At 43.2% G+C, this 72089-nt stretch overlaps 1 protein-coding gene across 1 annotated transcript; it reads left to right on the forward strand.

Moving 5' to 3' along the window:
- Positions 1-2557: 2557 nt before the first annotated feature.
- LOC126481407 (tyrosine 3-monooxygenase) lies at positions 2558-42758 on the forward strand. Its single transcript, XM_050105136.1, has 11 exons — positions 2558-2859; positions 16977-17088; positions 17368-17469; positions 18423-18533; positions 22169-22314; positions 23976-24159; positions 26174-26330; positions 26416-26612; positions 28547-28682; positions 37208-37564; positions 41105-42758. Exons 1-11 carry the CDS (start codon positions 2791-2793, stop codon positions 41277-41279), a joined length of 1746 nt encoding a protein of 581 aa, XP_049961093.1. The 5' UTR covers positions 2558-2790; the 3' UTR covers positions 41280-42758.
- The last annotated feature ends 29331 nt before the right edge of the window (positions 42759-72089 follow it).

Here is a 72089-nt window from a genome sequence, read left to right on the forward strand (position 1 = left end):
TACATTGATAACGCAGCATTCGCTTTAAGTCCTTCTACAGACACTACTGACATCTAAACAATAAAGAAACGAGGGGGAATAATAATGCAGTCTTCACAAATGGCAATGCATCGAAACTGTTACGAAAAGCACATTCCAAAATAGCAAAAAGGGTTATGCATGGAAGAAGACAGGCAAAATATTTCAGTCGAACGTCGAGATCACGTATAACTGGAGACTATCAGTCAAGACCATCAGTTACGTTAGCTTTACGACTCCCTTGCATCAACACTAACAGAAATTCTCGTCTATATTCGTCACATTAGGTTACTAGTCCAAAGGGAAAAATATTGGTTCAAATGGCTCTGAGCAGTATGGGACTTAACATCTGAGGTCATCAGTCTCCTAGAACTTAGAACTACTTAAACCTAACTAACCTAAGGACATGACACACATCCATGCCCGAGTCAGGGTTCGAACCTGCGACCGTAGCGGCGCGCGGTTCCAGAATGAAGCACCTAGAACCGGTCGGCACTACGGTCGGCGGAAAAAATATTCTACGAGTTTTGCAATATCGGTCGTCACAAGCCATTTCCACAAGGGATTTATTTTGCCGCTGTTCACGCACTATTCCCAGTGAAATACTCATATTCTCCTCTCGCCGCTGAATATTAAACGCTCATTATAATGACTTGCAAGGGGTCGACATTTCGACAGTGCCAAAATTGTAAAGACACTCAGACAACTAGCAAAGACACTGATACAAACATTTTCAGAAATGACTGCAACCAATCGCCTTTTGTAGTGGTAGAATTTTCATTTTACCTTTACAGGACATAATATGAAGCACTTGGAAGCTGTTTTACCTCTGCAAAGTTTGTGCCGTGGTGTGTAACTAACATAACTCGAAAATCACAATTCAACCAGAACAGTGATGTCCAAACGAACAACACTAGAGACAAAAATAATTATTGCTACCCATTATTAAAGTTTTCAGTGGCTGATAAAGGAGTTCAGTATGCAGCAACAAAAAATTTTTGATCTATCCAATAACATAAAATATCTGACAGGTAGCAATGCAAGTTTTAAATTAACCTAAAATCATTTCTCCTAGACAGTTCCTATTCAACGGATGAATTTCCATTTCAAAATTGATAGCCTGAACAAAAAACACTTAATATCAAGTGTAGCAGCACGTATAGGACTAAAAAAGCATTAATGATAACACTAATCATGTATACGTATCTTGTAAACTGACTCGTCCCACATCATTTTGATAAAAAAAATCGCTCAAATTATTTATGAAACATGTAACTAACATAAACTACGTTTTACGAAGTTATTTCTGCCCCAGGATTCAAATAACATTACACAACGCCTCCGCAACCTCCTCCACAATGCTATAAGCAGTCACTAAAAGCTGTGTACCATCTGATGACGAGTGGCTAGGCGACTTGATACCTGTAGTGTTCAAAATGGCTCTAAGCACTATGGGACTTAACATCTCAGGTAATCAGTCCCCTAGAACTTAGAACTACTTAAACCTAACTAACCTAAGGACATCATACACATCCATGCCCGAGGCAGGGTTCGAACCTGCGACCGTAGCGGTCGCGCGGTTCCAGACTGAAGCGCCTAGAACCGCTCGGCCTGTAGTGTTAAAAGGACAAAAGGCGAGTGATTGCACTCATTCTCAAACCCTTTAGTCAACACAGTCACAGTGTCCCACACATCCATAAATGGAAAAAAACTTTGCTGAGACAAACGGTCTACACGAGAGAAGCCTACAAGTGCGTTTTTGCAATCCTGCACGGCGCACACGAATTCAAGTCATCACAGCACCGACACTAAGAAACTCAGTCACAGGAAGGAAACAAAATCTACGCATCCGTTCGGAAGATAGTGGAACAACGCTGGCACACGCGATCTGGACGCGCGCTGAGCTCCGCGCGACGCTGCGGAATGTTTACGTGGAGACGCGGATGCTGCTGCAGCGGCGGCGGCGGCGGCGGCGGCAGCAACGGTGGGCGCACTGGCCACCGCGGCGGCCGCGGCCGGTGAGAGCGGCCGTGACGTCAGCGCGCTCGTCTCAACCTCATTTTCCTGCAACCGGCAGTGCAGGCTGCGACAGCGGGGGAGGCCACAGAGGGCGGCGCGAGGATTTTCGTCGCGGTGATTCAAAGTAGTTTTCCCACAGCGCGTCGGGCAGGGCGCTCGTGTCCACCGCCGCCCCCGATCCGCGCAGACGTCCCCGCATTCATTCACGCAGTCGCGCAACAGCCTCTGCCGCTAAGGTCAGCCACCGCCAATCGCAGGCCGCGAAGGAGGGGAACCCCTGTCATACTGACCAATAGGAGGGCGGCCGCGCTGCCGGCGGGAAAAAGGGCCCCCTTCGCCACGGTGGGAAGGAAGGGGCAGCGCGGCGCTTCGCGGCCGTCGCAGCCCACGCCGCCGCTCCCGATACGTTTGGGGCGAGAAATTTCGTAATAATTGCAAGCGGGCGGCGCGCGCGAAGGCTAGGGGGCGCTCGGGGGCTGCGCGCGGAGTGGGGGCAGCGCTGTATTTAAGGGCCCGCGCCAGCGCCGAGGGTGTCTGACGAGCTGCGGCCGAGTGGTGAAGTGTACGACTAGCGGAGTCAGTGGTCGTGCAGAATCCGCCGAGCGGCAACACCTCAGCTCTAGCTCCCTCTGTCTCTGTCCGTTCGGCGACAGTCACCACTCGCCTGCCAGCCTGGAGTTCGCAGCGTTCGGCGTACTGAGCCACAGCTTCTCCCCGAGACCCTCCAGCCCCAAGACGCGACAACCCTCAGACATGATGGCCGTAGCTGCTGCCCAGAAGAACCGCGAGATGTTCGCCATCAAGAAATCCTACAGCATCGAGGTGAGTTTCCTGTCGCGTCTAAGTTGAAAGAACTGGCAGCTAAAGCCTAACACCAGTATTCGTTCGGGAAATGCAGTTATCTCATACTAACACTTATGCCTTCAATATTCCGAACTAGAATCGCATTCTACGACTATACGTTTACATTAGCTCTTTGCGTCATATGGAAAATTTTTGCTGGTTCGCCACAAACTTTCCTGTATCGCTAACAGTTAACGTCAGTTCATAGTTGCAGAATGTGTATGTATTTCGTAATATCTCCCACAGTTGTAATTGTTAGAACAGTATCTGTTCTTTCAGACCTGCTTGCATGTCTGAAAGAAACTGTGACACTTTGTAACCATCAGTTATGACTTTAACTTTGTCTGTATTTCAATCTCGTTCAATGTGCGAATCTGTTACTAAAATGAGAAACTTTCGTTTGCCATGAGGGAGGGTGGGGTGTTACCTTCAAAGATAACGAACTAACTCTAGAGCTGGAAAAGACGCATACTAAATCAAAAACCGAAACCGTTAAATATTTCACTGTAGGCACTGGTGATATGTTGCCTGCGTTAAAATTTTAAATGGTTAAAAGTCGGTATTTCATTAATACTAAAACAAGTTTCTGCCGTTACTCCGATGTTGGCAACGGCGGCCGATTTTCGGTTTCGATTTTCCAATTGGCACAAAATTTAAATCCACCGAAACTAACTCCTGATATTAAAAAAAAAAATCCCTCTCAGTAGTTTTTAAATTTAGGGCAGCGTAAAGTCTTGTTTGCTTGGAGCGCATAAATGGTATTACAAAACAGTATACCCGTTCTGTGTGATGTAACCTTAGTCAAATAAGATAACGCAATCCAATTTTGTAGGAACAGTGGCTGTTTACTTATCTGCCTGAGAAACAACGGCCCGCTAGCAGCATGTAGTTACAGTTCCCTTATGATGTTTACACTGTACCGTATTAGCTTCTGTCGCAATGAAATGAAATGCACGCGGAGTGAACGCGGTAAACTGGGAAGCAAGGCAGCTGCACAACTTGTTACCGGGCACTTCCGAACCCATGCCAGGTATTGCAACCAAGAGAACAGTTTCTGTAAAAACGCGGATGCTCTCAAATGAACACGAGCACACGGTCTGCTCACTGCCCATGTTTAACTTTATGACCTTTCTCTCCTAAAATTCAAAACACAATTTCGCAGAATTGTATTAAAATGTCACTCTGATTGCAAGAATAATTGCGAAAGATTGTAGTGATGGTTCGGAGCTGACATATTTTTGTCTACATACTCGTCCATACCAAGAAGCTCGGGAAAATTGTCTGCTACACTAAAAATTTAGTTTTAGTTCATAATTGTGGCGTTTACTATTAATAGATTTATCTTCTGTTCTAAACTTTTGGCTTATCTGTGCACTTAACAGAAACATTCATGTCATCTTCAAAAGCTATATCATAAAGATTTGTGTATCTAGTCATTGTGTACTGTCTTAAACTTTGGCACAGCTGAAGAGGAAATATCTCGTTAAGATTCACACATTCAGAATTACTAAAACATTCATGCCAACTCGTAAGTTTTACTTACATTTACTGTCAGATTAGTTTTTAAATAACGTAATTTTTTTTTCGCTCATAACTGCATATACACTTTTCTACCGAAAAATTTCGATGTTTCAGCTGTTTAATAACATTAACGGCACTACTGCAAAAAAATTCACACTTCATGGAATATTCTTTGATGAAAGGATATTACGATTCCTTTTATTTCTCTAGCGTCGCATAGAATGAGAGGTGCAAAAATTGTAATTTGTCTGTAAATAAAATTTAGGGAAAACCTATTTTCGTTGTATAATTACGAACTGTACTACATTTCTATAAGGAAGCTAAAATTATCCAGGTTTACAATTGTACTGGAGACTGTTTCGTAAAATGAAAAACAGCAAACCTGTTCCAAAGACCAAAGCTGGTCCTATCGGAGGTGGTGTGCCCTTGGCTTCTTCAGGCCATCTAACAGGAATAAGGGGACCTACGGTTTAACGTGAAGTCACTGTAAAGCACTGTTTTTAATACGAACTATTTCCTAAGCGATGTGCTAGGAGCAACTGGGGACTAAACCTGGTACCTTGATTTATGGTCTGACACGGAGCTTCTCTCTCTCTGCCATAAGGAAAAGAAACTTAAAATTCCAGTAGTTCAGATCTTTTATTTCCAAACCCCACGCCTCTCCTCCCGCAGCATATTACTTGGATAAACTGTCCCGCTGAAGGGAATAGTGGACGGAAGGTCATCAAATTCTTCGCGTGGCCATTCCACTTTAAGTTTTCGCCAAATTCGCTTGAGGCAAATTTAGGGCGGTTCCTTTCAGGGTACACCGCCACTTACGTGGTTCCTGTACTGATGTGACGACGACTGACGGTAACCAGCCCTCTGCCTTTCCCGGGCAGGGCGCCGCTGTGTTAGCCGATCGGGCTTCCTCCCGCGCAACACCTCGGTGAGACGCCGTCCCGCTGTGTTTACTTTGGGCGCCAGCCACTCCCGAGCAGCCAGCTTAGCCTCTGCATGCCGCAGCTCCGTTACAAACTCTGTCTGCTAGTTTGTCGTCGCGTTGTCACATCGCCTCCAGACAAGTTTAGCCTACAAAACCAGCTCGTAGCATTCTAATAATTCCATTGTGTGCAATATTAAACTGAAGCTAATGAAAGTTTCCGTTTCTTAGAGGCGTAAGTCATGAACAACAGATAATCGTTCAAAATACCAAACCACTAATCAGTAAACTGCAATGAATAACCTCTGGAACAAACACGAAATAAATGATAGGTAACAGTTACATTAGCGAAGTATTGTCTGTAAGAAGAACCGAGGTAAAGTAGTGAAGAAAAATGTAAAACGAAACGAGGGCGACTGGTACATCCTGGCTAACGAATACAGTAGATAAACCGGCAACATAGTAAAACGGGAAGCTTCCTGACAAAGTAGTGTACCGGACCGACATTTGAATGAGGGAGCTTTCACTTTAGAGCGTCAAGTGCTCGCAACAAATGGAAAAATTCCTTAAGGAAGCAGTTCAGAGTGATAAGTTTTCACTGACATCTATGAAAGTTTGTTTTCCTTGGGGATGAGGAACAGTTCAAAATGAAATTAGTGTAAAGGATGCTGCGCGATTTCTCTGGAACCTTAACTCGCCCTGCTAATTATTATTTTAAACGGACATATTTAATGAAAAATGCCATTTGTTTCAAATGCCTGTTAGCTTCTCCAAAACAAAGTCTTCACTGCAGAAAAACTTTAATCAGGCATACATTAGCCAAACAAGTCATATCAACAGTATTAGCCACACGACGGCAAAAACCTTTTCATGTAAAGTAAAACTGAATACGTAACTCCTGCTACGTACTGTGAATACTTCTAGTTTATTTCCCGAACATGTTATAATTAGTTCTTCCGTTCAGTCGAACACAGGCTCCTGTAATGATTAAGTAAGTTAATGACACTCTGAGAGTCGCCAATTGCGGTGAAACAACGCCAGTAGAAGATTTAAATTGTGAAGTGCCCCATTGTCACCTGAAAGAAATTGGATAACAGGATAGGATGGTTGGCGTATTAAGTAGCGTAGCTTGTGGTAGGTAATTGCAAGATAACTGATAAAAGGCGTACAACAGTGGAAAAATTTTAAATGTTGTCCACAAACGCAGTGAAAGCCGCGCTAAGTGGAATAAAAGCCTAGCCATGCGAGACAGAGGAAAGTGAACGGGAAATTTTCACTAGTGCTGTAGAGGGAAAAAGGAGTGTCTAAAAGAGGATAAAACGCTTATTTCTGAGCAGTTTGGTTATCGTTAATTCTTGCTCTTCATTCGTGTTTCGTGAACGAAGCGTAGCAAGAGCGGGGAGATATTGCTCCTTGGGACATCGTTTCTGTGTATCGCAGACCATGGTGTGAACATCGAACGGTATATAGTTTAGTGGAAGAAAAGTCTTCTAAATATTTGTACAAAACAAACGGTGAAATTCCTTCACGGAAAAGGAACAGGCAGCTGCAGATGTAGTGCACCCGTAACAGGTGTCGGCAGAAGCGGCCAGGCCAGAGACTCGCGTGTCCTGCGCGAGGACGGCGAAACCTTGGGGCAGCTTCCTCGTGCGAGGTCTGGTAGCAACAGTTCCCGGTTCGTGGGGAACCAGTTATCGCGAGAAACAAAGAATGTCCTCTACGCGTCGCAGCCACTGCTCCTGACGCAATCTGCGTAGCTTGCGTCCCTGGAGAACGTAGCCAGCCAAACAACCTGCGACAAACTTCTGCACAGCACCAGCTACAGAAGGGGCTCGTTCGGAAAATTGACATGTCGTAATAGGGCAATTGCAAAACTTTGAACTGCAGCAAAACTGTCACTCTCTCTTAAACGTAGCTGACGCAGTGGTAAAAAACCTTGAGTAGGTTGAATATGTGACCATCTAGAGTGGCTTTCCACAGAATTTGTATTTTTAGATCTTTAGTAAACATAGGATTCTCCATTAACCATTGTTCTCTCATCGCTTGTCGTGGAATAGGGATGTTTGGTTAAGTCTAGATTGGATGGTACTGCAAACTTTGACTAGGAGAATTTAGTGTTGCTTGTCGTACTACAATCTAATTCGCGTAAATGAAACGAACAGTTCTTTAAACGACAATCAGATACGTGTGTCAGCTTCGTCCTGTAACTCTCATACTGGTATTATGTTAATAAATTTCTTTGCTGTGTAAACACTTGTCCCTCCATAGCTTACAAAAATTATATTTTTATAAGTCATTCCGGTAAACTAAGATTCTTAACATTTAAAAAAGAGGTCAACTTCGGAAACGCGTAAAAGCATATCCTAGAATGGCAAACATTTGAATTCCAGAAATAAATGGTTCGAATCTAGGTACTGTAAAATTTGCATAAAATTCTGCTGGTGGTTCACTTCCTGTCTGACGACATAGTTCTCCACACTTCACCCGCTTTGGCGGCATGTTAAGAACCCTCCTTTCATGGAAACCATTTCCTTCAACCATGGTGGGCTGCAAGCAGCATCTGATGTAAAGAATTACATTGAGGCAGCAAAGTTAGTTCGTTTCACTAAGAAAGTCGTTACGTAATGGTACTCCTTGCTGGCGGGCCAGTGCGGCCGAGCGCTTCTAGGCGCTTGTCTAGAATAGCGCGACCGCTAGGGTCGCAGGTTCGAATCCTACCTCGGGCATGGATGTGTGTGATGTCCTTAGGTTAGTTAGGTTTAAGTAGTTCTAAGTTCTAGGGGACTGATGACCACAACAGTTAAGTCCCATAGTGCTCAGAGCCATTCGAGCCGTACTCCTTGATGTTTAACAGGTTCGTTATATCATCCTACTAGGTCTTGCCTGCACTGTTTAGCAGTACTGATTCGTCGTAATCGTGGGATGGTCGCTCAAATCGGTAGTGTTTAGTGTTCCTTCGCACTACGAACGTGACCACTTACACTGAATATGCATTCGGCGTGACAAATGCGTCGTTCTTGCTTAAAGTGCGAAATTGTCCGAAATTTGGGGTCCCCGCCAAGACTGACGGCAAGGTCGGCGTCCGGTGAGAGTAGCGGCGTCACGCCACGTCACGTAAGCGCCAAGGCAAGGCCCGTCCCTGCCCAGCAGGTTCGCCTGTCGTAAGTCGCTGTGCTTATATAATCAACAGGCCGGCTGGTTGCACCAACGGCTGCCTCCGCGTAAATACTCGTGTGCGCTACGGATACTGCACGACGCGCTCCGTCTGCGGCGGAGGGATAAGATCTCTTCGTAGGCATCTAGGCAGAGAATGGTGCGGACACGACCAGCATAGAGGAAGGTCCTGACAGTATGCTCGTTAAATGTGCTAGTCCGTGGTAAAATGTCAGCTACGGGTATCTCAAAAACTCACTATACTAACTGCATCTCACAGGGGCGGCACTTTCCAGGCAACTTGCTGAATCTACTTCCGGCTGAGGCTGCGAAGATACGCTGGGATAACATACTCGAACGTACGAAGGTACTAGATATGCCAAGATGGTTTTTACTTAGGCTGCAAGAAATCCAGAAATACCGTGGATGGGAAATGCATAATGCAATGGTTGAGACTAAAGTCTGAGATCAACCGCTTTTGCGTTGTTTATACTGTATACCTCAGGTGTGCGCTGCGACTGCTTGGCATGTCTTTCACAGTGTGACAAAGGCCGACTGCAGCTTGCTAATGCGGTCCCTGACATCCCACCAGGGAGGTTAATAAGAGGCGTAGCGCGGGAAGGGCACGGACGCAGCTGTGGTTGGCAGTGGCAGTCGCGAGGACACGGCCTGTCGCCGTGTAAGTCGGCGTCCACGCCTCGTGCAGTAACCGCGGCCTACATATGTCGTCGGCATCTGTGTGAGGTAACAGCATACTGCACGGGAGATACAAATGAAGTTTGATCCAGGAAACAGCCAAAGTTGCAAGACTCAGTTTATCTGACAACTTGCCTGGAGATGCTCCCTAATCATCCAGGCAGAAAGACGTATTCCGAAACAGCATGCAAACAATGCTCATATTGTAAATTTGTGTACATACCCTTATATCAAAGTCGTTTACGTACAAATATAAAACCTTAACATGGTTTTCATACTAGTACGTAATACATCATTCTATTCGGATGATTTGGAAACGGGTTAAGATAACCAGCATATATTCAATTGCATAAAACTGAATTTTACTACCTTCTCTACATCAGTCGTTAACAAAATCTGTACTGTTATTAACCCAACATGCTGGAAGCTGAAAAATGAAGTGAACCGGAATTACTATCTTTAACTCTTTCGCCATTCTCACTCCTCCCCCACCCCCACCAAATCCGTACCTCCACACTAACGTGCCAGCCCAGTTAGCATGCGTGATATCTACAAATGCAGACGGGATCCAAAGATGGCTTTCTAGGTAAAAACTGGTCTACTACCAAAAACGCCAGAGCATAATATGCTGTACTGGTTGAAAATAACCTTGACTACAACAGAAACGTTGACGCTTCAGTAGTGAAGTGGCAGTGATTCTAGGCGCTACAGTCTGGAACCGCGCGACCGCTACAGTCGCAGGTTCGAATCCTGCCTCGGGCATGGATGTGTGTGATGTCCTTAGGTTAGTTGGGTTTCAGTAGTTCAAAGTTCTAGGGGACTGATGACCTCAGAAGTTGAGTCCCATAGTGCTCAGAGCAATTTGAGCCATTTTTTTCAGTAGTAATGTTTTTTTACTCTTAATACGACTGCCCTAAGGGAGAAATAGACAACAAAATCAGTCGCTAATAAACTGACGCACAGATAACGCTAATACTTTGTTGCAGACGGACAGAGGCGCCTGTGTGGGAGGAATGAAGGCATTTCCCCCACCCCCCCCCCCTCCACCCCCCGCCCTGGAAGCTGGAGCACTGTTTAATTCATAGCAGAATTTTTGTATACTTTGACTAACAATCTTGGATCTGGTTTTGTCACCCATAAAATTGTTCGTGTGCCAAATTCGCTTCCCTTTACTCTTGCTGCCCCCCACTCCTCCCCGTGGATAAATTACTGCTGATAATAAAGATAACATAACTAATAAGCGCTAGTGTTCTTGACTGCACTGAGCATTTGACATGAAGAGACAACAGAATTTACCCAACTGAAGACTCACAAGCCAAACTTTTCTAGAGGTGACGCGTTCGTCTCGGTAACGGAGATAACGTGAACGTTCGCAAAAAGCAAAAATCGTCGTTCCCTCGTCCCAGAAAGGCGTGCAGCCATCTAGGAAAAGGCAAACTTTGGTATAGCAACTTCGACCGGGGTGGGAGCAGACGCTCTGTAAGTATGCGTTGCTGGGCTCCTGCCGCGTGGAGGCGTGCCTGAACATCTGAGTATCGATCACGGGCGACGGGCGAGTGAATGCGCCGCCGGCCACAAGCCACAAGGTTAACGGCATTTCACGGCGAGGGCGGGCCCGGCCCAGCCTGCCGAGGTCGCTGACAAGTGTGCAGACCTGGAGGTGGCACAAAGGTGTGCGGCAACGACCATCCCAACTGGAGCACCCGCAGTCTCTTTGTTCGGGCAGCCACTCTCTTGGAAACATACTTTCATACCATCTTCTCCTGAGACAATCCATCGAGAAAGACTGACCTTTAGCATTATCAGTCTGCGGACACACATGCGTACGTGAACCTTAAGTAATCTGACGTGCTTCTAAAGGTCTTTCAAGCGGGTATTTTTATTTTGCATTAATAATAGGGGACGAAGGAACTGAACGCATCTGTAAAGGCGGTTTCGACGAGACTAGTTATCGCCAATGGCATAGCTCAGTGTACAGTCGGAACGGTTATATAAAGTTGGATATCTTGTCTAAATTTCCAGCATGTAATTCAGTCTCTAGAACAGGGGTCTCCAAACTACGGCCCGCGGGCCGAAACCGGCCCGCGAGGGCAGGCAAACCGGCCTGCGTTATCTAGCCGGACATCCCCGGTATCCGGCCTGCCAAATATTTGAGGTGGTACCTATACTGCCAACAATTGAGTTTAGAGGCCTATCGCGACCAATACACAGCGACATTGGCTCTGCTACTCGCTAGAAGACTCCATAACTAAACTTATTGTTGCGCCACTTGAAATAATAATGCGTTGACATACTCAACCTCTGTTACGTCTTGCAGTAATAGTGTTGCTAACAGTGATTTTGAGATTTCGTTAACTTTGCAGGACGCTTTCGTGAAGAATGTGCAGTGACATACTTTTTTTGTCGGTGAAATTCGCCAGAGTAAAATACGCCAGAATTTCGGTCAGGTACGTCCACCAATCAAAATTATGTAATTAAATAAAATCGTAGTTCGTTTCAGTGCTAGCTACTCCCACAACCTTAGATTTTCGGGATTTCATCTTTCCTTTAGCCTCACATTACGGTGATCACGGAGTGCTAGGGTGCTTTAATCCCACTAGGTAGATCTTGGCCCTTATGATTTCGTGGAGGAGTCAATGCGGCCCGCGGACTAAAAAGTTTGGATACCCGTGCTCTAGAATATTAATAATGTTGTTGCTACTAGGTAACACGCACTGACTCAGTATTACTGTGAGAAAAAACTTTCTAGGATAAATACTAGGTCAACAAAGGAGCACTCATTTCGGACCTGAAGACTTAACGTTTGGTAGCCACAGTATTTGTTAGAGTAGCCTGTACCCCCATCAATACTGCTTTAACAGTGTTGAGCTCATTTCTGCCCTGGGTACGCCAAAGATGGGTCCTTAAATTAGACGTAACGTATCAAGATTGTATCTTACGAGTGATAACATGTAGCTCGATTACTAGGTGGCACAAAGAATGCCGGCAATGTGACAGTTCTCGACGCGCGCTAACACTTGCAAAAGACGTGATTCCTGTCCCCCTGCGGATCCTCGAGCCCGACAACCTGTTGCTGGCGGCAGAGGCGGACAGTAATTGGGTCCGAAGCTTCCGTGGCGACAAAGGCGGCGACGGCGGCGGAACCTTTTAAGAAGGTCGGAAGCGGCGCGGCCGGCTCGGCGCCCGCGTCACGCTCGACTTGCCTAACTGGGCCCTCGGCTGCCTTTCTATTCCGGGCCCGTCGCTGTCCCCGCTATAATGGCCACTGACTCGCTTGCCGCAGATTGTTCTCCAATAACTGTTCGTGCAACGCGAAAGGCGCTCCGTCGTCAGCGCGAAAGGGGACAGAACGAGGCAACTATTTCCGCCCCTTAAGATGAAATCTTAGTGCGGATCGCAACGGGGCACTATTACCGATGTCATACACAAAATGAAACGAGGAGCGTGATAATCTTAGATTCCCTCTTTCCTATAGGGTTCAAATGTCTACCGATGTGTAGTATTTGCATCTGATAAAGTGGCGCCCTAAAATAAAGAATATGCTAATAAAGTATGCACCCAACGAACTACATGACGATGATAGATACTAAAATACTGAATGCCGATGGCTGTCGTGATACATACCTGTAACAGCTCAAATAATCGACAGCAAAGTCAGTACGTACAACTTGTTACAGAAGTAACAATATGGTGACATTAGTCATACTGAGACATTAGGCTTTAGTCCTAAACATGCCACTAAGCGAGAATTTAAAGTGGCGACTTTGCGCAGCTATGAACATTCCTGCGGTGTTGCACAGTGATTGGTGCAAAGTCAGTTCTACAGTTAGCACCTAGCCAAACCACAAGTAATTACGGTTTTCTTGGATCACCCTACTTAAAAACTTTAGTCGTAGCATTTCAGGTATTAGTGTCTAAAGTGTATTAGAACTCTTCATAATTAACAAACAAAAGCTGACTTACATGAATGCAAGAATTAGGATTATTCTCTCGATAAAACACTGGCTCTCACTACCGCTCCTTATTTCTCCGGAGAATTTTTCTTAGACACGCACAGCACGTTTTTCCATCGTCCCTCACTGCGAGACGGATTCTCGCGAATCCCACGGGGAACGATAGCTCGCAGGAAGACGGGCGGCAAGCGAATCGAATTCTCGTATCCCCAGGAGTGTGACCCAATCACGTGCCATGGAAATGGGGCTTGCTTTGTTTCCGGACAGCTGTACTGAAATTGACAGAACAATGAAATGTACGTACTATTGAAACTTAGGCGGTCTTCCGTAAAGAAATGAATACTTCCCTCACAGCTCTCTCTCGCTGTGAAATGAGATACCGCAGCCTATGCATACCCTTTAGTTACCTTGGAAATTATTTTGCCGTTGATAAAAAGGTATCTCTACTTCGTAACTGTTACGACAGACCCGTTAGCTATTCAATTCTATTGCGGACACGGAGAGGTTAGTCCTCGCAACGCGTCAGTTTCGCATAATGCGTAAAATATTAACCGCCAAGAAATACGTATCTCGCAGTTTAATTTGTGACGGCCGTAAAGTTGCTCCTTAAAACACGTCCCAGTTTCGTTCATTAAAATAAGACGTGGGTTTGTCTTCACGATATCCTGTTCGGTCGCGTGTTAGAGCATCAGCTGCCAAGACAAAGGGCAGTCCTCTCAGGAAATTGGATTCCGCCACCCGCAGAAAAGCCTCTCGTCTCAGAATTGCCGCCTCGCTGACCGTAGCGGAAATTACTCAATCGTAAGTTGGACGTGACTCGAGATTCAGGTCTGGGACGTCAGTTGCAGGCTGCACGCTGTGTGCAAGTGAACTCGGAAAACAAACTCATTCTGAGTACATGCGTTTAAATAATTTATATACAAATAGTCCTTTTAATATGTCTTTAGCAATGTCTGCTAAACTGACTGCCTACTTCCTACCGCATCTTACATTCCAGTTGTGCTAATCTATAAGTATCTCCCACAGCTTGCGAGTGTAAATTATCATCAAAGACGTTCTGAAGGTCTCGTTACGATAGTGACACTGTAAGGTGCCAGGGCATGAGCACTTACACGTTAGCTTACCAACTTTTGTATTAATAATAAAGGGACTGGCAAGTGCATCAGATTGAATTATGATAAATATGAGGCACTCTCGAGCAGTATTTCCTGCATGTCTCCATGATTAAATCACTAACTTAGAGCGTTGGTGAAAAGTGTCGGAAGTTGAGAATTGTGGAATATAAAGTCTGAAGATGGCCGTAGCTCGCCGGGCCGCCGTGGGCGGCAGGTACCCGTCACCGGAAACGCGGGATAATACGGCGCTTTTGCTGTGCTGGGCAACACGTGACGAAGACGGGAATTTAGTTTGCCTAGGGGCGTTATGACCTAATCGATCATTGGGTAGATCTCGGAAATGCCGTTGGCGGGATTTCGGCGGTGATAGTATTCTTCCGCCGCGTTTTCGTACGCGTGGGAGACGGGGAATTGTGGAGAAGGTGGACTTCGCTTTCACCCATCGAGAGGTACGGACTTGTAGACGGGGTCTTGGCTATCGTCTTCGAAGGGAGATATACGGTCTGTTTCGCAGCACTGCACCAACGGGTGTTCCGTGCAGAGTTCTGCGGTTAGAGCTCTTTCTGTGCTCAGAAGTGAGATTTCACGAACGCCTAACCACTTCCAACAACTTACCTAATATTCTCGATCTAGAAGTTATCCTTGCGAGATGCCGAGTATTTGTCAACGTAGATGCCGGTAATAGGGAGCGCGTTATTGCAAAGAAATACCTTTTTTTTTTTGTTGTTGTAAATTTTGTGAGTTGCGGGGAATATCAAATTAAAATGCCAGCATTACAATCGAATTATCGACCTCATTGTAGCTAGCATTTACCCTGTCCCAGTAAGCTTTACATGTACTCTAGTCACTCCACAGCTTGCGCAGACGGGACGGAAAGGTTTGCGGTGTTCCATGTCAGCGACGGACAAATAAGCTTAAAACACGGAAGCTGAATTTCCATGACTTTGTTATAATATTACTAGTGATGAATTGTCCAAAAATCAACTGCAAGTACATAGTAATTGATATTGGCTGAGTGAACGGCTAGATGAGACGATTCCGTCAAGTAAAAACGAAAATATGGTCACGTTCGGTGGTATTCTTTAGTAGATAGCAATGAAGTGAACGATGGAACGTGCGGCTGGTGGAATGTGCGGGCGGCTACGTGCCTGGAGGTGTAAGGCGGGCAACCCGCGGCGCGGCGCTGCGCTGCGCCTGTAGCTGCGTGGCCGGCTGCCAGCCAGCCAAGGCCGTGCGCCGTTACTGTTACCAGTTATTACGGAGGGGCCCGGCCAGTTGGCAGGGCGTGGCCTGTCACACGCGGGGTGCTCGCAGCCGCTACGCCTGATCCTTATCTGCATTCTGCACCGGTGACTTTCCGCAGGACGTCGTTGCGTCACCGCGGTGCAACGGCGCGACACTGCACACCTCCTCGCGGTGTTTGCGTAAGCCTGGCGTGGTAGTAGCAGGCCGGCAGGAAAGTCTAGCCGCGCCGATTAACCTTGGCTTACATGTCCAGCGTGCGGCGGCTAATGGTTCTCGGGAGAACGAACCACATATAGTTGGAGGCCAGAAGCGAATGGAAGTTCGCCGCGAGCGGCCGTTGGCTGGAGAGAGCTGTCGACCAGTGACCTCGTGGCCAACCTGCGGACCAGGAAGCCGCTGCGGGCAAGGTCTGCCACAGTGTTTACGCCGCGGCAGGGGGCGCGGCGCTAGTGGGGGCCTCGCAGCTCCCAGCTGACAACGGCTCGATTATGGTCCTCAGAAAGAATCGCGAAGATGATACGAATGAACCTAAGTCTTCATCTCTGATCAAAACAGCTAAATCATAGTGGATACCATACGGCTATATTGAGAACGAAGGTAAAAACTCCTGTCTTGCTTCCCTCACTTCAGTTTACCATAATCCCCTAAATTTATTAGAGCTGAATGTCGAAGCTTTCGGGAGGACGACCGTTCGATCCCGCGTCCGGCCATCCTGATTTAGGTTTTCCGTGACTTTCCTAAATCGCTCCAGGTAAATGCCGGGATGGTTCCTTTGAAAGGGCACGGCCGACTTCCTTCCCCATCCTTCCCTAATCCAATAAGATCGATGACCTCGCTGTCTGGTCTCCTTCCCCAAACAACCCAGCCCAACCCTCGAAGCTTTCACGAAACTCAGCGCCTTCCTCTAGCTCTCCTCAGTGCGGTGCCATTATTCATTCTTGTACTTGGAAAGCAATTTTCTCCCATCTTCTAAGTACCACATTTTAGATACCTAAAGTAGTAGATGTAACACAGGTAATATAAGTATCTGTGAATGTACCTACCATACACGGAATACACTTTCACTTCTTGAAGGTAGATCTATGACGCAGTTCACTATACGCAGTCGGCACATAAAGTGCGTTAACAAAGAAATAATGCCAGTCGCGTAGGTGATAACCACTTTCTACATTTCGGTGCTTTCCACGTACTCGTCTTTACTGCTTGTCAACCCCCAGGTTTCTTTATCGTAAAAACAGTAAAATAAAAAAACTTGACTATGAAATTTTACCTAGTCCCGGATGTTTTTCTCCTCTTGTGGTAAAACTGACGAACCGCCAGCCGGCCGGTCGTCTCCTAATGGCTTGAGCATCGATAAGATAGCGTCGGCAGCTGCCGCGGCTAGGGGAGCCCCGCTTTACGTAACGGCGGCAGGGAGAACGCCACCGGCCGCCGCAATGCGACCAGTGTGTGGACAGTGTGTGCTGAGCGCCGTGCGCCGCCATGTTCCAGAACGGCTACCCGTCCCGGCGCCGCTCTCTCGTGGACGACGCGCGCTTCGAGACGCTGGTGGTGAAGCAGACCAAGCAGAGCGTGCTCGAGGAAGCCCGCCAGATCTACAACGGTGAGTCGGCAGCTTAGTCTGGAAAACCGTAGCCTCAAATCTGTAGTCTTCCAGCCGTGTGCCAAAAAATTGAAATTTGCATCAATAGTTACTTCACGTAATTCCATTTGAATCCGCAGCTAGTTGTAAATTTCACCTTAATAGTACGCATGAAATGGTATTAGTAGACTGTTGCGCTTTCAGTGTGTAGTTTTTTTAACGGTCCTTAATCCGCCTTGTTCTTGTATATTAGCCCGCTTTCGTCTTACCCTTGCATGTGGATGTTATCACCCTGTTTAGATGCTCCAACTGACTCTGCTGAGGTAAACGAGGTTCAGGAGAAAGATGTCCCTGCCGCAGAAGAAATCGAGAACACATCGCAAGAGGAAGTATCCACAACAGGTAAGATCGTTTCCCAGCAAATTTCCTGCATCACGAAATCTTTGCGCTGTCGGACATGAAAGTTCTTGTAGCCGTTTCCCTTCTAAAACACATCCTTCTGAATAAACTACTTCTGCATAATCTAGTGATTGCTAGGTCCGTGCGTACCTAATATTACGGAACTGGTAAGATTGGTAAGCTGTCATTTTGACCAGAGTAAAAATACGAAACGCTATCAGTGCACTTCATTTGTGTAGAACAAACTAAATTACTGGATGACGTAACTGGATTACGCCTTGACACACCTAAGTTACAGATTTTGGTCAATCTGAAATCAAAACTTCAAAAACATTCGTGGGTGACAATGTATTAAGATTCTGTAGCAAAAATATATGGAAGGTGGGAAATCGTAACGCGTCATTTACATAGATCATTACACACCACCGCATAGTAAACAGGCAGAAGAGATAATTGGTTGTTTTCTTTCTAGGGAAACCGTCACTGAATTTACCTTGTAAATGATTTGGGAATACCTAAACAGTGTTTGACGAGATTCTGAACAGTTCTTCTGAAAGCTAGTCAAGTGGCTTAATACCTGACTTGAATCTCTGTAACGGTTTCCCGCGAATCCTCTTCCAACATGTGGTTGATAATTTCAAATAAAAAGCGGCGGCAGCTACTGACGTTCAGTGTCCAGGTACGAACGAAACAAGCTTGGCCATCCGCGGATAGTTTTATTAACGGAATGGGATGTGAATTAGTGCCGAAACCGTAACGAGGTCAAACAGTAATTGTTAATAGAAGCTGGTCGTAATGTCAATGGATGGCGAGCGCCGTGAAACACTCCGATCGGACTTGACCCAGTAGTAACAGGGTGGGGTATCGGACATGTCCGGCAGCTGCAGAATGTTATCCCGCATGAGCGCTTGGCATGACTGATGTGCTGATGTTGTTGTTGGCGCCGCGCGCTGCAGAAGTGACCGAAGACTCTAGCGAGCCGCCCAGCGACGCCGTAGAGCCGCAGCTACAGGAGACACAGCCGGAGCAGCCCGTGCAGGAGGGCCACGCAGCCAGCGGCGAAGCAGGTCAGTCCCTCTCCTGAGAACCAGTTGTCAAGCCTGAGGCTAACTACTTCTAACACTATCCGTATCCGGTCAGGTATGCCACACCTCGACCTCTATTTACCATATAGTATGGAGCAAATGTAATTTCCTGAAAAAAGCCCCCAGCCATAGACATTGCTCAGCGCTTCCACAAACTTAAGACACACAGACTGAGACACTACACAGAGGAGGAACTTCTATCGAGGCAGAACCAGCTCCAGCAGAAAGTCACAGTATGCGGAAAAGAAATGTAGTATACAGCCTACACGCCCTCCTCCGTTGCTGCCATGGGATATTAACCTACTAGGCCATGTTACCATACCTTCGTTTTCATTTTTCTACTACTGCCATAGCAATCCTTCGCGTGTTTAGTATGACAAAAGTGCACCCACTAAAACCATTAATTCATTTCCTAGGATGATCCTGAAAATACGAGGGCTATCCACAAAGTACATTGCGTTTTGGAATTAAAAATAAAGTATTGGAAATTTTTTTATGTACAGATTAAAGCCACACTTAAATACTACTTTTCTACGTAGTTGCCATTTAAATTAAGGTAATTATCGTAGCGATGGGCGAGCTTGGAAATTCCTTCGTCGTAAAATTCGGCCACCTGCGCCTTCAACCACGTGGTTAATCAGTAACCCGGTACAAATACGATTTTTGTGGATTTCCTGGAAAGGGGCACTACAATAAACTCTCAAAGGTATTGCCAAACTCTGCACAAACTCAGAGGAGCAATACAAAACAAGCGCAGGGGAAAGTTGGGCTCAAAGATCTTGCTGATTCACGACAACGCCCGGGCCCACACGGCAAATGCCACTCGTGAAGTTCTCGAATCTTCTAATTGGGAGTTGTTTCCTCATCCTCGGTACAGTCCCGACCTGGCACCGAGCGACTTCCACTTATTCCCAGCAATGAAGAAGTGGTTGGCTATGCAGCGTTTTGATGACGACGCACAGCTTCAAGAAGAGGTAACCACGTGGTTGAAGACGCAGGCGGCCGAATTTTACGACGAAGGAATTTCCAAGCTCGTCCATCGCTACGATAAGTGCCTTAATTTAAATGGCAACTATGTAGAAAAGTAGTATTTAAGTGTGGCTTTCATCTGTATATAATAAAAAAATTTCCAATACTTTATTTTTAATTCCAAAACGTAATGTACTTTGTGGATAGCCCTCGTAACTCGGTTGTCGTGGCAGCTCAAGCTCAACACAGCCTGAAGAGGCACCGCTATGGATAACTACGCCTAGTTGATAAGGCTTATATCTCATTAGCCGGCCTTGTTCAAAACAAAGTGAACTTGTCATTGCAGTTAAACAGTAGCAACATAAACTCGCGTGATTCGTTGTACGTAAACTTTTGAGTCCATAGTCCATTGCCGCTATGCTTAACGTTTCACAGTACGGAAGAAATAAGCACATACGAAATTCAGTGGCGGAATTCTGAAGAGGAAATATAAAAGGGGCGTAAGTGTTGGAGCTCTGAAAGAGGGTAAATGGAGTGGAAATTCACTTGCTGCCACCTTTTTGGTCGTAACACAAGAGAGCTGCTGTTAAGGCAAAGCGGCGGGAGTTGGGTGGAGGGTCACAGTGAGTGGTTGGGAGTGGGGAGCTGTCGAGGGGAAGCGGACGAAAGCGGTCAGGGGGTCGAAAAGACGCAGCCTGCTGCTGTCAAGGAAGAAAGTCGATGGCACGCTCAGGTACAGTGTAAATCACATCTGTAAGAGACTCTGATAATTACCAAATCCAGAATGAAACTTTTTCACTCTAGAGTGCAGTGTGCGCTGTTACGAAACATCAGTCTCCGCAATATTTCTTTCAGGACTGCAAGTCTCGCAGGAGAACCTGGGTGAAGTTCGGAAGGTAGGAGACGAGATACTGGTGGAAGTACAGCTGTGAGAACGGGTTGAGAGTCGTGCTTGGGTAACTCATTTGGTAGAGCACTTACCCGCGAAAGACAAAGGTCCCGACTTAACCTCGCTCCAGCACGCAGTTTTAATCTGCCACTGTTCGCCCTTTTCACACGCCCCGATCAGCATGGTTATTGTGGTTCTTCGCAGAAGTTTAAAAAATAAGCTTAGAGGATCGGTTTCATCTCCTTATATACAATAGAAATATGGCGTAATTTGCTCGGCTATTCTTAGAGGGATTCGGGTTTCTATTGAAATTGAGTGTGACGCCATTAATGCACACGAAACTTTGCCGTGGGTAGTAAAATGGACCAATGGAACCTCGAGCCTTTATAGTATTCCAGTCTCCTTAATGCAATCGTGTGACGAAAATAAATGCTGAAGGAGAAAGAAAGCGTGTTCCCGCGCTGGCGGTGCGCGCAGCCAGACACGCTACCTCAGAAGGCGGCAGTGGTGACCGGGCAGTGGGCACGTGCCTCTGTGGGGAGTCACGCCGCACTTTCTCCCAGCACGTCACCCACGGCGAGAGTACCGTCACACTCGTACGGCAACGTGTGTCTGTCTGTCTGTCTGTCGACATTCGCCAGCCATTACCACAAAGGTCTCGGAAAACGTTTAGGAAGAATAGGAAAAACAATGCAATTGCAAACGTCGTTTCTGTACATGTAGCATCTCAAATATTCACAGAACCGGTGCCCTGTCAGGTTACTAGAAATATAAATTACCGAGGGAAGTGTTAACGTTTGTCAAATCTGATTCATAAAGTTCTTACCAGCCTATGAAGAATCTAACTTCTCCGCGGTGGTCTAATGGTTAGCATCACGCGGTCCCGGGCTAGATTCCTGGACGGATCAGAGATTTTCTTCGCTCGAGGACTACGTATTTCTTGACCTAATCATACATCTTCATAGACGCCGAAGTCAAATAGACTAGCACCATGCGGTTGAACAACCCCAGATAGTATGCCAGGCCCACGTGATACCTTCATTTTTCACTCCTCCGTTTGAACAGCCAATCACCCTTGTGCGGTTCGTTTGCACAAAATCAGGTTTAAGTTAGGTATTCTGGAATCGGATGTAAGACGCAAATTGCATCAGTATTTTTGAGATGACTTGTCACAGTTCACTGGAAGCACACCAATGGCAAACCACTCTCACCGGATGTGACCCTCTTTTCTCGCAGTACGGAGTTAATAGCCTGCGTAAGTTTTGTACGACAGTAGCATGTTTTTAATTCTTGCAAGGTGTTGAGCAGATACTTCAGATACTTCGTACTTATTAGGATCACGCAAGAATGCAATTTAATATTCACTTTATGTACTACACATTCTAATGTACAACCAGTTTTGAGATGAAAGAGCCAGCTCAAGAGCAGTCGTTACAGATGAGGTGAATTTTCTCCATAATCTAACAATTTTAAGCAGTTATTCTCAGTGCTTTAGATTCCACACAGTACTTGACATTTAGAGAACTCGTGTATGAGAGAGTAATCTGAAATAATTTGTCGTCCTACGTTAAGTAAGTTTCTGAAATAACACGTAATATAAACATGAGCCAGTTGTGAGATACCTATTTCTTCAATTCATGTAGATTGTATTGATATCCCTAAATGCAGAAGAGTAATAACAGCTGTAGTTTAGTTTGAGCTAACCGTAGCCACACTTACTCGAGGAGCTGTAGCGTGACGTTTGCCTGGTGTGGTGCAGATGCGGAGATGACTGAGGAAGAGGTGCTGCTCGCCAACGCGGCCAGCGAGAGTGCAGAAGCCGAGCAGGCCATCCAGAAGGCAGCGCTCGTGCTGCGCATGCGCGAGGGGCTCGGTTCTCTCGCCAGGATCCTCAAGACCATAGAGGTAAGTCTGTCCCAGAGCGATTAAACTAAGGCAATACTTGTGGATTTTTTCGTAAATCATCTGACAACGGTTCAGAAATTACATAAAACTCAGGTTCATGAACATCTGCCAATAGACGGTTATAATTAAGTTCTTTAGGATGACAAAGCGCTCTTAACTCTTCGAATAGCCCGGTGACAGAGGAGAGCGAAACAGTCAAAACAGTGGTGAAAAAACCTTTGATTCGTTGGCAGGTGACCTTTCTCCACTCCCGGCTGAAGGCGTTTTGCATTAGTTACGTGTCGCGGCCGTAGCTCTCTCATAGCCCACCTGTCTTGTGATCTGTCATTAATTACTTAGCACTTTATCTACCGTTAAAACAATAACACGGAGCTTCATCGTAAATTCATTTCATTTCGGTCAGAAAGTGTCTGCAGCATACGAAGATTGATATTCAGTCATTGAATGAGTTTTTTGTTTCGGGTCCTTAGCCAAATAACTAAGCTGCATTTGTCTTCGTTGTAGTTAATTGCTGAATCAGTCGTGCGTTGTAAATCTAACAATTACCAAGTAAATGCTTACTTATACGTGTAAGCAGTCGTGCAATTGCCTTCATCTGCACGTCAGTTAATCGATGATTATAAAGATAGAAATTTTTCTGCTTCAACATGATTTCGTGAGATCCTGCTACGTGATGGAAACGGTTCCTAGAACTTGGTCAGCAGATACAACCGGAACCAGAGACAGAGGCTAGAATGTCTGTTTGAAAATATCGAACTGACAGCCTTTGGACTGGTGGATATTTCTCAATCCCTCGCGTAAAATAGTGAGTCCAGATACATTGTAGTTGTGCAGCAAGACGAACGTAGTGTTACGGTAAAGAGATTGTAAACCCATTACCTCGAGACAGGTAAAGGTTGCGTTTGTACGTGAACAGCCTCCTAACAGCAACATGTATATGCGTAGCTTAGTTCTCACAAAACCTGGTAGTTTCGTTTGCAAACGTGTTACGTGTTTAACCAGCGGGCCCGTTGCCTTGTTGATCGGTCTCGTTGATACGTTGACTGTAACGCTAACTACATTGGGAAGAGGACCTGAATGTCAGCAGAACGTGAGGCCTACCTCATTTGGAGAAAACTGCAGTGAAGCGATTGGGCATGAGTTTGTTGAACTATGCTCAAGTGATTGGAGGACGTGTAGTTATACCTCGGTCCCACAGAGTTCCAGCTAGGTATTTTAACCTCGGGTTCAATTGGAGTCACTCTGAAATTTGTTACATTCAGAAAGAAAAGTGCTTCCCGTCACTCACCACGAATATTTTCATAACAGTACAAACAGCTACAGATTGTTAGCTGGAATTAATTGCTAGACAGAGTGTAGCTTGCTACTATTGCCAGAGATTTGTATTTGGGGCAAAGAATTTTAATATATTGGTACGGTCATCCCGCAATCCTCAAGTAAGACAGTATTGTGTAGTGTTAATTTAAAATTTCGCGAGAATAAATTACACGTTTTCCACATGTGTATAAAGTTTACGACCTTCCTGGCTTTCTTCAAAATTGTTGCCCGAAACTGTTGCTAAAGAGTCGTGCAAAATCAGATAATTAGTGAGTAAAATTTCTCTAAATTTTAAGCCTGTTTACAAGTGTCACTTACTGACCGCCTCGTGTCTTACCCGGCAGAACTTCAAGGGCCAGGTGTGCCACCTGGAGACGCGCGAGTCGCGGCAAGAGAGCGGCAGCCTGGACGTGCTGGTGCGCGTGTCGATGACCCGCCAGGCGCTGCTCCTGCTGCTTCGCTCGCTGCGCCAGAGCGCTGCCCTCTCCGCCGTCACGCTCATGGCAGACAACAGCGTCAGCATCAAGGGTGAGTCTGCCCCCGGTATTTCACTCACCTCCTGTACAGCTCGGCAACTGATATATTTCACACATCCGTGCTCGGAAGGAGAACGCAAGTGTCCCAGCCCCATTCCCCAGAACCTGCGCTCAGTGGAGGAAGGATCAAAATAAGCTACCGGCCGAGCGGTTCTAGGCGCTTCAGTCTGGAACCACGCGACCGCTACGTTGCAGGCCCGAATCCTGTTTCGGGCATGGATGTGTGTGATGTCCTTAGGTTACTAAGGTTTAAGTAGTTCTAAGTTCTAGGGGACTGATGACCTCAGATGTTAAGTCTCATAGTGCTCAGGAGCATTTGAACCAATAAGCTACCCCACAGTTTTTTTGCGAAAACGAGTTTTCGAGGTAATTTGTGCCTGCTAGCGAGAAAACACGCCAACCGAAGTAGCGGTGCAGGGGCTAGCGTAGCGGTTGCCCAGTCTTGTGGCCAGTGTTCGAAATCAGATTAATTTTCTTCAGTTTCTCGTTTATCTACCGAGGTCCGTATTTTATTGCACAAATATTTTGCGGTGAATATTAAAACAACGTTCTTATTTGTCTAATTGCCCCTGAATGAATTAAAGTAATGAATGAGAATTTTTTGAAATGATTTGCGGTGAAATTCCTGCAGTTTCGTCACAACATACAGTTTCCACAAATATAATCATCTATTCGCGGTCTGTCGCGAAATTGGTGCCCAGCGTGAAGTCTTCGGCACTATCAACGATGTTTCTTCCCAGAGAGATCCAAAAGAAAGGTGGTCTGATAAACCTGGCTTCGAGCAGTGTCGTTGTGTTCAGGATTTCTGTCCAGAACGTAGCAACGATTGGCATCATCCAGCAATACAGCAAATCTTCCTGAATAATATACATAAGAACGAAATATAAAAAGTTAATACAAGAACTGGCGTAAGAACGAAATGTAAGAATAAGGATTTAAAGACTGTAAACCTTGACAAATCATACCACATACGTAATAAACATAAGCCAGTTATTGTGAAACATTTGTAATTTTATAATTAATATAATACCCTTGACTCCCCAAACTTGAAAAAAACGTTCTATTTACCCTCTACGAACGTAGGTACAGGATATTAAAAAATAAACAGTAATCGGGTTTTGAATACAGGAAGCACAACTGATGTCGCGACGCTAGCCACTGTGCAACCACTTTCGATGAACTTACTGTGCGCTAAAAGGCACCTACGGCACCTAGAAAACTTTATCTTGGGTAAGCAGACACACGTGTTAGCTTATCTTTGAAACACGCCTTTATTTCAAGCAATTCATCCTCCTGGATCGAAATTGTAAACAGCGTAGGCAAAGTACTGTAATCACAAGTTAGAGATACGTCTTAGTTGAAAACAAAAATTTGGCGCCAGTAAAATTTCGTTACGTACGCATCAACTGTGACAAGACAGCAAAAAATTTTATCTTAGCACGGCTGTAACCGTACATGACTGCGTAGACGACGAAACATAGACTGCACATTTCGAGTATGCTTCTCAGAACCGTCCTGTCTAGTGATGCAGAGCTAAATGTTTGGGTCGCGTGATACAGTTCTGCGGTTGATAGATTTTTTCGGGTTTCTCAACGCTGCGAGACATTTCAGTGACGCAGAAACTAATTCAGTTACCTCGAAAAAATTTCCTGTTAGCATTCACTAATGAAATAAATCTGAAGGTATTTAGATATAAAGGAACGGCTGCTGCCAAAATTGGTTACAGGCACTAACTCACGGAAACAAAAGTTGTAATTACGCAATTTCAATAATGCCACAAATTGTTTGTCAAAAAATGGTACTTCTAAACGAAACAGCCACCACGGAAAAAATGACTGCGCATAAACGACGCAGGTTAAAGGCTGGTGTTTTTACATCAAAGAAAAAGTTGTGTGTCTTCAGGAAGTTTGGCCGCTTGCTGTGAAATTTGCATTTTATATATAATCGTCTTGGCTTGTTGAAAGCGGCGTGACGGTATTGACAACGGATGTGTGCTTGTTCCACAGATCCGTGGTTTCCGCGCCACGCCAGCGACCTGGACAACTGCAACCACCTGATGACAAAGTACGAGCCAGAGCTGGACATGAACCACCCGGGCTTCGCCGATAAGGTGTACCGCGAGCGCAGGAAGATGATAGCCAACATCGCGTTCGCCTACAAGTAGTGAGTGCCACACCCCAGATAGCTTTTCTGCCTTGCCGCGCTGCTGCCGCGTGTAACTGTCTGAGACACTGGTTCTCGTCCACAGCGGAGACCCGATCCCCCGCATCGAGTACACGCCCGAGGAGACGGCCACGTGGAAGCAGGTGTTCCGCGCCACCATCGAGCTGCTGCCCAAGTACGCGTGCGTCGAGTACCGACGCGTCTTCAAGCTGCTGCAGCAGGCCGGCATCTTCACCGAGGAGCGCATCCCACAGCTCGAGGAGATGTCCAACTTCATGAGCAGTGAGTACAGCACTCGTGCGTCGGTGCAGCCTACGCTTCTCGCAATAACGCTTAGAGAAATCAATATTAAAATCTTTCACGACCGCTAAGTATTTCTGAAATGGCAAGCCTAGGCGATGTAGTGTTTCTTAATCACACTAGTTTCCAAACGGTATGCAAGACAGGTTTCAGCAAGACTCTAAAGCACAACATTCACTTAGTCTAGTTATTTCACAATTCATATTCAAGGAGACTTTCACATGGCAAGACGAAAATGCCTCTAAAAAAAATGTAAAATTTAGGTTCAAAAGTGTTAGGGAGTAAAAAGCTACTAGTCTCAGAATAAAGATAACTGGCTTTAACTTAACGTAAGCTAACTTTATAGAAGCTTTCAGTAAAGTTACTAAAACAATGAACGTTCATAAATGGTTTGGTTAATATTGTCATTAGCTAACAGACCGGCTGTGTTGCTGTCTGTGAGTGGAGTCACAAACCCATACGCAGCATTTCTGTCTACACAGGAACCTCAGTAATACAATGTTTTATTCCAGCTACTGTTAATTTTCGTAAATTCACTTCTGCAGAGTTTCGAAATGTCAACAAAATTAGTTAGTAACATCGGACGTTGACTTGGACTGGGTGTGAAACAAATACACAGGTTTCCTTTATGAAAACTCCCACAGCAGTCAGCCTTCAAAACCCGAGCGGGAAGAGCAGCAAATATAATTAGATAAGAACTAGAATGAAGTCTCTATTTACCACGACCTTCATTTTTTGTAGTTTGACTGTCACACATGTGAAGTTACCTTCAACAAACGTATCACCTGACGATGAATGTAAAACCCTGAAAGAACTAGGTAAAATACGCAGTGGCAGTTTGAACGAAATATTCTTAAACTAAGTTATCAATAAAATGTCAATGTGTTACAGCCCTATCAAAAATCCTAGAGCAAAGTTTATTCAGTCATCAGTCTTATGACTGATTTCATTAGATTAGATTAATTATTCATTCCATAGGCCTATAAAAGCAGGAATCCTCCTGGGTGTGGAACACGTCAGATAAACACATTACAAAAATGTAATTAGAAAAACTTGAGTTCCATTAATTTTACTGATGCTCAGTCAATAAACAGTAAAATTATGTACATGAATTAAATTTAAACTTCTAATATTTACGGGTTTAATACTTACATCTGCATTTCATTAAATGCGTCATTCAGGCATTTTCTAGTTTCTTGGCTATTACAACAAAGTATTGTCAAAAATTAAAGTAAATTACCCATTTCAGTGATCCTTGGTTAAGAAGTCAGATTATGTAAAAGTTTAAAATTAAAACTTCCACTATTTACAGACTTAAGACTTACATCTGCACATGACACCCCCACGATTTCCCCTGCAGTATAAACTTGTCTACCTCAGAATAACTTACAACAAAAGCTTAGACAAATGAATGTATTTTGTTTACCTATTTCCTGCCCTCTTACGCTCCCTACAGCACAATGGAAGTTGATCTATGGTGTTCTATCATACTCGCTATCGACCTGTACCTTCCTGTTTCCTTTCGCCGACGATTCTGCGGAGAAGCTCTGCATTTCATATCAATTCACCAGCTTTCCAGTATACTCTTACAGCACCACATCTCAAACGCTTCGATTCTCATTTCGGTTTACCCACAGTCCACGACTGAATTCCGTATAATAGTGCAAACGGGTATTCTCTTAAACATACTCCACAAAGCCTAGCTTTGATACTAATATTTTAATGACTACTGCTGTCTTTTGCTGTACTCTCAGTGCACTTTATCTTGTAATTACTTCATTCTATTTAAAAGCTCTTGTAATGATCCCTCACTTCCATTGATCACATACCCTTCCACTGTTTATCCTACACCTGGACCTCCCTGCCATTGCCCGCCGAGTCGCTCGCCATTAGCCGGCCTGCTCGCCTGCCCGCAGAGCACACGGGCTTCCGGCTGCGACCCGCCGCCGGGCTCCTGACGGCGCGCGACTTCCTGGCCAGTCTGGCGTTCCGCATCTTCCAGAGCACGCAGTACGTCAGGCACACTTCGTCGCCCACGCACACTCCTGAACCGTGAGTATCTCGCATCTGCCTCTGCTTAGTGTTTGTGCCTCTCGTCTGCCTAACAACAAACATTTCGTAAAGATTAACAGCAATGTTCCATTGCTCCATTGCTTCATTTCAGACAGGGACCTTTAGCTCGCTTGCAGTAGCTAGCTTGGTTACAACCGTAAATCGTCAGCCACTCTTAAATTTCTATGTTGCCAATTAACTCCTATGTGGAATGTGATTTTCATAAATTTAATTCAAAAACTATCGCACACTAAACTGCTAAGACAGTTTAAACGTTACCAAAATTTACAGCGCGATTTCTTTCTATTAGTTACTACGAATAACTTGTTACCGTCTTACACATCTTCGGCAACGGCCATGCCCCTGTGGATACACTGGTTCGTCAGATCACCAAAGTTAAGCGCTGTTGGGCGTGGCCGGCTCTTGGATCGATTACCATCCGGGACATGCGCAGTTACCATTTTTCGGGGTGCACTCTGCCTCGTGATGCCAATTGAGAAGCTATTCGACCGAACAGTAGCGGCTCCGGTCAAAGACAACCACTATAACGACCGGGAGAGTGGTGTGCTGACCACACGCCCCTCCTATCCGCCTCCTCAGCCCAAGATGACAAGGCGGTCGGATGGTCCCGATGGGCCACCTGTGAACTGAAGACGGAGTGCTTTCTTGCTCATCTTCAGTGCCACAGTAAATAGATTGAGGAGAAACTTTCTTAGTCTCGTGTGTGTGCCTTCTCGAGAACTGAGAATTCTGTTAAAGCTATCGTAAAACACCCATGACTCAGTACTGAAGTAAGTTATGCCACACTTTTCAGGTGTGAAACTCTGACCACAAAATGTTACGGGACTGTCCTCCAATTATCAACTACTTAAAACTTCTATGCCTAAAATGCACCGCCAAAAGTAAAAACCTTGCGGTTTCAAGAAGAGCTTGAGTAGAATACTCAACGACAAGATGTCGTAGGAGGAGTTTCATGTTCAACAACGCATGTCTGCTTCTGGGTTTCCAGTTACGATGCCTAATGGCATGGAAGTTTAAGCACTTTATAATAACGCAGCCCCGAAGCATGCAGTGGTGAAAATCACGTGTTTGACAACTGGTGCGTAACTTCCCAAGTACTGAACAGTAGAATTGTCAGCTGAAGCTCCGTTTAAATAACGGATAGTTTAACAGCTTGGGTCACCACAACAATTCTTTCTCTTCGGAAAGATATCAACCTGAGCAAAAGAAAAAGGCTGTCTCAAGAAGCATGCTTCTGCTCTGGAGTTAGAGAAATATGTGTTGGACTGTTCTTTATAAGTTGTAATACCATGATGGTGTCATGATAGAAACGTAACTGGCTCATGCAAGAGTTAGTGTGAAACTGTTACAAAAAACTTGTTTCTGCAACATTTAATCGTATTTGGGCTGACATCAGTGTCACTTCTTTCTACTTAGTGCAAAGAAAAATTGACTTCCCTAATTCCTCCTCCGTCCTTCGTAAGCAACATCAGGAGTACAAATTTTAAATGTAGAAGTACCCCGTTTGTTGGATGTAGATGTAAACACGTGAAACCGATGTGCCATGATAATCAAAGGAAGCTTCAGCATGAAAAAGTAACGCTTATATTTTGAAGAACTGTCAATGCCACAGTAAGTATTCCTGCGATAGCTTCATACTAAACTTTCCAGACAGTCATTAATAACTCAATGTGCCAGTTACGGTGTTCATACGGGTGAGAACTATTCTTCAAAGCAACGCTATTCACACAGCATAAAATAAGACCAGGGAAGCGAATAAAAGTGTAATAAATTCGAAATAGCGATTTTACGCTGAAAAGGAAAACAAAAAAATCAAACGTCTGGACTGTACATCTACCGTAAAATGTACTATCTAGAAGACGGGAAACACGATAAACAAATTAAAATGGACTGAGTTCAGAGAATTCAGTTAACTAAAGACCGGTGGACGGTCCAGTAACGACTGTGATAAGCGAATGGTGGTGATGTCGGGAAGTCGCCTTTCGAAGAAAACACGCCATCGACTGGAAATCCCTGTCACAACACAACACATCAGCCGAACACCTGCCAAGAGTTAGACAGAACACGCTTCCTTTATAGCACTAACGAAATATGAAATTCGTTAGCGTTAAAAAATACTCCGTTAACCAAATAATACAATAACGTAAGCTAAATCCTTCTGTAATAAGACAGACTGAAAACTTTCGGAGAAATGCAACAAAATGGAAGCTCCGTGAAGATAGTGTTTCTTTTGATAATCTGTCAGCAACTATTTCTTATTGTGGTAGACGTATACTAGAACGCCGTCCCTGCAAAGGTAAAGATGTCGATTTCGAAATACTCCATTACGGAAATGACCTGAGCGTCGTTTAGATACTCTCTCCCATCACATAATCAACCCTGGAAACTGCCACTTGGAGTGACGTTGAGTTGGAAAAATGTGAGCGGGGAAATGATCTCAAAGTATTAGACGTAATTTGCGTTTGGTTTTCTTATTACAAGAGATTCTCCTTAGATTACGCTTGGCTGTAACGAAAAATAAAAGTAATTACATTGTCAGAATCCTCAAACAGCAATGTTTTATCGGGTCTGTAAGAGGTTTCAAATCTCCAAACTAATTCCTAAAACCAGCTGCGATTGCAGATTTACAGCCTACCCATTGCTTTGTTGCGTCCTTGTGAGGGCTAAAAAGTGCTTCCATGCACGCACTAGTCATTGGTTGAAACGTACGGCTGCAATTAAAATATAGGCAGTTGATATAAACATGAACCGTGCACTTTAAAGGAAACTAATGTGCAGGATTTCTAATGAATGCATTTTTTAGGACATGCACCTCGTACCTTCTACTTGTCCCAGAAGCTAATGACTTAGGCTGCTGAAGAGATTAAATCTTTTAAACTTCTGTAACTTTAAGCCAACGTCAGACATTAAAGTGATGCCTTTTGATCTGACCTCGAACAGTGTTCCATTAAATCTTAAGACATTTTTCCCGAAACTTCTTAGTTACAAATAAAAAGGAATAAAGAATATAAATGCTATGAGAATAAGACAACTTTAAGTTTTAAAACCGAAAACAAATATGCAAAAACATTAGCTAGGCTGCTTTAGCCCAGAAGCAGGAAACTTCAACTTCAACTCCAGCTCCAATGAGTGTTGCTGACATGCAGTAATCTTGCAGTGACTCGATCGGTCAAGAAGAAAACAAGTTGTAGGTTGTTTGTTCTGCACTAAAAATGCACAGGTTGCTCGATACGGAGTATCCCCCTTAAGATTTGCTTTTAATCGAGTTTCTCTCCGCAGTCTGTGGGAGTTGCAGAGAAGAAAGAACAGTGCACTCCCTTAGAAATGTTCATTACGTAATGACGAAGGTAAGAGAACTTAATGTCGTGTTCGAAATTGACCAACACGTATGTGGAAACACCAACGAACTCGGTACGCATAGGCGCACACTGCACCACACCATACGTTTTCGGACAGTCTGCCTAAAAAATATTTCATTTTTGTGTCAAACCTAAAAAGCTAATACAAATCGAATCGGTGGGCTCACAGAAAGGAATTAGGGCATTTCTCTTCCAGCTGGGAGTATCGCCCAAAGTAACAGAGAGCGGGAGTTGGGCGCAGAACTGGTGGAGGGCGAAGGCTTGCCACCCACCCCGCACAGCTCCCCAGGGACGAACAAAAGAAAGAGCCGGGCTGCGGCTCAATCTGAGCCGCTACTCTCAATTAACGACCCGCGCAAGCCGTCCCTCGGAGGCCGATCAGAAAAATTGCCCGATCAGAGGCTAGTAAGATTCTCAAAGAGAATGCGCCGTATTTTCCTTCTTTTACTCTTTCAGCTCTTCAATGCTGAAATGCCTTCGGGCAAAAATTTCTGTCGGAGAAGTCTTTTGAGAATTAATTCAGCTATCACAGGACACGAACTGATTTATGTCCAGAAAACTTCATACCTACAGTTTTACGCACTAGTCAATAAAAAGAACACAACATTTAACGTGTGTCGAGCTAGTGTAAGAACATAACGGAAAAACGTTTGCCGCAATACATTCCGTTCTGGAATGGAAAAAAATGCATTCGCAATTGGAGAAATAATTTTCGTGCCCTTGAGGAAAACTTAGGTATCATTGTGACTTTTCTACCATAGTCCAGTGAAATTATTTTTGCATCTGAGAAGTCAAATAGTGTGACGCAAACGGACGAGTCTTTACAGATTTTTCTGTGGTTCTGCATCTGTTTGCAGAATCAGAGGAAACTCCAGCCAGATAAAAACTGAGAATCTAATAATACACAGTCAGAGCGTATAGGACATCTTGTGCACTTCTGTTTCTGCAAAAAGTCTGAAGAGTCGTTTCGTTCCAATCACGAATGAAAGTTAAAAATCGTCGTAAATGTTTTCGATGTCCACTTCTAGTTACTTTTCGTGTCGTACTTTATGTAATATACACTAAAAGTTTAGCTCCTTCACAAATGCCTGAACGTCAATCACTGTGGTAAGAACGGTATCGATTCCTGTACCTCTTAGTTTCTCATCAAATAAGCAGTATCTTCTTTCATTCAAACGATGCAAGCTTCATTACTGAGATATTTTATGGGCATCAGGCTATGTTCTACAGCATACTTCTGTTTAATCTTCCAGTGCCGGAGACATCAGGTGTAAGCGACTCTGGAAGCAGCTAGTCTCAAATAAGCTCAGCAAGCCGAACTGTTTCCATACGACGATCAGTTCGTGACGTCATTACATCGTTGTCTAAGTTTGGGGAGTTGCACCGACGTTTCTTGGTTTTTAGCTTCTAATGTGGAATAGTTGGCACTGTTCTATAACCAAGGCCCACAATTTGTCTACTTAAATAGCAAAGAATTGAAAGTTGTTTCTTGAGCTTTTGAATTTCTATGGCCTTTACATTCCAATGTGCTAACGATTAGATCTTGGTAAAACCAGTGTCAGAAACGAATTTTGTCTCTTAGTTCCAATGTGCTAATATTTGGACGCTGCAAAGGACCAACGCCCACCAGTTGCCGCAGCAGGACTACACAAAATCATTTGCACTTACGGTGAAACGTGCATAACTACAAAAATAAGCGTCAACACTCGCCGTAAAAAAGAGCAATTGGCGCCTGGGCAATGCGGATAAATCGGCAGTAGCAGAACATGCACTGGGACCGGGGAACCACACATTCTGATACTGCGGTTTCATCAAGATCTAATCATTACTACGCTAGGATGCAGCGAGGTCGTAAAAACTGGAAGTCTGTTATAGAAGACTGAAATTAGACATTGCCTTAGTGTTAAATAAAACAAACGCGCCAACTCTTCCTCACTAAAAGTTCTGTAGCATAGTTCGGTGCTATTCCGCGGTGGTAGGCAGCGGTCTGATATCACGAACCGACTGTTGGGTGGATACATATAAACAGCTAGGTTTTCTGAGGTTTGTTGATACCAACTGCTATGTCGTTAGTTCCTGAAATCCCAGGCAGTGGAAGATCTTAGTCAAAGAATACCTTGGACCACGGCTTAATACCGAATAAACAAATATTAGCAATGAAATGTCAAATGTTTCAGTGATACCTGCAGAAGAAATGCCTCCCACTCAAACACAAATGTGTGTAGAGGGAACAAGTATTTCCTCAAAGAATGTATCTGCATGAATTAGTAGCAAACGCACTGAATATGGTTTAGGTATTCAGGAATAATAAACAAATGTCAGCGCGAAGAGTATTAAAGTTCTAAGTAGTAAGACACCAACAATTTTATCTGAAGCATTTTTGACGTCCAAATTGTTTAAACAAGGCCCGTAACTTTCCCAAAGAGGAAGTCGGCACACACAAAACTGCTTCCACTCCTATTTCACACAGGGCTTTCAGCTGCGAAGACTGCAGCAATGTGGCTTCGCGCCACACAGCAGAGTAGCAGTTTCGCTTCATCCTCTGGAGATTGTTCCGTTCCGCCCTCCTTTCTGAACTGTTCTCCCGTGACAGGAACATCATCACGCCGCATGCAATCGAATTACGTGGAAGCAGCGAGTGGAATGACATCGCTAAAAGCCCGGGGTTAATTGGCCGTCAGTGGGGCGCTAGATGAGGAGGGATCCATTACGGGCGCGCTAATGCAATCACGGCGGGCAGCCGGCAGCCGGCTGGCCCGGCGCGCCGTGTTGTTGCAACCCGCGCCAGCCCGCCACGCTGGACTGCGCCCCGCTGCTCGCTCCTTGAAGCTCGCTCGGAAGAGTTTTCTTTCCGCCTTCCCCTTCCCCTCAGTTATAAAGTGCAGTAATACAGGCAACTAGCTGCTCTGCCCTAAACCACTTCTCAGGTTGCGAAGTTTAACTTGCAGGTATTGGTATCACTCTCATAAGTTCAGGCTTCAAAACAAAAAACAAACGCGCATCTAAGTGATCTCTTAAGAGCTCAAAGTGCAAATTACCCAATACAGTATACTGCAAGGATGCTTTTGCAAACTGTCACAACAGGCTCATTCGCCGTGGCATGTATCCTGTATTAGTGTGTTGCATTTCAGTGATCTGGTCCCAAAGACTTGTTCCTGACTCCATAATTTAGCTAACGCAGATCTGTGCAGATATTACTGTGGCACATACTCCCTAAAAAAGTAGTGTCCTCATTGGAGATTGTAATTTGACGTTGTACAGCAATTTAACATTTCGGATGGTCTCTAAAACGCTAATCTGCTAAGCGGTGAGATTTACTGCCGTTCATTGCATGGCAACTTCTCATCGTGACTTCTGCCGAAATAGATTTTGTTGAACAGTTATTGTAACTTACCAAACAGGTAACTAGTACTGGTATGGTTGAACGAAGGATGTCAGTTTTCGGTCCGAAAACTGGTGTGATGCAGCTCTCCATGCTACTCTATCCAGTGCAACCCTCTTAATCTCCGAACAACTTCTGCAACCTACACTCTTCTGAATGTTTACTGTATTCAGCTTTGTTCAAAAAAAATGTTCATATGTGTGTGTGAAATCTTATGGGACTTTCCTTTAGTCATCTTGTGCCACTAGTTTTTTCTCCAAAATTGTTTAGTACCTCGTTAACTACGGGATCTACCAGCTATCTTCTAATGCAAACTATTCACTTTCGTACATGGTTACACTCCATTTACATACTTCCAGAAAAGACTTTATAAAACGTCTATAGTCGATAACAGCAATTTTCTCTTCAGAAACGCGTTTCCTTCCAGTGACAGCCTAAATTTTATATCCTCTCTACTTCGGCCATCGTCATTTACTTTGCTGCCCAAATAACACTAGTTTATTATTTTAAGTGTTTCGTATCCTAATTTAATTCCCTCATCACACGAATTATTTCCACCACATTCCATTATCCTTGTTTAGCTTTTCTTGATCATCTTATATATACTAAAGACTTCATTTAGTTCAACTGCTATTCAATCCTTAGCTGCCTGTGACAGAATTACAATGACTTCGGCAAACCTCCGTCCTTTTCTCTTCTCTGAACTTAAATACCTACTCGAAAGTTTTTACATTCCTTCAGTGCTTGTTCAGTGTAGTGATTGAATAACGTCGGGGACAGGTTAAACTTAAAGTGCTTGCCATTCATGTCCTTCGATTATTAAAACTGGCGTCTGGTTTCCTCACAAGTTGTAAATAGACTTTAGTTCCCTGTATTTTACCCCTTCATAGTTTCAAAGAGGGTATTCCAGTCAACATTATCCGAAGCTGTCTCTAAGTCTACAAATGCTATAAACGTAGGTTTGCTTTTCCTTAACCTAGCTTCTAAGGGAAGTCTGGAGTCAGTATTGCCTTGTTTGTTCCTACTTTCTCCGCAATCCGAACTGATCTTTCCCGAGGTCGGCTTCTACAACTTTTTTCCATTCTTCTGTATTCTTGTTAGTATTTTGCACTCGCGACATAACGAACTGATAGTTCTGTAATATTCACGCCTGTCAGCACCTCCGTTCTTTAGAATGGGAATTATATTCTTCTTGGAGTTTTGAGCGTATTGCGCCTGTCCTTGCCTCAGTTTAAACGTGAATTCTCTAAAACGTTACCGAGCGAGGTGGCGCAGTGGTTAGCACACTGTACTCGCATTCGGGAGGGCGACTGTTCAATCCCGCGTCCGCCCATCCTGATTTAGGTCTTCCGTGATTTCCCTAAATCGCTCCAGGCAAATGCCGGGATGGTTCCTCTGAAAGGGCACGGCCGAATTCCTTCCCTGATCCGACGAAATCGATGACCTCGCAGTTTGGTCTCTTCACACAAAACAACTCTAAAACGTTGGAACAGTGGTTCATAATGACACTTCGGATAAACCCTAACGTAACAGTTTCCTGTCTTTGAGAAACTTGCGAGAAATCAGCAAAACTAGAGTTCTTAAATAAGTAAACACGGATTGGGCCGTTAACTTCAAGTGAGCAAATACGTGAAAGTACAAATTACCTTTCCTGGCGCAGTAAACTTGAGAGCATCGCAGAACCGTAATGTCTGGTGACGGCTACACTACTGCACAGACGGCACTCGGCTCGGCTAAGAGGACGCGCTTTCTTTCTTCCGCAGCGACTGCATCCACGAGCTGATCGGTCACATGCCGCTGCTGGCGGACCCCAGCTTCGCGCAGTTCTCGCAGGAGATCGGCCTCGCTTCCCTCGGCGCGTCTGACGCGGAGATCGAGAAGCTGTCGACGGTGTACTGGTTCACGGTCGAGTTCGGCCTGTGCAAGGAGAAGGGCCAGCTGAAGGCGTACGGCGCCGGGCTGCTGTCGTCGACGCGCGAGCTGCTGCACGCCGTGTCGGACAAGCCAGAGCACCGGCCCTTCGAGCCCTCGCTGACCGCCATCCAGCCCTACCAGGACCAGGACGTGCAGCCCGTCTACTACGTCGCAGAGAGCTTCGAGGATGCCAAGGACAAGTTCAGGTGCGTAAAACTCTCCTCCTCCCACCACAGGCCAGCTCCACAGCGTTTAGCCACTTCGTTTCGCAAATGATTCTAAGAGGTGCCGCAGTAACTCCACACTGGCCTCGTGTTATAGCAGCGGTTCACATTTCCATTCGACCACCCAGATTTACCTCGTTTGTGATTTCGGCAAAAATTACACGGAGATGCTTTCCACAAGGCTCGGCCGATTTCCTTGCCCAGTCTGAGGTCGCGCTCCGTGTGTAATGACCTGTTACTACCAAATGATGGCACAGTAAATTTCTTTTTCCCATGTTCCTGTAAACACAAGAGTTTAGAGTTCCCATAAAGTACAGTTTTGCCACTGCTATTTGCGAACTTCTCTACTCGAAAATTATGTAACTGCGAACCACAAAATACCGGGTGATCAAAAAGTCAGTATAAATTTGAAAACTTAATAAACCACGGAATAATGTAGATAGAGGTAAAAATTGACACACACATGCTTGGAATGACATGGGGTTTTATTAGAAGCAAAAAAAGTATTGCTAGATGCGTGAAAGATCTGTTGCACGCGTCGTTTGGTGATCGTGTGCTCAGCCGCCACTTCAGTCATGCTTGGGCTCCCAGGTCCTCAGACCTCAGTCCGTGCGATTATTGGCTTACCTGAAGTCGCAAGTGTATCGTGATCGACCGACATCTCTAGGGATGCTGAAAGAAAACATCCGGCGCCAATGCTTCACCGTAACTCCGGTCATGATTTACAGTGCTGTTCACATTATTCCTAGACTACAGCTATTGTTGAGGAATGATGGTGGAAATATTGAGCATTTACTGTAAAGAACATCGTCCTTGCTTTGTCTTACTTTGTTATGCTAATTATTGCTATTCTGGTCAGCTGAAGCGCCATCTGTCGGACATTTTTGAGTTTTTTGTAATTTTGGTTGTAATAAACCCATGTCATTCCAAGCACGCGTGTCAACTTGTATCTATGTACATTATTCCATCATTTATTCGGTTTTCAAATTTATACTGACTTTTTGATCCCCTGGTACTTAATTTACAAACGGATGAGTGTCCTTCCATTCCACTTCGGAGGAGGAGTCAATACTAGAGTGTTTTATTAAAATATTAGATCATCCTCAAGGTACTTCAGTCACAAATTAACCCAAAATTTCGTGAAAATTTCTAAGTAAATGGCATGTTCATTGGAATGCTGAATGTTCTGAGACATTTCCCGTGCAGAAGCTACTGCTGAGGAAAGTGGTTAAGCATTAAAAAGGTGATCGCACCAAATTCTACTTTTCTGTAGTAGCCCTAAACTGTTGCATAGCAGCATTATCTACGCTACGTGATGCTGATGCATTACAACTCTTAGCCCGTCAGGACAATGAAACTTGTTCATGTATTGTCTGCCATCTTCGTTACTCTCCGTAGTTCAAACGAAACTTCAATTTGTTTACGAAAAATGAACACTTTCCAAGCTGTTTGTTAAGCAGCTGGTAAGAGGACCAGTGCGAAAAATTCAGCAGAACTTACCTAAAAGTCAACGACCTGTAACACACACAAACTACTTAGTATAATTACCCGACTGGGAACTGAAAACGTGTCAATCGGATATACCTGTATACCCTATTAGTCTTAACATCGGTCTACCGGCCGCAGTGGCCGAGCGGTTCTAGGCGCTACAGACTGGAACCGCCGCGACCGCTACGGTCGCAGGTTCGAATCCTGCCTCGGGCATGGATGTGTGCGATGTCCTTAGAACTATTTAAACCTAACTAACCTAAGTTCTAGGGGACTGATGACCTCAGATGTTAAGTCCCATAGTGCTCAGAGCCATTTGAACAATTAACATCGGTCTGTATTTGTCGATAAAAATTGGGGCGCTATGTTTACGATGACTAACCATGGAAGACAGAATCGGCCCCCATCCCCGCAAAGAGGAAAACAGCGCTCCGTAACGTCTCTGAAGTGCGTAACGCGTGCTTGGAGCGACATTGCGTGCGCTACGCCCGCACTTTCGCCGCGCGCAGTGGGCCGGCGGCAGCGCGACTTTCGCCTGTACAGTCCTCCATGGAAACAGCTCTCGACAGCTGTGAGAACACTAGTCACGTGCGACACCAGCTTGCCAATACGTTACCAGTGGAAAAATTGCCACGGGGTGTTACCGCGTTTTTCACCGCACGAATATCCCACAGCAAGTTAGATAGCGATTTTATAATTTCACAGGCGGGCCATAGCTATTAAATGGTGAAGTTCATCACTTACAGCAGAAATCAGCCGTAGACAGCTGGAAAGGACATTGCCAGAACTGTGAGGCTAGAGGAGGGGAGGGGTAGTAAATCGTACGAGCGTACTGAAAGCTGAATATGTATATTACGCACTGATAAATAGGTAGGCAAGACAGAAGCTTAAGTGTGTGTTAAACCAGTGGAAGCACAAAGGGATATAAAGGAAAAGCCCATCAAATGCCTAAAAAGTTCCTCAAACGCAATCGTGGACGATTTGTCCTGATTCCTACAAAAGGGAACACTCATTGGTACCGTGATGATAAAATCTGAGCTGAAAAGGATTAGAGAAATGGCTATAGTACGGCTACTTCCTTTCGGCACACTTGTTCTTTCCTCAGCAAGAAACCAGTTATGAGAGCTAGTAACTAAATGCAACTCAGCCATTAGATTCTGAACTTAAACTGTAGTGTGCTCATTTAAACGTCTACATCTACATACACACTCCACAATCCACCCTACGGTGCGTGGCGGAGGGTACCTCGTACAACTTGCACCTTCTCTCCCTGTTCCACTCCCAAACAGAACGAGGGAAAAAATGACTGCCTATATGCCTCTATACGAACCCTAATCTCCCTTATCTTTGTGTGTTTCCGCGAAATGTAAGTTGGCGGCAGTAAAATTGTACTGCAGTCAGCCTCAAATGCTGGTTCTCTAAATTTCCTAAGTAGCGATTCACGAAAAGAACGCCTCCTTTTCTCCAGAGACTCCCACCAGAGTTCCTGAAGCATTTCCGTAACACTCGCGTGATGATCAAACCTACCAGTAACACATCTAGCAGCCCGCATGTGAATTGCTTCTATGTCCTACCTCAATCCGACCTGATGGGGATCCCAAACGCTCGAGCAGTACTCAAGAATAGGTCGTAATATTGTTTTATAAGCAGTCTCCTTTACAGATGAACCACATCTTCCCAAACCTCTACCAATGAACCGAAGACGACTATCCGCCTTCCCCACAACTGCCATTACATGCTCGTCCCACTTTCATATCGCTCTGCAATATGGTGGTATTTCGCCCAATAAGGACACGTTGGATTGCTTCCGACCAGTTCGTGGCATCAAATCGGAAGGCTGATCGGGATGGAAGCCATAAGAAAATATTAATATACCGTGGCTCCCTGATACTACCGTTGACCATGCGCTGAATTTAACTGCCACGAGTTGTCAGCACCGACGTGTGCCTTTTCATCTTCTTGTTTGGCCTCAGCTACACACGACCGTAAGATTTGAGTGCAATGGTGTCTAACGTGTGGTTTTGTGTTCCGCAGGAGGTGGGTAGCTAGCGGCATGTCCCGCAAGTTCGAGGTTCGCTACAACCCGCACACCCAGCGCGTCGAGGTGCTGGACTCCGTGGAGCGGCTGGAGGGCTGCCTCTCGCAGCTCAACCTCGAGATGCTGCACCTCAACAACGCGCTGGCCAAGCTCAAGGCCAACTTCGCTTAAGGGACTCTCCTCGTGACCTCGTTTTCCCTGCACTTCACCACGTACTTAGCGTCCGCATCGTCCCCATCGTTGTGCCCATTGTATAGTTCCCGCTCGTAGCCCGCTGCAGATCCAGCGCACGCTAGCTGTGCAGGAGAGACGGCTGCTACCGGTGACTGCTTCCGTCAGACGGGAGTCGAGCGCGCGTCTCTGTCGAGTAGTTGCGACGCTGGCGGGCGGCTCCGCGGCGCAGAGTGGCGAGTGTGACGTCCGTGCCGGAGGGCGAGCGCCCCTGTGGGTGGCGCCAGTCCGGTGCGGGCGCCGCAGCGCACACGTGCCGACGCGCCCGCCATCTGTTAGCAAACTGCCGCTGCGAGTGACTACCGAGACGCGGCTCGCTGTCCACTAGCAACGCGTTCTCTGTGCCACTGAAAGGGGATTCCCCGCAATAAGAGATGGGAAATGGGACCAAGTGAGCTACGTACTAGTCTCGAGGCGTGGCTTCTGAGTGCGGCCTGCAGATCGGCGGCGGAGGACGAGGTACGCGCAACTGTGCGCGGGGCCCTGACTCCACCCCGCGTATCTGTTCATGCGTAAGCTGTCCTTCCCGCTGTGCTGAAAGGCTGTGCCAGGAAGCGCCGAGGTGGGGAGAAGACTATTCAGCAAGCCCGTCTCTCCTCTGCTGTATAAAAAAATAAATTAGCTCGTCATTCTCGCCGTCATATCCATTTGTAAATTGTATAAATGTATCACATCTTATGTATTGTAGCTGTAGAACTATTTTATTCTTGGGCGCTTGACCTCCTTCGTGCGTTCGATCTATTTATCTCCAAAATCATTCCAGCTTTCTAACTTCTTTAGTGTGCTGTGTAGAGAAGTGTAATTATCTGGACTTAAACGTAGGCAGTTAAATTATGATTCTTTCCTTATCTACCAGGAGGGTTAAGCGTTACTGTGTGAATGTTTTGTGTGTTTATGCGTGTGAACATAAATGTTTACTGTTTATAATTTAATGTTCTGTTTTTGTAACAATTTTATGGAATGACAGTGTTTGGTTCTTGTCAAATACTTCGTTGCCATCTCTCGTATGTATTATTTCACATGGCAATTGCACCATAATTACTGTAAACAATGAAATATTTACTCACGCTATAAAATGCACGTGCACTATATCTTTGTTCCTTAGTGAACAGATGTAATTTCAAAGTTACAAAATGTATTCTTCCTTTAAACACCGCATGTAGCTAAGAAGCTGTCAAATGCTGCTTACGTGCTATAGGTAGCTTCGTCTGTCACACTATCCAATGAAATTAGAGGCTATTACTGCATGAAACAAAGCAGAATTGAGACTTGCAGGTGTAGAGTTCTACGATACCCTTATCTGGTTAGATTATAAGAGCTGTTTTATGCTACGTGCACTAAGTGTCCAAATATCTGCTAGTATTCCATGTGATACGTATGTACCTAATTTATCTTTGCAAATAAAATGCATATATTTAAGCCGAACGTTGTTCTTTAGTCACCTGTCTCTTCCTAAAGCCTTGTCAACACATACCTCAGCCGAGCCACAATCACTCAATAAATAGAATTAAATTAGCCCACCCACAAATGTGGAGCAGATTCGAAAATAACTATTGGAAAAATTATCACATAACTGTCGCCTTAGTAGACTAAAATGTGAAGTGCAGAAAAATATTTATAAATCGTAAAATACAGAGTTCAACTACTTCAGCGGTGTCTTATCTTTCCAGGCACAAATTTGCCCTTAACATCCTGAGTTACCTACTTCAGCTTCGAGGAAGGAGAGGGAAATTGGGGGTATAGTTTGAAATGTAAAGAAAGTAAAATTCCGTAAACTTCAGACAAAATATCGCCTCTACTAATACTGATAATTAATGGATCAATAACATCTGGACAACATATTGGTGGACATTAATATGGGATGCACCCACCTTTCGTCTTTGCTTGAATTCTGCTCGGGACACTTTGTGAGGTGTTTGAATAAACAGCTCAAACCAGAGGTCATTGATGCTGGACGCTGGATTCCTAACTCGTCCCAAAGGTGGTGTTCTGGGTTCAAGTAGAGACGGTGAACAAGACAGTCCTTTCCAGGAATCATACTATCCACAAATCTTTCCCTCAAAGACGCTGCTTAAACAGGTTCCGTCGTCATGCTGATACAATCTTCTCTCCAGACTGTTCCTCTACTACACGAAGTACAAAAAGCTGTGAAAGTGTTCATATTCTTCCTCATTTAGCGTTTTCATGAGCACAGCAACCGCACAACGCCATAACCACAAAAAGCGCCCAGATACGGAAACCACCTCCGTGGCTTCTCTTGGAACTAGACATAATGGCAGGTTAATGTTCTCAAAACATTCGCCAAGCCTAAACCGTTCCAGGCTATTACCACAGGGCAAAGCCGTATTTATGTCCAATGCCGTTCTGTGCCCCACCTCAAACGTCGCTCAGCACAGACTGCAGCATCGGGTGGTTGAAGAGTTGCCCCATCAGCGTACCCCATTCTTCTAACCCTTCACGCACAGTCATTGTATTAAGCGGACTGCTGGTAACCCTTTGGAACTCATTACTGAGTCCTTCCGCTGATTTCGTGCGATTTGCTATAGCCAACCACTGCAATGATCGATGGTTCCTGTTTGTCGGTACATGGTCAGCCTGGTCTTGGTTTAGCTATGGCTTCGCGTCTCCATTTCACAATTCTCACCAACAGTCTAGTTTCGCAGCCTTAGAAGGGTTGAAATATCCCTTATTTTGTTGCTTAAGCGACATCCAGTGATTAGCCCACCTTCTAAATCAGTGAGCACTGCTGACTAATTCTGCTGTTACTGCCTTTCCATTGCTTACAAAATTCGCAGACCTTTTATACTGACGGGTCTGTCTCAGGTGATATCTAATGGTAAATCCTGCATTATGTAGGCGTGTACTGAAACGTTAGACCAGATATATTTCGGACAGGTACTTATCTCGAATTCGAACGAAAACTAAATTTTCTCAAATATTTGTTCTAGTGTTTCAGACGCAATAACGCAATAACTTTAAGGAATAAATAGTTCAGCTCAATAGCATAGCGGACATATTCCCTTGTTATCTAAAGTTTAGACTTCGAAAACCTACGCGATGGTGGAGCACCGCATTTACGTTACCCTGCCACTTGCCTTCTGATGCAACATACTCTGCAAAGTTTCGCTTTCGGTTGGCCTTGGCATAGGTTTTTTACGGTGCTGTAAACTGACCATAATTTGGTCAGAGAAGTGGATTTTCTTGACAATGCCGTGTGTCTACATAAGTGGTAAAATTAAAAGTATCCTCGCGAGAAGCAGAAAGTAACTACCATCTTAGAGGGCTGTATACTTTTTTCTTATGTATGATATACCTAAGCCGTATAGACAGTAGCTTCAGATTCCAAAGCAGAAGAAAAAAATTTCTTGGAGGCTTGTAAAACGAATTAGGGTTTCTTTCTTTTCTGAAACAATTTCCAGAAACTCTCCATTTAATCGTCAACCAACACAGCAGCTTAATTTTAAGGCGAGGAGACGTTGAAGTCTCGAACAAGAGGGGTATGAAATTTGTAAGAGTAGGTAACTAAATCCACTATTAAGACTGACTCTGTTGATGGCCAAACAGAAGAGTATCATGAAATAAGCCGTTCTGTTTAAATATTGGGTGCCACTTAAGGGTACTTGACCATGAGAAGAGAATGTAACGACATAAAATAGTTTAAATGCTTGTGTTATGATGGGCACTGAAATCCCTGCATTCCGTAAGCGTAAATGCTACATTCAGGGGTAAGGGTAAAGGTTCCATAATGTGAATTCTTGACTATAGGAATACATACATTGTACATGTAGCCTTCCAGGCATATTAAAATAGTTCTCCTTCAGGTTCTTTGGAAGACGTGATTACAAGAGTGAGTTTATGAATGAATACCAACATTGGGCTGAATCCCTTTCAGCTGTAACGTCTTCCTAAAGCTGCCAGTTGTCTGCAGAGAGCTGCAGTGGAACAAACGGAAACACTATTCCTTATCGCTTAAAGATGATGGCAGACCCGTGGAGGGTCCCCTTTCCAGCCCAGGTAATCAACCTGGTCAAGTTTTGTTCACTTTATGAATACAATTTCTGAAATCTTTGGACAACGAATTGCGGAGGGACAGACAATGACAGTGCGTTCTTCTCTATTACTGGTCATGAGTACGACTAACTGCGAGCCACGGCAGCAAACGAGCTCAGAGTCGAACTCAGCCCCTTGATAGATGTTCGAGAGGAACACAGGAAAAAACGTTGCCCGCCAGCGGGTTATGATGAGCCTCGTGGACTGGGATGCGTTCTGTGGCGACGCCGCACACGTCGTCGAGGAAATGAGGGCAGGAGGGTAAACACGGAAGGGTGGGACTTGACGTCACTGATGGTGTGCGGTGAAAGTACCGCACAGCTCGCTTAGACTGGCTTTCGCACGTGGGTGTTGTGTGTTCTAGACACATTCACAAACAGGTTTCCGGAGTTTGCTTTTAGCTGTAGATGTTTGTAATCGTCTGAAATACAGTGCAGTGTTTCGTTTTAAAACCATGATAGCTTTTGCGTTTCTGTTCCAATTCAAAACTCAGAATGGAAATAAACGCAATTTGCTATAAAAACTTTTTCCGTGGCATCTCTTCAAGAAAAACTGGAAGCAGACATTCGAAATCACAAAATTATATTCAATCGTTTTTGCAATTAAAATGGTTGCGAAGGACAGAGTTGCATCTTATGTAAATGAGCGGCAGAATGATCAAGTTAAACAGAGGAGGGAAATTTTGAAAGGACTCATTCATTAATGCAGTGTGCACACTTGCACGCACATTCATTTTCTTCCAAGTCTTCTGAAAGAACTTTCGCGTAATATGAATTCATTCAAAGAAAGTTGCCATCACTTGCCCCAACTAATGGAACTTGTCGTCCAGATTGGTCAACACAGTTAAAGAAAGAATAGAACTGTTGCAATGGTTTGACAGTGTTCTGGATAATAGCGACAACTGGGACGGCGATGCAGTGGTGAAGTAACTGTTGATCACTTCGGTGAGAAATAGAATAAAGGTACTCTTCTTTCAACAAGCTGGAATTTATTCACCTGCTTTACTCTCAGAACTCCAAAAATTATAAACTAAATCTTCCTCATGATATTTCACATAAACTGTCACTAATTTATGGACCGCTCTTACTTGTTAGATTATGTTGCTTTGAAAAATGAACTCATTGTACTGTACAATTCACCCTAGTTCTCTTCAAACAATGTATGTAAGTTAGCTTCATTAATGTACGAACCAGGCCTGATTTAAGGGTTCGATGAAATGCGTATATTATCAACTTTGATACTGACAATAAATTCCGTGTGCTACATCTTCAGTGGAACGATCTTTCTCGACTGTTAAAAGAATCAACACGTTTCTAAGAAACACACAGTCGCAGGAAAGACTAAGCGAGTTAAGTCTACCTTCCATAGAGAAGTAAACCCTTATCACTCTGAAGAGTAAGCACCTCTTTTACGATAGTGTCATTCAAAAATGTTTGTTCTTGTTCCAAGAGGTAAGAATTGAACTGATGTACAAGTGACTTTTTTTGTAAGTAAATCTGACCAATTACAATTTTTTATCAAGGTTCATTCTATTCTGCTGACCAGGCCCTATTGCCGGTGCCTCCAGCAATTTTGAAAGGAACAAGCATAGCTGTCCAAACGGTGTCCAGATCAGAAAAGCCTAAGAGTGTAGTTTTTTCACTATTGTCTGTACTTTCCGGAAACGTGATGGCCCTTAGCTGGTGAACATCCAAAATATTGTTCAAACCACAGGACGTCCACAAACTAGAACAACAGTGTTCCAACCTCATAATTACTTTTAAAAAGGGTATGCCTCTTTTAACATAAATCACAAATGTGTTTGTACCTAATTTTTAATTCCCATTATGTTTTTACAGACATGGAAAATAATATCACATTTTTAAACACTAATTTTGAAAAGGTTTTTGGAACATTTTGCAGCTATCATTACAAAAGTCACTGATTCTGAGAGCAGATACAATACTGAAAGCGAGTGTTTTGTAATTGTTTTCCAAAACAGTGTTATTTGCTAAAATAATTTATCATCTGGTTCTGTTATCGACTAAACGAACTGAAATTGTTTACTCAGTTCAAAAAACTAATTTAAAAGTGTTTCCTAAAAAATGTAATTACACAATTTCAGTAATAAATTACAGAAAAAAAGCTCAGTTTGTAGAGCACTTACCCGCGAAAGCCAAAGGTCCCGAGTTCGAGTATCGGTCCGGCACCCAGTTTTAATCTGCGACGATAATTTATTGCTTATGAAATGCCGTTTACCGCTAAAAGAGACAATAAACGGTAGCAAATTAAGGCAATGGAACCTGAATAATTTAAGACCCAGAGTTTTTCAATGAACTTAAAGAGACTACTAGGCAACGACTGATTGAAGAAGGAATCCACTACAATACGAATAGATATTTTTGAGAGAAGAATTGATGAAGCTAGCAGAGGATGTAAATGGGAAAATGGTACAGTAGACATTCTTGAATTTAATTGACAACAGAGAAAATATAAATATGCAGTAAATAAAGTAGGGCATAGGAAATACGGGTCTAAAAAATGACGTTGACAGAGTGTCAAAAATCGCGACTGCGATTTTGCACGTGGAAAACATAGATTCCGAAAGTAAATAAGAAAAAGAGGAAAGAAAATTTTGCTCTAAAGAGAAGCAACTGTCAAGAGTTTATTTGGCAAACCAGAACGAAGGGAAGAAGGGAAGGCTGGAAGGGGGAAGGAGAGGAGAAGGGGCTATACAAACCAGTAGGAGCACGAGAGAAAGGTTTTAACAATCAAGTGAAAGGCACTCTTTGAAACTCTCGCGGTATCACAAAACACAGGGACCCAAGATTATCTACAACTTGAACAAAAACCAAACTGCAGCTCAAAGACTTGAAGGTTCAAATGGTTCAAATGGCTCTGAGCACTATGGGACTTAACATCTGTGGTCATCAGTCCCCTAGTACTTAGAACTAATTAAACCTAACTAACCTAAGAACATCACACACATCCATGCCCGAGGCAGGATTCGAATCTGCGACCGTAGCAGCCGCGCGGTTCCGGACTGAGCGCCTAGAACTTCAAGGACTCGAAAGGGTAGTAGTAAGCGAGAAGCAAAAGTAGAGAGCATATAAAATGCAGAGTGCCAGTAGCAAGAAAAGCGTTTCTGAATAAGAAAATTTGTTGACATCGAATATCAATTTAAATAGTTCGGTAGTGTTTTATAAGGTATTTATGTGGAGTTTAGCTTTGTATGCAAGTGAAACATGGACGATGAACAGTTCTGTCACGAAGACAATGCACGCTTTCGAAATGTGGTGCTAACGAAGAATGTTGAAGATTAGCTATGTAGATCGTATAACTAAAGAACAGGTACTGAATTAAACTGCAGGAGAAAAGGAAATTATAGCACAGCTTGTCTAAAAGAGGGGATAAGTTGACAGGACATATTCTATGGTATCAAGGAATTGTCGGTTTCGTAATGGAGGCCAAATTATAGAGAGCGAACGACACTATTATTCATCTGTCACTAGTTGCAGATAGTTTATCAAAAACCGATTTAAAGCCGTAACTACCGTGTCTTCAATTTTTATTTCTTCTTATTCGGTTTGTTTATGTACCAGTTGCCCACGTAACGAAGTATATGCTGAAAACTAAAATTTGTTCATTTCTGTTTCTCTCTCTCTCTCTCTCTCTCTCTCTCTCTCTCTCTCTCTCTCTGTGTGTGTGTGTGCGTGTGTGTGTGTGTAGTTATTCATGGCAAGTTGTAGAAAGTTGGATGCGATTGTAATAGCTGTGAGAGAGTGGTTGAAAATTTTCGTGTTCAGCTGATTCGAGCTTTGATTTAAATGTTTTGTGGACGGGTTAATGTAAGAGTGAAGCGGAGAAAGGGGTCGGAAGCTAATATTCCGTTAATAATCTTCTGTTGAAGTGTTATTCTGCTATTTCATCTATTAACAAAAGCTGTGAATTTGCTCTTACATGAACCCCTCCACAAAACATTTAAGCCAAAACTCAAATCAGCTGAACACCAAAACTTTCGACCACTCTCTGACAACTGCTGCATTCACTTTCAACTTTCTACGACTCGCACTGAGAGAGAGAGAGAGAGAGAGAGAGAGAGAGAGAGAAGTTAGGTTAGGTTAAGAGAGAGATACAAGGAGAACAGAAATAAACAGACGTTTGTTTTCAGCATATAATTCGTTATGTTGGCAACATGTACATAAACAAACCAAATAGGAAGAGACAAAGTGAACACTCTGTAGTTACGGCCTTAAATCACAATTTTCGGTAAAATGTCTACAGCTAGTGACAGTAGAAAAATGCTGCTCCACTCCAGTTAGCTCAAAGGACATGAAAATTATGACGAAAAAAGTTCGAACGTGAAAATGTGCTAATGCTTCGTGAGTTAAGTTTTAGTACGACACCAAGCATGTGACCAAATGAGATGAAATGCGGATGTCAGCCAAAATCTCGATTAACTGTAAGTAATCACTTATTTACGCAAAAAAAGTCGTGAACTATTTTACAGTCTACAAATATCGTGTATCAAAACAAAACTGAATCATTCTAGATTCCACTGAAGATGCCCTAAAGTAAAACGTGAAACGCGTCTGGAACAAATAAAATACACTGTAGCAAGAAAGAAGCGTTTATTACTTAGCAAATCGCATCTTATGATATACTAGCAAATTAGTTTCGATTTAATTTCTGTAGGTTTATGTAGCATATTGTAAATATGTTCCATGTCACTGTAATTCTCATTTTACATGCTATTAAATGCCGTTTAAAAAAGTTCATCGATCCATTGCGAAAAACTATAGTTACTTTCACATCTCGATTGATAAATAGATTTTGCTTACTTGTCTTGCGACAAAATACCTGACTCTTTAAGAACTATCATTTGCGAAAAACCATTTTTCAATATCTCGAACCGTTTAGGAAATACGGAGCTGATACAACCACATGATTTGAGACGAGCAGGACGGAGTACTGAGGCGATCCACACGTGGCCCCAGTGCGACCCGTCCACCGACATGTCATTCGCCAATCTCGAGAACCGTAATAGCTACCGTTCTGTTCTCAACCTTAAATCAATTCCGATATGTTGGCTAAATTTCATACGCAGTAATGTATTACCTAAAATGTACTGTACGTAAAATCTACGCAGTACGTTTTTACCTCACACTCATAACATTTCGTGTAGTGGTTTATTTAAAAGTGATACAGCAAGTAACCATGCCAAATAACGAAAAGAAATTTAGTCCTTTATTGAGCGAAGATATCAAGCTGTAAGACGCAGTAGAATCAATTTTTTTTCCATCAAATAGTTTCCTTTAAATTGGGAGATAAGTATTTCATAGCTACCGTCGCGTCTGCGCCAGCGCTTCGGCTGAAGTTCGTGTAGCGAGGGGTTCCGTACCTGACGTCACGCTCAGCGTGTTCTGTGATTGGCAACGCGGATCGGCAGCGCAGCACGCAGCAACGGTCGCGGTTTGACATGACGCAGAGCCGGCTATGCCGCGCCGCTGACGGCATTTCGATGGCAACCTAGACCCTGCTACGCGGTTTAGTCGCGCGGCAGCCGTTATTGGAACTGGGCCTAATTGTCCACTCACAGTACCTTGTGAGCCCGATCTACGTCAGAAAGTGGTTTTTCAAATGACTATTAAAAACTGTAAAAACCACAAAACAGACTGGTCATCCAAAACTTCATTCGTAAGCGAGTCAGTTTCTTACTGTTGTTCTAGTCGTTAAGGGAGGTGAACGCTGAGATAAGTACTTCCACTTAACATTTTACAGTGTAGCAAATATGTAACAAAACATATGTCGGTCTGCACTGCTGCAACGGCTTTCCCTCCCTCCCCCCTCCCCCCCGCCACCTTTCCGCCGCTTTTCAGTCAATTTGGTGATCAAGAGCACAGCTCGCCCACTACATTTGTTCAACAGATGTCACTAGAAAAAAATAATTATGCATTTTGCATTAGTTTCCTGATGCTTCAGAAACTCAAAGCTTGTACAGAGGTCAGAACTCGATTTACACTTAAACCAGTTAGGCCTGGGTTCAGGGCAACAGAGTCCAAACGATAGTTTGTGGTGGGGTAAGGGTGCAGGAAGACCTGTGGCATGACGAACGGCGAACTATAAGAAGCCATTAAAAAGATCCAGTTCCGACCCTGTTGAATACCCACGTAAAAGCGACTTTCCTGTCATTTTCTTGAAAGAAAAACGCCTGACTCATTATATTTTTTCCGTTCCCTGAGAGCTGGGGGGCGGGGGGGGGGGGGGGGGGAGAGTGACCCCCATTGCCCTCCAGGTATGGGTGCCCTTGACTCAGGGCACTAAGAGATAGAATTCACCAAGAGACCTAGATTGGCACTTTTATTTTCGGTGGACTTGACACAAAAATGGAATATACTTCGAAAACAGGGGAGGCAAGCCAGTAGTTAGCAGAACTGTCGCTCGAGCAACGTTTGATTCACAATCGATTTCAGTTGGAGGCAGCTGTTAATGTTGCTTGCCCAAACTTTTGTTTACTAGTTTTTCGTATCGATTCACATACAATTTGACATTGCTTGGGTTGTCAGTTGTCATCACTGCTCGAATTAGCTATACTGTTCTTTTTCTTTTTTTTTCTTTTTTTTTTTTTTAAAGAAAGGGTACGTAGTCTTTCCAACCCAATTAGCGACGTAAAGAAGTTAACTGGCACACGAGATAGCAAACGAACTATTGATGCCGTTCAAGCTACAAGACTTGGCAAATATGGGGTGTATCAGAAACAACTTTACAACTTCGAATATTCGCACAAACTATTCATACTATGTATTTAGACTTTGCGTTGATACCATCTTGAACTAAAACTGACTCACTTGGTACAATAGTAAAGAATAGCGCAGCTCGGTGTGTGTTTTGGTTTGAAGCAAGGGCGCCCATAGCCAAGGGCAAGGTGGGGCAGCGGGCTGCGACACGCCCCCCACCCCAGATCTCAGAGAAAGGAGAAAGTATAGTACAGTTTTCTTTCAAGAAAATGATCTAAAAGTCGGTTTTATGTAGGTATTTAACAGAAGCGGAACTGGAACTTTTTTGCTTACAAGTCACCATTCATCTTCCAGGTTATTAAATATACTCCACTAAGTATAATATCGGCGGCCTTGGTTTAAAGAGTTGAAGTCTGCGACAACTGTGCAACATTATTTTCGTGCAGAATATGGTAATGATCCTCCCAGTAGGCCTACTAGCTATGAGTGGCACAAGTGTTTAATTGAAACTGGATGTTTAGTACGACATTACAAATCCTTAGGTCGTCGATGTGCGTCTAACGACGTTGTAGAGTAAGCGAAACAAAGCTTCATGAACAGTCCCACAAAATCGACGAGATGTGCTTCTCGAGAGCTGCTACATATGGCTGTTTGGCGTTATGTTAAAAAAAGCGGCTGAATCTCAAACCGTAGAAGCTACACAACTGTTGTGTTAACATACGCCAAACGTAATGCTGCAAGACACTGATAGGATTGCTCATAAGGACTTTTGTATGGAAATGCTACAATGATTGGATAAAGATGAATATTTCAAGGTATAGGTTATCTTTAGTGATATGTCGACTTTTCACTTAAGTGGTAAAGTTAGCAAATACAATAGTAGGATCTGGGACAGAGAAATGCTATTCAAATCCTTAGGGACATGAATGTGATAGCCCAAAATTGAATGCGTTTTGTGTACTGAGGAAGACCAAAGTTTCTTTTTACAAGAGAAAACTATCTTCGGAATGGTGTAATTAGATAACAGGAATACTTTTTAAACCCCAGATTGACGTTGCTGACCAAGAATGTTTCTGCAAGATGGCGCAAAGCCATACTACCTCTTTGATGTATGGGATTTCCTTAACGACCCATCTGGAGGCAAGTGGATGGGCCGAGGTGAGCCAGCAGACCTGACGCCTCTTGACTTTTTGTTTTGGGGATTCGTCAAAGATCCCGTGTTTTGTTCCACCGTTGCCAGATTCTCTACCAGGGCTCATATCCAGAATCTGCCTCACAATTGAACAAGTCGTGCCTGACATGCTGCAGCGAGTTTAGCAAGAAATAGACTTCAGGTGGGAAGCGCACTGCATAACCAATGGAAGCCTCGCTGTATCTGTTCAGATGTAAGGTAGAAAAAAGTTGATTATTTGGCTATAAAATGACACCAAAACCATGTCAGTAAGTTAAATGAATAAATAAACATGAGCTTCAGAAGTTGTAAAATCCTCTTTCATACACCCACTACAAGTGTAGAGTACATGATATGTTTAAGTAATTCCATTACTGATTACATTTTTATCTGTAGTGTGTGTGTGTGTGTGTGTGTGTGTGTGTGTGTGTGTGTGTGTGTGTGCGCGCGCTTTCTGAAGTGTGTATGTCTTGATTATCGTACATAGTAAAATTCTTGAAAAACTGTCATGGTTCTACAATTACATCTGGTTCTGTAGTCGGTGACTAACATGAAGGACTCACAGCCTTCGCACATCAGTCATTCACAGTGCGACTGCCGACCCCATCAGACACAACATTGGTTCAAGTCTGGTCAGCACACTGGGTCCTATGCAATCAGGTAATCAGGTGACGGCGGCCAGACTGTGGGCTCTAGCAAAGGAATTAGCGTTTCGACAGACAAGGTGTGATATTAGAAGTGGATCATCAACAATTTCATTTCTGTGTCTTATGGTGATTTTATTATTTGTGTTTTCATGTTTGCCTGCATGTTTATTAATAACTTTCCACATAGATTTCATTTTCTTGTTATCCTTTCTAATATATGAATCATTGTGCTTCTTTTTTGCAGCAACTAATATTAATACTGTCTACAAGGTCATTAATATACATGAACAGCAACGGTCTCAGCATACTTCGCTGGGCACACCTGAAGTTACTTCTACATGTGACGATGACTCTCCATTCAAGATAACATGCTGCATCTTCCCTGCCAAAAAATCCTCAGTTCAGTCAAACATTTTGCTTTATACCCATATGATTGTACTTTTGACACTAAGAGTAGTTGTGGTAATGAGTCAAATGTTTTTCAGATATCAAGAGATTGGTGCAGCTACCTGTCAGTGTGTCGCGTGAGAAAAGTGCTTGTTGAGTTTCACATGATCGATGTTTTTGGAATTGGTGCTGGCGGGCATGTATGAGTTCACTCTGTCCAAGAATCAAGATACCGCATCATGTTTGAGCTCAGAATATGTCAAATAAGATTCTACAACAAAACAATTTCAAGGATATTTGACAGTAGTTTTATGGATCACTTATCCCTCTCTTCTTGTTGACCTGTGTTTTCTTCCAACTTCTGGGCACAGTTTATTGTTCGAGGAATCTATGATAGATTATAGTTAGATGAGGGGCTAACTCAGTTGCAAATTCAGTATAGAATCTGATAGGGGTTCTATCATGCTCTGGAGCTTTGTGGAATTCTAATGATTTCAGCTGTTTCTCAGAACCTCTCATTTTGTTTTAGTTGTCTTTTGTATTTTGGTAATCACTGTTGCCAGAACTGTGTCAAGATCACTGATACCAGTTTCAATGTGGACATCCTCAAAGACGTCAGATCTGTTTTTCACCTCAGGTCTAATATATTTCTGCCATGAGTGGAGTTCCGATCTGTCAGTTCAAGATAGAAAATGTATTTAGTCATGTTTCACAGGATGTCTCGTTACACCCACCACAAGCAAACCTGTCATTTTCCCAGTTGATTGACAGTTGATTACAGTCTCCAACAAAGATTACAGTATGATTGGGGAACTTACATACAAGCACAAACTGAATTCTCTCTCAAGTTTTCAGTTACATCGGGAGGTGAGTCTGGCTGGTAGTAGAAGGTTTCAGTTACCATATTATACCCACCCCTGACACTGAGTCTTGCCTGACAATCTCTCATGCAGCTTTATTTTCTATCTCAGTGGATTTGAGTTTCGTGTTTAATGTGACAAATACACCTCCACTTCCCATCAGCTTATCCTTTTGTTGAACACGTAAATTCCCCCAAGAATCTCACAGCTATCAATTTCAGTTTCAACCAGCTTTCTTTACCTAATATTATGTGAGCTTCACTGCTTTCGAGGAGTGCTTCAACTTCGCCACTCCATTGCGAAAGCTTTGGCAGTTAACTGCTAGGATTTTAACACTCTCACCTTCAGGGGGCAGCTTTTTGGATTTTATGCTTCTGGGTCACCTATGGTTGCCATTAACTGGGCTGGATGGAGAGTTACCTAACCTTAAAAACCCGTGTGTGCACCCCACACACATTCAGCCATCTATCTGGCAGCCTCTGATGTGCACTGCATGCCTGACCCATTTAGGGAGACCCAACGGCTCTGAACCCTATGGCACAAGTCCAGGAAGTCGCAGCCTAGCTTGTCACTGAAACAAGTTTCTGGGGTCTGTGAATACATAGCCAAAGGATACTATGGATGTTATGATCTCAGGTTTGCACTCATGAGCAACATCAAGTCTAGCATAAGTCTTTCTGCTAGAATTTAAGAGATTCATTCCAACATTTGACAGTTTCTTATGATTCTGTTCCAAATATTCCACATAGATTTACATTTATAAAGAGCTTGTAATTAACATCCCCCTTTAAACTTTCTTGGGCAGTTTGAGCACTTCCTTCTAAATAAATTTATATTTTCTAAAAGAGGACCTGAATTCAGCAATTTTTCTGTCTCACTTACCACATGGAGTAATACCCCCATATTTCGATGATATTCACAAGCGTCATGTAGTTTGTATTAACTTGTCCTCATACTCTCCACAGACACAATATGCAGCAGGCTGTAAAGTATTCCTAGTTTCTTCACCTAATCTAGTTCTTGAGGTACCATATTGTAACTTTTTATCTAGGCTTTCAAGATATATATATGATGTATATCATCAAGCGGCTCATATTTCAGGTTTTTCAGTATTTCTATGACACAGAAACCTATAGCCATCTGTGTTGCACTTCTATGTATACATTCATTATCTCCTGTTAGTACTCAAGAAATATTCTAGACAGAGATGCACAAATGTTTTGTAACCAAATCCCAGTAGTAGACTGATTGCGTTTTCCCAGTATCTTATCAATGAACTTGAAGTCTACCACCTGCTTCACCTACGGTTGAGCCTATGTCATCTTTCCATTTCATATCCCCACATACTGTACACCAAGGTATTTGTATTGGTTAGTGATTGCACTTTTAACTCTTTGATATCATAATTACAGAACACTGCAGCTCTGAATTTTAGTGCTCAGTTTTAGGTTTCCAAACATTGAAACAAGTTGTGAATTGAAAATTTATCAAGATCTTACTGGATTTTATGCAACTTCTTTCTAACAGAATTTTATTACAGACATCTGGAAAAGTCTGAAGCTACATCACTGATACACAACATAAACAGCTAGGGTCCCAATGCACTTCCTTGGGGCATATGTGAAGTTACTTCTATATCAGTTGATGATTCTCTGTCCTTCTCTACCACAAAGTTCTTAACCAGTCACAGATTTTCATTTGATACACCTCATGACAATGGGTCAAGCATTTTCACTGTGTAATGATCATAGCAATAATTTCATGGTTTGTGTCATTACATTCACAGAGCAAGTAAAACTCGTTGCTATTTGGTACACAGAATTGGCATTATGTGATGTTGGAAAAGACGTTAGTTTTGTTTGAGAATAAACAAGCGTTCACAAACTTCAGTTTTCCCATTGTGATCCATACAAAACTGAAGGTGTAATTCTGATATTATGCAGTACTTCATACATACTTGTTAATGTAACATAGGTATGTTGAAAAAGAGACACTTAAACCTTTCAGTCCCTCTGGCTATAACTGTGTACATTAACTTTTACTGTGTCTTAGCTACAACTGAAGTCCCCCCCCGCCCCCAATGGAAACCTGAGGTACATATTTGCGAATGTCCAACTTTTTCACTGTATGAAACTGATGCCAACTGTTGGGCGTAACTATGAAAATATCAGTAAATTAATGTAGCAGTGCACAGCAGCTCGTGACAATGTGCAGAACTTGACGACCAGAATACGAGGATGTGGTTGGTTCACTATAAGCCACTGTATATCTGAATATTGTTTTTGTTATTTTGAATGTTAATTATTGAATGACCATTTTACTTTTATTACAACAAAGAATATTTTGGCATTTGTTATTTTAGTCCACAAAATGAAGCAAAGTGCACAAAGTATGTTTTGAAAATGGGTACATATTTTTGTATTAAAAAATTACCCAAGAGCATAACCACATAAATAAAAATGTTTCTTCCTCCAAGAAAATTCAGGTGTGAAAGGGTTAAAGTAGTGTGACATAGATTAGATTAGATTAGATTCAGTTTTCGTCCCACAGACCCAGAAATGGGTGTGGAACATGTCACAAAGTATAACATAAATACATAGAACATTTAAATATATAGTACTCACTTCCCTGATCATTTGTCAGGAGATTTTCAAGATACGTGAATACATTACAGTAAACTGGAGCCACTAATATTTAGAGAATTAATACAGCATCATAATTAGACATAGTTGTGCACTTTTAATTAATTTATCATACACAAACTATGTAATCTTGACTTTTGTGATCAAGTGCTGTCAAAACTGAAACCAGACAGACATTTTTACTTGAGGTGGTCTAACAGTTGCTGTTACGATATGTATATATAGAGTAGAAGGAGTTGCCTACCAAAAAGTCTATCAAACTCTGTTTAAACTGTGTTTTATCTGAAACTGAGTTTTTAATAGTTGCTGGCAATTTATTGAAAATGTGTGTTCCTGAATATTGGAGCCCTTTTATACCAAGGTACCTTATCGTAGGATTTTATGTAGATTGTTTTTATTCCTAGTATTGATACTATGTATAGAGCTATGGGTTGGGAATAGAAACATATTATTTGCAACAAATTTCGTTAAGAAATAAAAATATACTGGGAAGCAGTGGCTAGAATACCCAGTTCCTTGAAGAGGTTTCTACATGATGTTCTTGAATTTACACCACAAATGAATCATATTACATGCTTTTGCACTCTAAAAACTTTTGCTCAGTTTGACAAGTTACCCCAGAGTATGAAACCATAGGACACAATAGAATGAAAGCTAGCAAATTATGCAAGTTTCTTTCATAAGTTTATATCTCCTACATCTGACATCATTTGCTTTGCAAATACAGACTTGTTTAGGTGCTTCAGCAATTCTGTGGTATCGTCTTCCCAACTGAATATATTATTGAGTTGTAATCTCAGAAATTTAACACTGTTACTCTTCTATGTGCATGTGTTAATGTGTTATACACATGCTGGAAGGAAATGTCTTAAAGGTTCTGAACTGCATAAGTGGTCTTTTGAAAGTTTAATGGCTGTGAATTTTATCTAATCTGTTTATTAATGTCAGTGAAAATTTGATTAGCAGGCATTTCTACTTCTGTACTTCACCTGCTATTTATTGCAATGTTGTATCATCCGCAAACAAAACAAACTTAGCAATGTAACAGATGAGCGATCATTAATGTACACGAGAAAAGGCAGTGGACCCAAGCTGGAACCTTGAGGAACATCACCATTAATTAATTCCCAATCAGATGAAGACTGATTGGTTACTCCACGGGTATTTCGTAATGACACCTTTTATTTCCTGTTAGGTAGGTAAGACTTGAGCCATTTTACAGCACTGCTAATGACAGCAGAATATTCTAATTTACTTAAGAGAATGCTGTGATTCACACAGTCAGAGGTTTTTGACAAGTCACAGAAAATGCCAATAGCCTCTAATTTGTTATCTAATGAAATAAGTACATTATCACTGTGTGCACAAATAACCTTCTCTATATAGGAAGCCTTTAGGAACCCAAACGGTGTCTTGGACAGTATATTATTTGCAGTCACATCTTAAGAAGATGCTTAATCACAACCTTTTCAAATATTTTTAAAAAAGCTGGCAAAAGTGAAATTGGTCGATAGTTTGACAGTATCTCCTTATCCCCCTTCTTGTAAAGAGGCTTTTTAGTCAGTCTGGAAATGTTTTACCGATAAGAGATGGATTACACAAATAACTTTAAGAGAGAGCTCAACTCACATGAACAATCTTTGATTAACTCCGTAGATATGTTATCATAACCACTAGCATACTTCGATTTTAAGGATCTTGTAATGGATGCTACTTCTTTGGGAGAAGTGAGTGTCATATCCATTTTACAGAAGATATTAGGAGAGACTGGTCTCAGATATTCCATTGCACTGTTTACTGAACCCGATAATCCCAGTCTGTCAGTAGCAGAAACAAAGTACTTGTTTAAGAGGTTTTCCACATTGCCTGCATTTGTTACCAGTATCTTGTTTATTTTCAGAGCCATCTGTTCCTCTTCCTACTTGGACCCATATGTCTCTGTGTTTACTGTATCCTGTATAGTTTATATTTTGCTGTTTGATGTAATTATCTTTTTCTCATAATAAAGCTGCTTAGATTTCTGAATTACTTATTTCAATATTTTGCAGTATTCTTTGTAAATGCATTACAGTGCTAACATCAGAGCTGTTCCCAGATAGTAGATACAGTTTCGTTTGCCCCACATGATACCTTTATTCCTTTTTTAATCCATGGTTTATTTTTAGGCTTCTGTTTGATTTAAGTTACCTTTGAGGGAAAACAATTTTCAAATGAGAAAGTAATGTATTTTCCGTTTGAGTCAGAAGCATTGTAAACATCTATCCAGTTCATGTCTTTGAGCAATCTCCTAAAATTCTCAATTTTTTACTGATTTATTGCCCTCCTGTACTCGAATTTAATTGATATTACACCCTGACAAGTTTCAGTATTAAACATAAAATGCTGCATGTCATGATCAGATAGCCCATTTACTGTTGGTTTTGTGATATTACTGTTAGCAACCAGGAAAGTAATTTCAAACTACAATCTGTGAGAACAGGCCATACTTTATAGTTTTCTACCAAATGATGTAAATATTTGTTCATTATTAAAACACACAATGAAAATGATAATTGTGTGTCTCAACAGTGGATGCCACTAGCATCAAAAATGAACAAGCACAAAGCATTTCAGGTGATGAAAATGCAGAGAAATATCTTTATGTTACTTTTTGGCTGGTTATAAAGAGTTTGCAGAAAGAAGGTATGTAGACAGCAAGTAAAATGACTGTTCATTCAAAGATCCCATAGGACATACACATCTAGTGGTAATTAAATATAAATACTCCTTTTGTGATGTTGAAGACTAGAAATCTGTGCATCGTCCTCTACTTTCAAGCATGCCAAAGCCTGTGGTGTTTTAGCCAAAAGAAAAGTTAGAACATAAAAAAAACTTCTTTCTTACATCCTTCTGTGCACTATAACTTCTAACTGAATCTAATTTCAAAGGATTGAATTAGTGGCGAAAATGACAGATACATTGAATATGAATAAACTAGCAGCTCTGGGGCTGGTAATGAATGAAAAGCCATGATTTCATGAATGTTTAGATATGGTGTCAATTAAGAAATTTGCCTCAAAAAAAAAAAAAAAAAGCGCGCGAGAGAGAGAGAGAAAAGAAAATGATGTTCTTCAAAATCCCAGCTGCTCTGCTGCAAGACTAAACATTTTCTTCTGCAAAAGCAACCATTTTTTTAGAGTTCTGTACCTCAGTCAGTAGAAACAGAGCTTATATACAGTCAGTCACTTTGTTGTCTGTCTGTCAAGACCCCTTTTTCTCCATAAATGGATAGAGATAAAAAGTTCAAATTTATTGATGTGCCATGAATAAGCATGGGTGTGGTTTTGGGGAAGTGTTGTAAATTTCACACCACTATGGCTGGGAGGTAGGAGACCAATTGCCACATTGGATGGCAGGTGCGGACATTGTTGATATTTAGCAAATGTTTCTGTGAGGCAGGTTTACGACACCACTCGCAGGTGAGAAGGCATTACTTGGAAGGCACTGTATACAAGTGTGAAGCAATCAGGGCAGCACAGGACACTGACGTGTGGTGAAGAACCCATAAGTTGCAGTTACAACAGTGCCTGGTGACGTGTGTAGGAGCTGAAGTGAGCTGAGGAAAGTTGATGTTATAATTATTAAAGAGCACTCCACTTTTCCTCTCCAGAGGAAATAAGCAAGGCGGGAGGATCAAAGGGGTGCAGTCACATCGCCATTCTGTCCGTATCTAGGACTGGAGAGAATGCAGGTGAAATATGATGACCTTCTGGTTATGGATGTCGATGGCCAACTGGCCCACTGAAACTACCACCAACCTCTGCTGCACAATGCGCCATTGCTGTGGCTGGGCGGGCCGCACTTTGGAGGTATACTGGTGCGAAGAGCAAGATGGTTGCTAGCCTCTGTTCTCTAGGTGACATTGTCCGGCGGACAGCAAACTACTGTCTCCCAGAGCAGTGTCGGCCTCCCGGGTGCAGAGCTGTCTGCAGTCACTGACTGAGCTGCCCTGGGCATATGGTTGGAGCTGCTAAGGCTCACTAATAGCAATCAGCTGTTTCCCTTCGGTACTCTACATGGGGCCCATGAGTTGTGCTTGAGGGAGCAGCCAGCTGTGTCCTGGGCTACTGCTACAGCCACCCAACACGCGTGGCGGCCACACAGCTGTGGTGTGAGTAACAGGGCTATATCTGCAAGGTTGGGCAGCCAGACACCGGTGCAGCATGTTTTGGCATTAGTATTGGCACTGACCCTTGCACCTCGTCATGCAGCACCATCACTGGGATCAGCTGAAGACCCACTGTGTACCTTTGAAACAATAAAGTAAATGACACATTTGCCAATGTTTGTCTGCACACTTTGGTGTGTGTTACCCCTCTCTCCCAAACCACACGTCTCGGTTGTTCTGACACATCACAATCCCTGAGTTGAGGGGCTGTAACAATTTGGTTTCAGGAAGTGGTCGTTTCACTTTCCAAAACAATACATTGTGTCGGAAAGTGTTGAAAGTGTTCATTCCTTTCCAACACTCCATTTTGGTGAGAGAGTAGGTTTTGGTGAGTGGTGAGTGAGGCAGTGGTACATGATGTAAGTTTGGTGGTACCAGCTCAGCACAATGTGGTATGGTGAGTCAAAGATATTTTTTTATTTGTGTTTTTTTTTGCCGGCCGCTGTGGCCGAGCGGTTCTAGGCGCTACAGTCTCGAACCGCGCGACTGCTACGGTCGCAGGTTCGAATCCTGCCTCGGGCATGGATGTGTGTGATGTCCTTAGCTTAGTTAGGTTTAAGTAGTTCTAAGTTCTAGGGGACTGATGACCACAGCAGTTAAGTCCCATAGTGCTCAGAGCCATTTGAACCATTTTACTGTTTTTTTAGAGGTAATGGTAGATGTGATAATTTAGTGCCAGTGAGGTGTCCATTTTGCAATTTGAGTGGGCACAAGTTGCCATGTACCATAGCTGTAGCAGTTGTTTGTTCTCTATGTGTGTGTACTGGTCATCTGTCTAGTAGTTGTACTGACTGTAGATGGGTGATGATTTGGCAGAAAAATTAATTTCTAATTAAATTTTTTGTGTAGGGTTAAATGGGAATTTTTGTTTTGTCTTTTTTTTATTTCTTTAAATCAATTGAATTAATGTGGAGTACAGTACACAAAATGATGGATACACATGCGACTACCTCAGATGCAGTTGCTGCTTTGACTCAGCAAGTCACTGTTAACTAAGCAGTTTGGGGGAATGAAACGGAGAGAGTTCGAACTTAATCATGAGTTAGAGGCTCGTAAAGAGTGTCACAATCAGAGTCACAGGAAAGTAAATCTGGATTGAGAGTGCCTTTTGTTCTGTTCAACCTAGCAGTGCTCGCACTGATTATCCTTTCTCACGTGAGGCAATGGATGACATGGCAATTTTTGTTAATGATATTAGGGATGCTGCAGAAGCACATGGGTGGTGAGATGAAGTAACCCTGTTTGTTGCTAATACCTGTTTGGCAGGGGAATCCAAATCATATGTTGTCCACCAAGAGACTGAGTAAAGCATATGTGTTCCAGGAGTGGGTTGCTGGGTTGTGCCAGCAATACCAAAAGTAGAACAGTGTGCGATTTTTTCGGGAGAAATGAAGTATGTTGTCATGCAGCGCAACGAGTCCGTGGAAGCATTCTCGTATAGAATCTGTAAGCTAAGTGCAGAGACATATATGTTTGTTGTAGTGGTCTTCAGACCTGAGACTGGTTTGATGCAGCTCTCCATGCTACTCTATCCTGTGCAAGCTTCTTCATCTCCCAGTATCTACTGCAGCCTACATCCTTCTGAATCTGCTTAGTGTATTCATCTCTTGGTCTTCCTCTATGATTTTTACCCTCCACGCTGCCCTCCAATACTAAATTGGTGATCCCTCGATGTCTCAGAACATGTCCTACCAACTGATCCCTTCTTCTAGTCAAGTTGTGCCGCAAACTCCTCTTCTCCCCAATCCTATTCAATACCTCCTCATTAGTTATGTGATCTACCCATCTAATCTTCAGCATTCTTCTGTAGCACCACATTTCGAAAGCTTCTATTCTCTTCTTGTCTAAACTATTTATCGTCCACGTTTCACTTCCATACATGGCTACACTCCATACAAATACTTTAAGAAACGACTTCTTGACATTTAAATCTATACTCGGTGTTAACAAATTTATCTTCTTCAGAAACACTTTCCTTGCCATTGCCAGTCTACATTTTATATGCTCTCTACTTCGACCATCATCAGTTATATTGCTCCCCAAATAGCAAAACTCCTTTACTACTTTAAGTGTCTCATTTCCTAATCTAATTCCCTCAGCATCACCTGACTTAATTCGCCTACATTCCATTATCCTCGTTTTGATTTTGTTGATGTTCATCTTATACCCTCCTTTCAAGACACTGTCCATTCCGTTCAACTGCTCTTCCAAATCCCTTGCTGTCTCTGACAGAATTACAATGTTATCAGCAAACCTCAAAGTTTTTTTTTTTTCTTCTCCATGGATTTTAATACCTACTCCGAATTTTTCTTTTGTTTCCTTTATTGCTTGCTCGATATACAGATTGAATAACATCGGGGATAGGCTACAACCCTGTCTCACTCCCTTCCCAACCACTGCTTCCCTTTCATGTCCCTCAACTCTTATAACTGCCATCTGGTTTCTGTACAAATTGTAAATAGCCTTTCGCTCCCTGTACTTTACCCCTGCCACCTTCAGAATTTGAAAGAGACTATTCCAGTCAACGTTGTCAAAAGCTTTCTCTAAGTCTACAAATGCTAGAAACATAGGTTTGCCTTTCCTTAATCTAGCTTCTAAGATAAATCGTAGGGTCAGTATTGCCTCACGTGTTGCAACATTTCTGCGGAATCCAAACTGATCTTCCCTGAGGTCGGCTTCTACCAGTTTTTCCATTCGTCTGTAAAGAATTCGCGTTAGTATTTTGCAGCTGTGACTTATTAAACTGATAGTTTGGTAATTTTCACATCTTTCAACACCTGCTTTCTTTGGGATTGGAATTATTATATTCTTCTTGAAGTCTGAGGGTATTTCTCCTGTCTTGTACATCTTGCTCACCAGACGGTAGAGTTTTGTCAGGACTGGCTCTCCCATGGCTGTCAGCAGTTCTAATGGAATGTTATCTACTCCGGGGGCCTTGTTTCGACTCAGGTCTTTCAGTGCTCTGTCAAACCCTTCACGCAGTATCATATCTCCCATTTCAACTACATCCTCTTCCATTTCCATAATATTGTCCTCAAGAACAACGCCCTTGTGTAGACTCCACCTTTCTGCTTTCCCTTCTTTGCTTAGAACTGGGTTTTCATCTGAGCTCTTGATATTCATACAAGTGGTTCTCTTTTCTCCAAAGGTCTCTTTAATTTTCCTGTAAGCAGTATCTATCTTACCCCTAGTGAGATAAACCTCTACATCCTTACATTTGTCCTCTAGCTATCCCTGCTTAGCCATTTTGCACTTCCTGTCGATCTCATTTTTGAGACGTTTATGCCTGCTTCATTTACTGCATTTTTATATTTTCTCCTTTCATCAATTAAATTCAATTTTACTTCTGTTACCCAAGGGTTTCTACTAGCCCTCGTCTTTTTACGTATTTGATCCTCTGCTGCCTTCACTATTTCATCCCTCAAAGCTACCCATTCTTCTTCTACTGTATTTCTTTCACCTATTCCTGTAAATTGTTCCCTTATGGTCTCCCTGAAACTCTGTACAACCTCTGGTTCTTTCAGTTTATCCAGGTCCCATCTCCTTAAATTCCCACCTTTTTGCAGTTTCTTCAGTTTTAATCTACAGTTCATAACCAATAGATTGTGGTCAGAGTCCACATCTGCACCTGGAAATGTCTTACAATTTAAAACCTGTTTCCTAAATCTCTGTCTTACCATTATATAATCTATCTGATACCTTCTAGTATCTCCAGGATTCTTCCATGTATACAGCCTTCTTTCATGATTCTTGCACCAAGTGTTAGCTATGATTAAGTTATGCTCTGCACAAAATTCTACCAGGCGGCTTCCTCTTTCATTTCTTAGCCCCAACCCATATTCACCTACTATGTTTCCTTCTCTCCTTTTTCCTACTCTCGAATTCCAGTCACCCATGACTATTAAATTTTCGTCATCCTTCACTACCTGAATAATTTCTTTTATCTCATCATACATTTCATCAATTTCATCATCATCTGCAGAGCTAGTTGGCATATAAATTTGTACTACTGTAGTAGGCGTGGGCTTCGTGTCCATCTTAGCCACAATAATGCGCTCACTATGTTGTTTGTAGTAGCTTACCCGCACTCCTATTTTTTTATTCATTATTAAACCTACTCCTGCATTACCCATATTTGATTTTGTATTTATAACCCTGTATTCACCTGACCAAAAGTCTTTTTCCTACTGCCACCGAACTTCACTAATTCCCACTATATCTAACTTTAACCTATCCATTTCCCTTTTTAAATTTTCTAACCTACCTGCCCGATTAAGGGGTCTGACATTCCACGCTCCGATCCGTAGAACACGTTTTCTTTCTCCTGATAACGATGTCCTCTTGAGTAGTCCCCGCCTGGAGATCCAAATGGGGGACTATTTTACCTCCGGAATATTTTACCCAAAAGAATACCATCATCATTTAATCATACAGTAAAGCTGCATGCCCTCGGGAAAAATTACAGCTGTAGTTTCCCCTTGCTTTCAGCCATTTGCAGTACCAGAACAGCAAGGCCATTTTGGTTAGTGTTACAAGGCCAGATCAGTCAATCATCCAATCTGTTGCCCCTGCAACTACTGAAAAGCCTGCTGCCCCTCTTCAGGAACCACATGTTTGTCTGGCCTCTCAACAGATTCCCCTCCATTGTGGTTGCACCTACGGTATGGCCATCTGTATCGTTGAGGCACGCAAGCCTCCCCACCAACGGCAAGGTCCATGGTTCATATATGCAGAAGACCCAGAATGCAGAAGTTAATAGGGTACTGTTACAGGAGGCGGAAAATAGAGCGGCGAATGTCCCCCCCCCCCTGTCATACTGAAATGTCACAGAGGACATGGATGGAGAACCTGGAGGACTTAGTCAGCTCTTAGGATTGCAACACTTACAGAGAGGTGCATACGGCCACAAAGCAGAGTGGACCACTACGTGTTCGCTTATGAAGTCGAGTGTTATGGATATCGTCAAGAGGGGCGTGTAAGTTAGCAGTGTAAGCAACCAGAGTGCTATGCGTGTGGTATAGTGGCATAGGAAGCATTTGAGTGTAGAAGTAGGAAGAATGGGAAGCAGCCTTTAAATGCAAACATGATTGCTTCAGCCATTGGAAGGCAGTTCCGATAGACCATAACGTGGCACAAGTTAGAGCAAAGATGGAATGCAGCTTAGTGGGTGTAGTTGATGGCAGGAAACAGATTTTTGGTGGACATAGGTGCGAATGTTCTTTTATTGGTCTGGACCTTGTAGGAAAGAGGAGACAGAACAACCATGCTTTGGTGTGTGGGGTTGGCAATAACAGGGTAGAATTATTGGGTTATGGCAGTACTGGAGTTTTTGCAATACATAGTGGAACTTAGTGGGGCTTTGTTTCAATTGAGTGAAACATTTGCAACTGAGACAATGGCACAAGGTTCACATGTCATTGGGGTGATACCAACTAAACTGCATACGTTTTCAGTAAAGATCAATCAGCAGGATAAAATACCAGCAGTTATGCAAAAGATAGTGTGGGTTTCAATGGATACCTATATGCTGAGGGAAACATTGTATGTGGTTGAACCACTCTTAAGCTATGAAGAATTGGATAGTTCATCTTGTTTTATCCACAGGAATTTGATGCATGTGAGTGGTATTAATGGGGAATAGATTATTCTGGCTAGTGTGAATAATTTTGGCAGAGGTGGCATGACTATGCTAGAGGGTGCAGTAATAGCCACTCTGGAAGTATTGAAAAAAGAGGACTCCAATATGTCGTATGTAGAGGAAAGCCACAAGCAAACCATCAGTACAGAAGTGTTACGAGGGAAAGTACATCATTTGAAGGGCTGTGATCAAATGGCCATGGAGAATTTGTTGTTGAGGTTTAGTGATTTGTTTTGTGCGAACAGAGATTTGCTGGTGACCCCGCTGACGCAACATCACATACCAACAAGGGATAGTGCACCAATTTATAGGAAGCCATACAATATAACAAAGCAGCTGCAACAGTTTGTAGGAGAATTTATTGTACAACAACTACAGGATGGGATCATAGAACCAAGTGATAGTTCCTGGAGCACAAATATTGTTGTCATGATGAAGAAATCAGTGGCTGGGACACAGAAATACAAATTTTGCCATGACCACAGATATCTAAATGCGTGAACCATTTCAGATGCTTATTCAACTCCAAACATCATGGAAGCTTTGGGTAATCTTGGTCAGTGTTGGTTCTCTACAACTATGGACCTCAGGAGCAGATACCATCAATTGGAGGTGGCACATGAAGATAGGCTGTGCCAGCAGGACATTTTCATCACAAACACATGCTATTTGAACTACAGAACACACTGGAAACTTGTCGGTGGTTGTTAGGTGGGGTACTGAGAGCATTAAAGGCAAAAATGTCTTTGGTCTATCTTGATGACGCAATTGTCTATTCACAGGATTTACCGGAGCATATGAGATGGTAGGAGGATGTCTTTAGTAGACTGTGATAGACACGTTTTATGTTAAGTGTGGATAAGTGCCATTTTGCACAAACTAAGATAAACTGTCTGGGGCTGTTGATTAGTGAACATACAATACAAACTGATCCTCATTTTACAGACACAGTTAAAAATTATCCAATACCACAAACAACTAAGCATGTACAATTGGTCATTGGCCTATGTAATTATTATAGACAGCTTGTAAAGGACTTTGCAAAAATAGCCAGACACTTGAACGAACTACTGAAGAAGCGGACAAGATTCCATTGTCACAGGGATATCGGTAGGCACTTGAGAAATTGAAAGAAATATTAGTTTCAGATCCAGTATTGGTTTTTCCGGATTTCAAGAAAGAGCTTTTTCTTTCATGTGATGCTTCAAATGATGTAGTCACTTGTGTTTTGGGACAGATGATGAAGTGGTCAGGAACATCCGGGAGCTTACACTTCGAGGCTGTTAAAAAAGGTTGAGCATAATTACTCAACACTGGAGAAAGATATGTTGGTAGTTATATATGGTATTACGTATTTTTGATGTGCATGAAATAGAAACATTCTCATTATCATTGATCATTTTTCTTGATTTTCAGCAGACCAACGGGCTAGTACTGTAGCACAGGCATTAGTAAACAACTGTATATTAAAGTTTGGGGGCTTGAGACCATAATTATGGATCAGGGTATGAATTTTGTCTTGGAGATAATGAAACAACTACGGCACATGTTGCTACAGAAGTTACAGATGAGTCCATTTTGTCCGCAGACCAATGGGAGAACCGAATGTGTGCACAAGACTGTTGCAAAGATGTTGAACTGTTATGTAGGTTCCAGGCATGACGATTGGGATGCCAATTTACCTTGTGTACAATGTACCTATAATTTGAAAGTTCGTACTGCAATGGGCTTGTCGCCATTTGAGGTGGTGTACCGTAGGAAAATGATGTTTTAATTCCTAAATTAAGACTGGATGGTGAGTCAGTGAGGAAGTTTGCCAGAAGAATCAGGGAAGTTTGGAAGAATGTACAAAAGGCAAACATCAAGACGCTATAATACCAGGAACGAACGAACAGATGCATGGGCAGATTGCCACAATACTGCATGGGGCAGTGGGTAATGGTCTCTAGTCCCTGTATATCAAAGCGGAAAACGAATAAATTTTTAACGAAGTCCCAGGACCACATGAGGTCATGGAAATGACCTCACCAGTCAGTGTGAAGATACAGTACCCCACAAAGATGTCTGTTATACGCATCAGTTGCATTAAACTGTTCAAACAAATGAGAGAGGGGATACCATAGCTATCAGCGACCAACCAGAAGGTGAAAATTACAAAGGGTGGAAACAAGGAACCTGGAATTGGTGAGCTTCATAAGGTGCATGACGTGCCGTATAGGTTAAGGTAGCGTAAGGAAGTTGCATAATTGTAATTTGTTGTTTTGTTTAGTGTATCAGGGAGTATGTACTTTTATTACCATGGAATATTTTTTTATTTTATTTATTTATTTTTTTTTCACAGTTGTTTGTTTTTCTTGTCGTTATTACTTATGTTGGTTTTTGTGGATTGTACATTCTCGAAGGAGGGAGGGCATGATAGAGTCATTTTGTTCTATGGGTGTTGAATATGCAAGGACATCCTGAGGAATAAGGATGGTCCTGCTGTTTCTGTACGCCAGCAAGAGTGAGGCAGGTTCAACCTCTATAATTGGGTTTTATGTTCCCAAGACAACCAGATGTGTAGCTTACTAGTCATAAATGGACACTAGAAACAACAGTGGAGATCTGGGAGATTGGGAGTGAGGTGCATAGGTTAGTGGATACCTTTTTGGAATTATATAAGGAGGCACAGGGGAATAATTTATTTAGGGAGATAGGGGGAGAGTACCAAAAGTTGCAACTCACAGTAAATTAAGGGTGCAGTTATCATAGTTGGTGGATGTGGTTCCTCAAGCTAGGAGTCAGCGGAAGAGGGGCTGGGTAAATGCTGGAGAAAACTTGTTAAAGACGATTTTCAGAACAGCAGACAAAGAGTAAGTACAGGAGTTAAATAGCACAGTTGTTCAGGTTCAACATATGGCAAGTTCTATGAAGAAGCATGACACGGAGTGGCACACAACGTGGTTATTGAACTTAGAACAAGGGGTCTTGAATTACATGAGACTAGTATAGAAATTAGCAGCAGAGCTTAGCCAGTGTGCTAATGAAACAAGGGAGGTGCTGAATAGCGATATGGAGAAAATGCAGAAGCAAGGGGAGTGCACTGGACAACGAACTGAATGTAGCGAGGTTGCTGCATGGGCTAGCAGACCAGCTTGGGGATGCCAGGAGTGAGGTGGTAATACTACAGGAGGCAGTGTTGCATGGAGTGAACAGGCAATTTAGTCCCATGTTACAATGAGGGAATTCGTGGTGGGACTGCAGCTGGCAGAATAGCACTTTCCTGTGGAGCATATAGCCAAAGTGTCGCAGGAGAATCTGGAACTGTTCTTCCATATAGCTAGGGTGGAGGAAGAAACAGATGGAGCCAGGATGTATATAGCAACCTGTGTACATGTTGCAGGAAAAATTTTGGAGTTTCTCTGCCACAGCATTCTCCTGTATCCAGTGAAATGGGGGACATTGGGTAAGTGGGTGCAGGCTCACATTGTAATATCATGATTAGAGTTGAAAAGGTTTGTACTAGGGAAGGTTGTGATCTGTCTGGGTGGCCAAGTACGGACTGATATGTGGACGTGTTAAGTTAGTTGTTTCTGGGGGAAGTAAATGAGGATGAGTTGTGGGAAGGAGCTTCTGCCAGCCCAAATGTACTTCCAGAGGATGGGTACACATTGGTTGTACTCTGTATTCATCCCAGAAACTGTATGGTTGAATTACTATGAAGGAGGCAGACTGGTAGGGTTGAGAAAACTTGATCTTTGGAAAGCAGAGTGATCATTAATAGCATGACTTGTGAGGTAGTTGGGATGGATTTTCATCTTCCAGCTACATGTACAGGCTCAACTGTTATGACATTGTCGCAGGATACATTGTATTGAAGGATTTCTGAAGTTATTACCCATTCAAAATTTAACACATTTAAATAACACACTCAATCCAGAGCTTTTGAAGCCTTGGACAGATTAAAAGAGTCCCAGCAAGGGGGGATTTCAACGGAACAAATGTTGCAGCATGTACACAATTTCTGGGAAAAACAGGAGCACAAAGTATTAGTGCTGAGCCTATTGGCCACCATTTGTGGCACATTTCTAACCCCCTCCCCCTCCCCCCCCCCCCCCCCCCCCCCCCAGGGGCCCACAGTCCTTTTTTGGGTACGTGTTTGGCTCACACGGGGCTCCGAGCTATTGCAGTCTCCTTTCCTTTCCTTTCCAAGCTGCATTCCCATCCCTGTTCCTCTCCCTCCCTATCCTTGCTCCTTTTTCCTTGCCCCCTCTTTTCCCTCTTAGTGGACTTCTTTATGTCGACCTGGCTATCCTACTTTCTTTGTTTTGGTCTGTGCTATTGTTTAGTTTGCTGTTTCCATCTCCTTTTCGGCATATTTGGTCCCATTGGGGTTTGACCTCCATTTCCAAAATTTTCCGCTCAGTGTGAGCCATTTTGGGATGAACTCTCT

This window comes from Schistocerca serialis, chromosome 5, assembly GCF_023864345.2.
Source record: "Schistocerca serialis cubense isolate TAMUIC-IGC-003099 chromosome 5, iqSchSeri2.2, whole genome shotgun sequence".
NCBI lineage: Eukaryota > Metazoa > Arthropoda > Insecta > Orthoptera > Acrididae > Schistocerca > Schistocerca serialis.

Bases quoted from the DNA above. Each gene is read 5' to 3' on its own strand.
- LOC126481407 (XM_050105136.1), top strand. From the start codon at position 2,791: ATGATGGCCGTAGCTGCTGCCCAGAAGAACCGCGAGATGTTCGCCATC. The intron at 18,534-22,168 runs GTCAGTCCCTCT...GGTGTGGTGCAG, and splicing joins CGCAGCCAGCGGCGAAGCAG to ATGCGGAGATGACTGAGGAA. The intron at 24,160-26,173 runs GTGAGTCTGCCC...CTTGTTCCACAG, and splicing joins CAACAGCGTCAGCATCAAGG to ATCCGTGGTTTCCGCGCCAC.